Raw genomic sequence first — 56,635 nt, 5'->3', positions numbered from 1 at the left:
TTGTCATTTCACGTTTTTATTTTTTGTTTTATGTTCAATTAAAATCAAACGTCCAACGAATACGAGGATTGAGTGAAGACTAAATAAGTGCAGAGTTTATATTGAGTGGATTTTTGCGCTGACTTCTTCATTACGGATTATTTATAGGAAACGAGGCCTGCTACCCAATAAACAAATGATTTGGTTTTTTAAACGTACCCTTGGGTCAGAGCCGCTGTAGATAATGTAACTCGTAGGTTCATCTCTAACATGATAAAATAGGAGGAAACAGGAAAATCAGCAGCCGGTGTTTTTATGGCTGATTTCTGTTTGTAAGCACGGAGCAGGAAGCTTCCTCGTCAGGCTGACAACGTGACCTTTAACAAGAAAGAGAGCAGTGTTTACTGCTTGTGGATCTGTCAGGAGAAGCCAGTGTGTTAGCTGGAAGCCCACGCTAACTGCCCTTCATTTCCAAGGCAAATGTGAGCAAGGTAAACAAATAAGCTGATGTCAGCATCAGCGGGAGTCCTGCACAGCACAAAGACAGAAATGTGTTTGTAAGAGTCGTTTTTGTTTCTGAGATAAATGAAAGCTGAAAGCAACGCAGTTTCACTATGAGTTTCACAGAGACGTAGCGAAGTTTTCTCTGTGTCATGGTGCAAAACAAAGACAGCAAACATGGAGAGAAAATAAGAAACTTTCCAACAAAATAATCAAAGTGTAACGTCTTTAAGGGCCTCGCTGTAGCCTTTCTCAACCTTAACGCAGCTCTGATGGTCCTGAGATGATAGTGACACTGACAGTTATGGTGGCGATTCTCATCTTCACAAATAAAACAGGAAGTGTGAGCTTCAGGTGAAACCTCAGTAAAGACTCTTGAAGCGGCCGTTTCACCACGTGAGGCTCTGATCATCCCTCCAGCCAGAGGTGAAGTGTCTTTGTGTCTGTCAGGTGATTCGGCTTAAACAGCTTAACCTCCTCCATCAGTTTCTCCTGAAACAGGTCACAACATGTCTTAAATATTAATTCGCAGGTGAAAGGCTCACAAACCTGCACTCGGGCCAACAGGTGGCGCCGTCCAACTTTGTGCCCATCGTGCCCAACATAATGGCTTCCTGTCAGGAGTTTGAAGTGACCGTTCACACCTCACCTGGCCCCACCTGTGGAACCTTTAGCCACCTGTGGCTTAGCCTGATTGGCTCTGAGGGCGAGACTCCGCCCATCCGTGTGACCGACGGCAACAGTCATCTCCTGCCAGGATCGGTGAGTTTTGAGATTCATTCATTTGTAGCGTTCGCTGGGAGTACTGAAGGGCATGGTTTATGGTCAGTACTTGGAGTTTTATTTTGACGGTGTCTTCCTGTCATGCTCACAGGTGTGTCCAGTCCGGGTTCAGGCCAGCAGTCCTCTGGGTCGCCTGATTCTGGTTCGGCTCCGGCTCGAGGTTCAGACCAGATTTCCAAACCTGGACTGGCACTGCAGCAGAGTGGAGGTCTGCAGGCTGTCTAAAAGTCAGGGGTCAGACTCAGAAACACAGGTGTTCCTGTGCGACAGATGGCTGCGGCCAGCAGATGGCGACGTGGAGCTCCGGAGTGGAAAGTGTGAGTGACGTTTAATGACCGTTAGGAGGAAACAGAGGCATGTGGACCCAAGCACAAAAACCTCTTTATTTCCTCACATCATCCTGCAGGTGTGCCCATGCAAATCATTTCCTTTGAATCTAAAAGCAGTTCTTCCTGTTGTTGGTCCACAGTGTGTTTGCTGGAGGAGGAGACAGAAGAGAAGCTGAAGCAGCAGAGGCTCAGACAGCTGCAACATCAGCAGCAGCTCATCAGGTACCTGATGTCACAGTGTTAGCATGCTGGTTTACCTTTGGTCCTCTTACAGCGCTCTGACTGGCCACATCCTGGAGTCCTGCAGAGGGGCAGCACGCAGTGTTTGTGAGCTGTACTCTGTGGGCGGCCAGTGTCATCCAAACACGATAACATGTTTACAGCACACTGATATCTGACCTTTGATCTATGACCTTGAATGCTAAAATGGGGTATTATATTATCTTTACCCATATGGCTGGAGCAGAACTGGCTGAAATATCTAGAAGATCCTGCCATTAATTAATGCTTCGATCTTAAATATGATCAACCTATCTCTAATAATCTATGTACCACAGGCCTTCAAGCTGGCTGTAGTTAAACCTTTATTCAAAAAGCATCTCTAGACCCAGCAGTCTTAGCTAATTATAGGCCAATCTCCAACCTTCCTTTATATCAAACATCCTTGAAAGAGTAGTTGTCAAACAGCTAACAGATCATCTGCAGAGGTTTATTTGAAGAGTTTCAGTCAGGTTTCAGAGCTCATCACAGCACAGAAACAGCTTTAGTGAAGGTTACAAATGATCTTCTTATGGCCTCTGACAGTGGACTCAGATGGCCCCGCCCCTCCCTGAGCCTGGTTCTGCCAGAGGTTTCTTCCTGTTAAAAGGAAGTTTTTCCTTCCCCCTGTCACCAAAGTCCTTGCTCACAGGGGGTCATATGATTGTCAGGGCCTTCTCTTACAATATAAAGCACTTTGAGGTGACTGTTGTTGTGATTTGCTGCTGTATAATTAAAACTAAATTGAATATGCTATTTCTGACATCATAGAGTATCATACTGAAAAAAAGAATGTTGCGCAGCGTCTCCATGCCTGTTCGTGTCATATATATATACATATATACAAGAGGCTAAGCATATGTATATATTAGGGGTGCAACGATACTCGTATCGATATTGAACCGTTCGATACAGTGCTTTCGGTTCATACGCATATGTATGAACAATACAAAATTTTTAATTTATTTCATCAACTTTCCTTCTGACGATGCTGTCTGTGTTGAACACTCAGTGGATCTGCGTTTGACTACTCCGCCTAGGCTGCACTGTCGAGCGCAGATCCACTGAGCGCAGCGCAAGCTAGCAAGACAGAAGCTAAGCTCGTTGCAACATGGCAAATTGAACCTCCTCCACCCTCATTCAGATCTGACCTTTGGAACTATTTTGGTTTTCATGTGACGTATGACCCTGAAGGTAAGCGCGTCATGGACAAAAGTAAAACAGTATGTTGGATGTGCCACGCAATGCTCAATTACATTGGTGGGAACTAGTGCGTTAACGCAGTTAGCTAATAGTATAGAAGCGGATAGTATAGCTTTCATTTTGGAAAGAGCCATTTCTCTGTAATACACTCTCTTTTCCAAAGATGAGTGATTTCTCGATCAGATAGATTAATTTTTTTTATTACTTTGTTGTTTCAGCAACATTAAATTTAAAACCTGTACTTTTGAGTTAAATACATATTTATACTTTTAATAAATGACAAATTAAAAAAGCATGAACATTTTTTTGTATCGAAAAAATATCAAACCGAACCGTGATTTTTTGTGTATCGTTGCACCCCTAATATATATATATATATATATATATATATGTGTGTATATGTGTGTGTGTGTTTTCTAGAATGATTCAAAAACACAGAGATGAATGACATGTGCCATTTTTGGTGTCTCCCATCCTACAAAATTTGAAACTGACAGCTTGAAAACTGGTTGTCTCTCGTTCAGGTGGCGAATCTTCGTTGATGGCGCTCCGCAGTGCGTTGACGTGAACAGTCTGTTTGAACTCGGGCCAAACCTTCTTTACACGCAGAAGAGGTGAATGCTAACAGTTGGTGCACATTGTGAATGAAATGTGGTCTGAACCAGCTGGCTTGAGCTGTGTTTGTCCCTCTGTCCTCAGTCCGGCTACTAACCTGTACTATCTGAACGGCTTCACCACCCGAGTCGAGTCCTGGAAGAGTTTTTCAGAGCTGGAGATGATTTTCACCTACAGCGCACAACAGAATGGCATCGCCAGTAAGAAACAATGCAGCACATCTCATTCATCTTTGTGTTTTTGAACCTTTCTAGCTACAGGACATCGCTGCAAAGTTTTTATTTCCCCTTGTGGTTATTCTGGGTCTTTATTCTTGTATTTACTGTATCGTTCTTTCATCATTTGTATTTATGTTTTAGTAGTTTTGTGTCTTTTTGATTATTTTGTGCTTTGTTGTAGGTTTCTGTGTTTTGTGAGCATCTGTAATTGTTTTTTTTTAGCGTTGTATCTCTTGTAGTGTGTTTGTGGGTAGTTCTTTGAGCCCGATCGCCTCTTTGGCTCTTGGCGAAGGCGGTTGTACTTTTCTCCTCTCCTCCTCTCCCTTATCTTCCCTGCTTAGCCTCTATGTCCTTGTCTTGTCTCGTTTGTATTAGAGATGGCACGATACCACTTTTTTATGTCCGATACCGATACCGATATCATAAATTTGGATATCTGCCGATACCGATATGAATCCGATATAGTGTTTTTTAATCAACAAAACTGTTTTTTAAATATCTTGCTGCATTTTGCAAGTCTGCAAGTTCATACTCAAGTTTAAAACAACAACTACACTAAAGCTATTCTGTTATACCTGTATACAAAAAAAATATTTCATAGTTCAGCAATACTGATCAATCTAATAAACTTAGACCTACACCATCCTCCCTATTCTGGTATTTTAAAGAGTACTTAGCGTAAATATTAAGCAACCTAACTAATAGGGTTCCAACTCCCAGCAACAACAAACATAAATAAATAAAAAATAGGGAACCACCCCTCACGCTCCACCTCATGATGCTTAATCGACGTAATCAACCTTAATTTGATGCAGTGTGAAAAAAAATGCACAGAAATCAATTATTTTTCAAGAAATATTAAATAGATTCAACATCTTTCTTCAACAAAATTGCAGACTGCACAGATGGTACCTTCCCAAAGTAAAAAGTACTATAGCTTACTAGGGTATATATATTAGACTTAATAGTTACTATATACAGTAATTGACTTCTATTCATTTTACATCAAATTAAAACTTTGGGTGTCAGATAATTATTTATTAAAAGCTCGACATTTTAAATGAGAATAAGAAAGAAAAGTATGTCTTTGTGCCCCCTTTTCCCTGTTCATGCCTTATCGGCCCCCCTGGCTAAACTTTGCTAGATCCGCCCCTGCACAGTTACCAGCGTCAGCTACGTAGAAAAAGATCCTGGTGTAGAAAGTAATATTAAATAAATTCTAACAACAGCTTATCAAGCTTAAACGTTCTGCTGTTGTTCAGCCGCTGGTTTCCTCTTTCTGGTGCAAAGTGGGCCAAAAACAAACAAGAGAGACTCACGACAGAAAAGCCGATCAGCTGATCGTTAAGCAGTTTCACGATTGAAGTAGCAGCCGGAGAGCGAGAGGCAGTCACTTGTTAAGCTTAACGTGGGAATGCTTTACAAACATTCAGAGATGGACTTACACACTTGCTTTACTTCTCTCGGGGATAACTTTGTCGGAGATGAAATGCCGGGTTGCTAGCGAAGCTCCACATGCTATCCAGACCACCGACAGGTCCCGCATGCCACAGCCGCTCTATCACGTGATGCATACTGCTCCGACTTGCTAACGTTCTGAGGTGAGTTATGGCGTGTTGCAAGTTTTGCGAGGTGCTTTCGTGATATTTAATGGATCGGATTACATTTTTTATTTTTCTCCGATATCCGATCCAGTAATTTAGGTCAGTATCGGACCGATACCGATACGTAATATCGGATCGGTCCATCTCTAGTTTGTATTACTTTCCCTGAACACTCTCTCACAGTCTGTCTCTAAAACCTAAAGAGAATTATGGATTTGATCAACTGGTCTCTGAATGCTATTGACACCCTTTTCTCAACGAGAAGTCTGGGCTCGGGTGAGCCTGAGTGCCCTGGAGGGACTTTCGTTGCCGGATACACGATGGACGGGTGGCAGAGGATCGTGTGCCTGGCGGGACTGTGGATCGAGGACGCTGAAGATATCTACCTATGAACCATGATAACAGGGTTCTGGCTGATCGGAGCTGGCTTGGCCCTGACTTATCGGAGAATTAAGAAAGAGGAACCGGCTGTTCAAACCCCCACAAGGCTGCCCGCTGGGATTGAAATGATGGGACGAGGTTCAGCTTCTCAACATGGGCTCACTGAGTGCAGCATGGTTAAGAGCTTGGAGACGCTTACGGCTGCTGTGAACACTCAGAATAAGACCTCTGAGAGTACATTGAATCACATCTTGGAGCAGCTCACTGTGATCGTGAGTTCTCAGAATCGGCTCTTTGAGCACAAGACTGACAACATCACGGAGCGTAAGTTTGATAACATCATGGCGAAGCTCGCGGCTCTCCAACGGGAGATTGAGAGACCAGTGTTGGACTGTTAGAACTGCTTTGAAATTCTCATGAGTTGTTCGCACTAAAGTAAAAACCACCATCATAATGTGGCTATCCCTTCGGCGCCAGCTGTGGGCTCAAGGCTGGAGCCGAACAACAACACCCTGATAACGACTGTGTTGAGTCTGTTCTTCCCATCCATGCAAGGCCACCTGGGTTGGCTGGAAGACTGTTTACTTAGCCTGGCAGGGTGAAGGACACTGTCTCAGCTGAACTCTGGACACGCACACACACAGACACTGATAAGCACTCATCCCTCCTCCCTTTTCAAACGCCTTCGATGCTTGTTCCCTCCTGGAGGACACGGCGGGTCTGGGCAGGATGGCTGTGTGCGCCCCGGCTTACACCCCCTACCCGACCCTGTTGCTGGTCACGTGCTCTATATTGCTGTGCTGTGGACATTTCTGTGCAGAGGAGTTTTTTTGTTTCCTGTTCTCATGCTTTCCTCCCAGGAGCCCAGCATGAGTAGAGGTCTCTTTTTTCCCCTCCTGGACTTTCCCATTGTAGTCTATATTTCAGTGTTTTTCCGTAATACTACCGGTGTCCGACCTGTCTCCCCATGTGATGTCTGTGTTGTGTATATAATGTCGGGGGGGGGGGCAACTTGCATGTGACAAATAAAGTCTTCTTGCTTCCTGACTCGGCGATCGGGCTCCGTGACAAAGAATAATGAGATGGTTGATTCTGTCTCTCAGGGTTCGTTAAGGCTCATTGGATGGAGGATTGGTATTTTGGCTACCAGTGTCTGAACGGCAGCAACCCTCTCATGCTGCGTGAGACCCGCCACCTCCCTCCAAACCTGTCTGTCACCTCTGACATGCTCCGCCCCTTCCTGCCTGAAGGCTCCTCCCTCGAAAAAGAGCTACAGGTGTGTGCTGTTGTGACTTTCAGCTGTGCGTTATTTGCAGCTGCCCTTTTTAATCAGTGTGTTTGTTCGCTGTGACAGAAAGGCAACATTTACCTGTTGGACTACGAGGTTCTAGACGGTGTTCCAGCCAACGTGATCAATGAAAAGCAGACGTATCTGTCCGCCCCGCTGTGCCTTCTCCACCTGAACCAGCAGGGGCAGCTGCTCCCCATCGCCATCCAGGTTTGCTTGTTATGTAGAAACCTGACTGTGACGATTGTCTTCAGTTGGAATCCTGTTGTCTAAGTTCAGCCCATTCACCCTGGGAATGTGGTCCCGTCCTTCAGCTGCAGCAGAAACCTGGCCCTCAGAACCCGGTCTTCCTGCCCTCTGACTCTGGCTACGATTGGCTGTTGGCTAAGATGTGGGTTCACAGTGCAGACTTCCAGTGCCACCAGCTGATCTCACATTACCTGCGGACTCACATGATGGCAGAGCTGTGCTGCGTGGCCACGCTGCGGCAGCTCCCAGATGCACACCCACTGCACCAGGTAAACCCCGCTCCCCTGCAGCTCGCTCGACTTCACCCACAGGAGATCAGAGAACAGAATTGTTGTATCCAATCATTTCTGCTTTTAAATGGCTTGAGCTGTCTTTTCTCTCATTTCTTTTATGGACAGCTGCTACTGCCACACGTCAAGACATCTTTAAAGATAAACTTCGGGGCCAGAGCGTCGCTGCTGGCCTCCAAAGGACTGTTTGATCAGGTAAAATGCAGGAAGTAACAGGAACCACAAAGAGGAGAACAAACAAGCAAAGTAAGATCTGTTGTGTTCCCTGGTCTCGTCCTTCCAGGCTGTCGGTTCTGGTCTGGCGACATTACCCCTTCTCCTCTCCAGGGGATCGGCCAGGATTTCCTATCGAACCCTGTGCGTCCCCGAAGACTTGAGCGACCGCGGTTTGGACAAACTGCCGCAGAGCTTCTACGCCCAGGACGCTCTGAGGATCTGGGACACAGTGCACAGGTAAACGAGCACACCTGAGAAACACGAACACTCGTGCAAATGTTTTATCTGATGGCAACAGGAGATCCTCTGTGATCTGTGTGTGTTGCAGGTTTGTAACCAGCTGGGTGGAACTGTATTACCATGGAGACGACGCGGTGCAGCGTGACCCCGAGCTCCATGGTTGGCTCACAGACATCAACGCTCACGGCTTCAGTAATGGTGCGTTTTAGCAGTTTCTCCAAATCACTTTGCACCGTTTCAAACGATTCTGTCAGCAAACTGTGTTTACACGTTAAGTTAGTTCACGATAATATAATAATGATAATGACTGCTAGTTGTTCTTAGAGAGAGCTGAGTCTCCTTTCATGCTGCAGTGGAACTGCAAGCGTAAAGTGGAGATGGCTGTAGGTATAGAGGTGTAGGTGGGGGGTGGAGCTCCTGATGGAGAGCTGCACGCACTGGCAGCGCTTCAGTCGGTGGATGTAAGAGTAACAGGTCAGCTCACAGCATCACGGGGCTCTGCAGGGACGAGCAGAGGGACCCGACATCAAACTGTGTCGACCTTTGGATCTGTGCGGAGGAGGATCTGAAAAGTTGCACCAATATAAAATGATACTGAGCAGATGTGTGTTTGACACTGTATGGTATTAAATATTGATAGTTTGATGTAATGATATAATATTAAAAGCAAAACTTTTGGATTTTAGTGGTTAAATAATTAGAGATAAATATGTATGTTATTATATAAAGCTGACCACAGGATAGTTTTCCATGTTCGTGTGTTTTTATGTTCATTAACATGTGTTATTTATGTGCTTGGAACACTGAGCAGCTCTTTTTGACTCCGCCCTCGCCCACAGCACACATATGCACGCATGCATTCACCTGAACATTGTGACTATGATGCCTCTGCACAGGTTTCCCTCAGCGCTTTCACACCAGAGCAGAAGTGGCCAAGTTTGTCACCGCGCTCATCTACTCCTGCTCTGCTCTGCACGCTGCCGTCAACTTCTCCCAGGTGAGTCGGCCACTGCGAGAGATGGGAAAAGCTCGCGGCTTCCTGCTGAGGATGTCCCGCCGCCTCACGTTTGTCTCCTCTCTCTTGCTGTCCTCCAGCTGGACTTTGCCTTCTGGGTGCCAAACTGTCCGGTCGCCATGTTGCGCCCTCCTCCGCAGGTCAAAGGCGCCGTCACAGAAGATGACATCATGTCCTTCCTGCCAGATGTGAACACGACGTGCCGCGTCCTGATGGCGCTGAATGGGCTGTCGCAGCCAGCCATCGACTTTGTGAGGCTCCGCCCACTCCTCATAAAACATTTACACTCACTTCTTCCTCAACTCCTCCTCTTCAAAATCTTTGTCATCTTCTTCTTTTTCATCATTTACATTTTTTCTTCTTCATAAGCTTTTTCTTTTGTCTTCCTCCTCCTCCTCGGACACCACAGCCAATCACTGCCTCCATCTCCTCCTATCCCACCATCCTCCTGTCACTCCGACCCTCTGCACCTCCTCTGAGGTTCTCTTTCTGATCATTTTCATTTCAAATCATTGTAATGCGTCTCGTTATTTGTCACGTTTTTGAAGATTAAATCTGTGTGTGTCCCCCTGTAGGTTCCTCTCTGTCACTACAAGGAGGCTATTTTCAGGGAGGACGCTCACCGCAGGCTGTTGGAGGAGGTGCAGGCACAGCTCCGGGACATCTCTGACGCCATCGCAGAGCGTAACAGCCAGCTGGAGCTGCCGTATCCGTACCTGAGCCCCGAGCGCATCGAGAACAGCGTGGCCATTTAGTAACTGTCATCGTCCTCACCTGCGATCATCATTTCCAACAGGAAAAAAACCTCTCCATGCACCTAATTATCGATAATCGTTCCTGTTTTTTAAATCTGATCATGTGACGGACTAATCGTTTCTGCTGGGATACTTCTCTTCAAACCGCAACATTTTTCACGTACTAACTTTTTTCTTTTCTTCGAGGTGACTGTAACGTGCCTTAAACTCAGATGTTCTCCGACTCTGGTGAAGGACTCACGATGAAATTAATGTCTTGCTTTGTGAGCTCACCAAATTACTTTGTTTGGCGTCAATGAAGTGACTTGGTGTGAGTTCACACTGTGTTACACGAGTACACGAGTTTAAATATTAGAGTAAGTCTCTATTCTAATGTCTAAGGAGCTTGGAAAGAAATCATCTTGACCTTAAGAAGACGTTTCACCTCTCATCCGAGAAGCTTCTTCAGTTCTAAGGTCAAATGGTGGAGAGTCCCAGATATAAACCTAGTGGGAGTGACCCCCACAGAGGGACAAAAGGACCCCCTGATGATCCTCTAATCGCCTGAGCCAAGGTGTGAAACTGGGTGTGGGTCCCAATCAGCCAGAGTTTCAGGTGAGCTCATTGTGAAACCTGGCCCCACCCTATCATGTGATTTCCTGAGGTCAGATGGCCCAGGATGTGAGTGGGCGTTAAGGCGTCTGGGAAGGATCTCAAAACTGGATTATAGATGGCAGAGAGTTGGTGTCGTAAACCAGCGCCTCTGTTCAAAGATGGTCGCTCACAGTGGACATAAATGGCCTCTTTTACTCCTCTTTCAAACCATCTGTCTTCTCTGTCCACAATGTTAACATTGGTGTCCTCAAAGAGTGACCTTTGACCTTTAGATGCAGATGGACAACCAATCACTGCAGATTGCCCCGCCCCTCCCTGAGCCTGGTTCTGCTGGAGGTTTCTTCCTGTTAAAAGGGAGTTTTTCCTTCCCACTGTCGCCAAAGTGCTTGTTCATAGGGGGTCATATGATTGTTGGGTTTTTATCTCTATGCATTACTGTACGATCTACTGTACAATATAAAGCTCCTTGAGGCGACTGTTGTTGTGATTTGGCGCTGTGTAAATAAAATTGAATTGAATGGGCCCCTGAGTCTTGTCTCGTGGAGGTGGCTCTTCCATGTTGTGCCATTTGTTTATGAAGTCTCTCCAATGTAAAGGTCGGAGCATTCCTTGGTGCTCTCTGCTGCATGCACTACGTTGTTAAGTTTGTGTTTAGGACAATCTTGTCGGAGGAAACATCCAGACGCTTTTCTTTCCAAGCTCCTGAGACTACGATGACCTTCACAGGCATCTTTGTCAGCTGGAAATGAAGCTAGTCAGAAACAGAGGAGGCGCTGTCAGCTGTACTCCTTCTCATGCGCGTGGCTGAATATTCGACCAATAACGTCAGGCTTTGTGCATTGACTGCCTCGGTGCCTGTTTTTGTCACAGTTAGATTTGTGGATACTCTGAGTTTATTTCTCCTTCAAGTACCAACAGAAACTCAAAGAAAGCTTTGAGTAAAAGTCCTGCTCTCAGAATTATGTCCAGAACTACGAGCATAAGAAAGAACTGAAGGTAACAATCTTTATGTAAAATGAGCCCTTTAAGGATTTTACATGCAGCCTGTTTTATTCTCAGGGGGTTTATATGATGAAAGCCAATCCAAAATAGAAGCTAATAACACATCATATACATTAGGGCTGCCACAAACGATTATTTTGATAGTCGACTAGTCAGCGATTATTTTTGCGATTAGTCACTAATCAGATCATCATCCATACAGCTTATTGCACCAGCAGCATCTGCTCTTATATAACTATCATTAGCTTACAGCTTTAAGTGTTTCAGGTGCTAACTAAAAATAAAGACAAGATGATAGTTTATTAAATGTTAATGACATTTGCAGATTGTTTCGGTGAAGTTTAATAAACTCCTTGCTATCTAAAATATAACAGGACACCGGAGTAAATTCTCGAGCATCTCACACTTCTGATGATCAGCTGTCTGCTTGACGTTTATTCAGCTGTGTAAAAACTATAACTTTAATCTCAGCCAAACCGATTTACTCAGGAACAAATAAAATACTAAAAAAAGCCAAACGATAACATGTTTAAGTTATCTAAGTGACTCATATATCATGTTTAACCTGAGTAGCGAAAGACGGCGGTGGGTTTGAAAACGTTTTGCCGGGAGTCCGGTGTTCTCACGGCTCTAGTTAGCCTAGCCCCCGGCTAGCTATCGAGCTAGTGGGTAACAGACGTCTCCGAAAACGTCGGAGCGCTTTTGAAAATATGTGGTGTCCTGATAAACTGAGCAGATATTTGAGGTTTACGCAGCTACATTCTCGCCTGAAAATATGTTAAACGTTTATTTTGTGACCCAGAAAGAATAATAAGAGTAACATTAAAACTAACTAGCTGCCGCCATTGTTGGAAACTGAGCTGGGCCGCGCTATGAATTCTGGGACACAGCTGCTTCTTCTTCGGGGTTTAACGGCAGCTGGCATCCTTGTACATGCAGTGCTGCCATCTTCTGTTTCAGTCCGTTATTACACTCTTAAATCCTGCTACTTATTCCTGCGTCTTTTGGGATCTTACAAAGCTTCAAACGACGCGTCGACTATTAAATCAGTCGTCGACGATTTTGATAGTCGACGTAATCGTGACTAGTCGACTAATCGTGGCAGCCCTAGTATACATGCTGTTACAGGTCATGACGTCGGGCTTCACACTGCTCTAAAACTCAGGTTTCACTTTTTTCACTGTCAGCTCTGTATGATGTCACAAAGAGCGGCGCTCCACTGAGGCTCTGTACAAATAAGGATTACTTTGAACTATGAGTCATGAAACTCTACTCTCGTCCAATCAGAGAATAAAGGCGTGGACTTTAAGGATCCACGTCCTGTTTTTGTAATCGATCTTCTGAAAACCAAAACCATCCACAGACCTGATGTTTCACTCATGTATTAAACACACTGTTCAAACTTTGCTGATGCTTTTCCACTTTTGTCTATCTTTACCCTGTGTATCTTTGTGTGTGGTGGCGGTCAGTACTGAGTGTCCCTGCAGGACGTCCACTGGTCTAAAGTCTTACTGCACGTAAAGGGAAGGCTTTTGTTTTAGTTAGTCTGTCGTCCATCACTGGAAGTCACAAGCTTTGCAGATTCTGGTGAATTCGATGGAAACTATCACACAGAACATGAAGCAGCAACAAGTACTAAGAAACAGCTTTTATCTCTTTTTGTTTGCATTATTTTCCTGTTTCAAACAGGCAAACGTGTGGTGTGAAGTGACATTAGTGTAACAGCCAATCATCACAATGATGTCCTAACTGAATACAAATAGATAAAATTGTCAAACTTGGAACCAGAAGGGAAACAGAAGGAACACATGTAAAGAAACATGTGGTTATCCCAACGGGGCTTTCATCAAATCAGCAAAGACGCACAGAAAACAAGATCAAACACCAACGAAGGAGGATCAGAAACAAACTGAACAATACTGTCAACCCCTAAACCAGGGGTGTCAAACTCAAACACACAGTGGGCCAAAATTCAAAACTGGAACAAAGTCGCGGGCTAACATTAATATTTATTGAAACAAAATCTTCCTCCAGATATAAGAATGAATCTTTTCTTATGGACTCAAACACGTTTTGCTGGAAAACTGAATATGGAACAAGCAAAGCTTAATACTAAACAATATATATATTAGCTGTATAATAGCAGTAGGCCAGCTCTGATAGTAATTTGGTGTGGCTTCGCGGGCCAAATGTAATTAGGCTGCGGGCCAAATTTGGCCCGCGGGCCAGAGTTTGACACCTATGCCCTAAACCATCTGCATCTAAAGGTCAAAGGTCACTCTTTGAGGATGCCAATGTCCACATGTTGGACAGAGAAGACAGAGGAGTGAAAGAAGCATCAAAGGCTGTATCCCAATTCAGGGTCTGCAGCCTTAACGTCCACAAGCACCACGTACTCAAAGACCGCTAAGGCCGGAAGTGCGAGGCTTGTGAAATGGGCGCTCTAGCCTCTGTCGCGCTGCCCAGGTTGCCTAGCAACCATGATACTAACAGCTGGAAACGTGTCATACAGCTGTGTTTGACAGAAATGAAGGAGACAATCTTTTGTTCATTTGTTTGTTTCTACATGAGCTTTGATCATTCTCTGTAAGATGAAGCTCAGCTATTGAACGGCGAATATTTTGAAGTAAAGGCTTTAAAACCAAGTTAGTACAAACGCCACTAACGTCACATGACTTTGCCGACATGTGGCCAACAGTAATGTTTAATGTTCTTCGTTATTAAACATTTGCACATAAATAAGTGACAAAATATTCAGTACTTACTTAAAGTTTACTCTTCGGGCGCCCCTCATCCGCCGTTTTTTTTCAGCAAAATTATCCACACCCACCGCCACGCTATGCATTCTGGGATATGTTGGGCCACGAAGTCTACACCGCCATGTCCTTAAAATTCAGGGAAATGAAGGATGCATTTGAGGGCCGCATTTCGAGCAGCCTTTGAATTGGGACAGCCTTCGTCTGTCGCAGTTACGTAATTAAAATGCGGCCTTTCAGGCTGCAGACCCTCGGCTGCATCCTTCAGAGGACCCGGCCTTCTTAGTCTACGTGGGCCGGGTCCTGCAAAGACCAAGGAGGCCGGAAGTGCGAGGCTGTGAAATGGGACGGTCTAGCCTTCAGATTTGCGTTACCGCTGTCTCGGTGGAGTTTAATAAACTCTGCCTCTGCTCCTTGCTGTCTAACAGGACACTGGTGTAAACTCTCGACCGTCTCACACTTCTGTTTAATCAGTTTTCTGTTTCGCGTTTATTCAGCTGTGAGAAAAGCCCAGAGGAACCAACCCGATGGATTAATAGAGTTGTATTTAATCTAATAACTTTGATCTCAGCAGAACCGATTTACTCCGGAACAAATAAAACAGAAAAAAAGGCTAATAATTACATTTTTAAGTTATCCGAGTGACTTATATCATATATAACCTGAGTAGCAAAAGAGCGGGGGTCTGAAAACGATGAAGCCGGGAGTCCGCTGCTCTCGCCAGCTGGAGTGACCATTGAACCCCCCGGCTCGCTATCGAGCGGGTGGGTAACAGACGTCTCCGAAAACGTCGAAGCACTTTGGCAAATATGTGGTGTCTTGATAAACCGAGCAGATATTTGAAGTTTACACAGATACACTCTCACCTTAATATATGTTAAAAGTTTATTTTGTGACCCAGAAAGATTAATAAGAGTAATTTTAAAACTTAGTAGCGGCCGCCATTGTTGGCAGCTGAAATTTGGCTGGGCCGCGCTATGAATTCTGGGATATGGTGGGCCACGAAGGACACACCCGACCCATCCTTCGAATTCGGGGAAATGAAGGACGCATTTGAAGGAGTCTACGAATTTGGACAGCCTTTGTCGTCTGGCTGTGACGTAATCGGCCTTCAAATGCGGCCTCCGGGGGATGCAGCCGACGTTTTGGGACACAGCTACAGCCTATGTCCACTGTGAACGGCCATCTTTGAACGGAGGCGGGGCTAGTGACACTAACTGTCTGCAGTCCAGTTTTGAGATCCTTCCTGATCTGCAAAAGCTTCTTGGATGAAATGTCTTCAAGAACGTAGAAGTACACAGAGAACAGAGCAGAGCCAATCAAATGCCTGGGTGCATCATGTGACCTCTGACGTTAAAGAAACGCTCATTTCTTCTCATGTGTTGATTTTTATCAGTGACAGCAGATACACTCTGGCTACATCTGTGTCCTCGCTGGTAGCTTATTGTTTCACTAATGATAAACCAAGAACTGCGATAAATTAACGCAATGATGGTCCCTGTTATTACCTGGAGTGGGAGGAGCTACCGCTGACACAGTAGCCCCTCCCCTAAAAACATCAAGTATAGCCAAAACCAGAAAAAAACTGTTTTCCCAGGTTGAGTGCTGGAGATTCCTGCCTGCATCCCAGCTGAATTCCCGAGTTTTCATGAGTTTGTCTTGCTAATGTGCGCCAGTTAATAACCAGGATGAACCAGAACACCGTGAGCAAGGCGGCAGACTCGTGCTGCTCTTTAATAAAAGGCTGAGTGTCCTCAGAGGGACGCTGTGAGGGAGCTCCGGGTGTCTGCAGACTCACAACAACAGCCTGGACCATTACATTCATTTTATTAGCAACATTCTGCTGAAGTTACCGTTTGTGACGCGATGGAGGAAATAACACTGAAAGAAAACGTTAACTGTGACTGTCCTCAGGTTAATACGTTTTTAACCTGTAATGTCTTTTACTCTGAAAATAACACAGAAGTAAAAAGCTAACACTTTATTTTGCAGGTTTGGCACTTTCCAGCTCATTTCCTGGAAACTTTACTAAACAATGTAAAATAAATTCTCAGTTCTTCAGCTCTTTGTGGAGCTGAGCTGCGTGTTTGCAGCTTTCATCCTGTAAAACACACCTGGAGCATAAAACGATTCAGTGGCTCCATCTGGACGATGCTTTAAAGATAAATATAAGATAAAACTTTAAAGAACGCTTCCAGGAAACGAGCCGGAAAACCCAACGTGTCTTTAAATACAATAAAACATGAAATATTTCAGCTGAAGGATGAACTTCTTCCTCGTTGTTCTGATTGGTCAGCTGATCAAACACAGGGGTGTTTCCTGCAGTAACATGAAGTCAGCTTCTTTGTCATCTCTTCTCGTGAGCGTTTCTCTATCAAAATAAAAGCCTCTCCTCTCGCTGCCTAGCTGACAGGATCCACCACCAGGACTTTGCACTCCCTCTTGGCGATCTTGTCCAGCGACAGCAGCGACTTGTCCTGCGGCGGCAGGTAGAGCGGCCGACCGACCGGAGAGCCAACGGGAGGCGTGATGGCCCGTCGCTCCATGGCGCTGCCCGTCCTGTCGCACACAGATAAGATTAAACGACATACTCGATGTGATATGAAGCTGAAGTTACTAAAGTTACCTCATGATGTGGGACCGAGACGGCTGCTGGTGGGAGAAGGACTGAGAGCGCCCCAGACTGGCCTGGTGTCGGTCCAGGAGGTCTCGAACCGCCGGGCTGGACGGGCTGTTTTTACCTGGATGGTTTTCGACACGACACAGAAATCAGAACAGACGCAGGTCAAAGCCTTTTGTGTTTGTTTCCTGCTCAGAGCTTACGTGACAGGGGCCGGGCGTCGGGTGGAGGGTTGGACACCGACGCTGTGAACTGGAGCTTTAACTTCATGTGCTGACTCAGCTGCAGAGACAGGAGAAAACATGACGTCCCGTGTGAGCGGGCGAGATAAGGAAGCAGGCGCTCAAAGCTCGGCGTACCTCGTACAGTCCTGGTTTGAGGATCTGGAAGGCCACGCTGAACGACAGAGTGCTTCCTTTGCGGCAGTGACCCAGGTTACTGAGAGGGGTGTGACAGACCACGGCAGACAGCGCTGCGTCTTCCCCCTGACCTCGACCTGAGCGAGCAAGCAAACAACACATTACTCGGTCTGAACCACGACTGACAGAGAGCGGCGCGATTCTCCTGAAACTGGTCCAGAGAACCGTCTCCATCCACGAGGAGAACACAACCAGAACCAGCTGGACAAAGCACCATCAGCCTGCACTCCCCCTAACGTCCACTAGAGGCTGAGTCCCCACAGACTGCCATGAGTCCCAGAAACAAACCCGCTCACAGGTTTCCTTTCAAACAGCTGCAGGGTGGATTTTTTCAAAAAATCAAACATGAATCAAAATACTCGCTGACCCTCTGGAGTCCAGACGAGCCGCACAGCCAGGAAGTCCTGCAGGTTGTTGAGAAGAACGTATTTGACCTTGAAGTGCTCCTTCACCCTGACGGTGCTCGGACAGCTGGCCATCATGACGAAGCGCGGCCGGTCCAGACGGATACTGGGCAACCTGAGTGGAGGGGAGGGAGGACGGCGGGTCATTTAGAGAAGCAGCAGGAAAAACACTAAACGCTGTGTCGTCCTGCTGCTGGACAGGAAATACACTCAACAAAAATATAAACGCAACACCTTTGTTACTGCTCCCATTCCCCATGGGATGGACGTAGAGACCTAAAATTCATTCCAGATACACAATATAACCATCCCTCCCAAACAGTGGTCACAAATCAGTCCAAATGTGTGGTAGTGGGCACATCTGCTATATTGAGATAATCCATCCCACCTCACAGGTGTGCCACATCAGGATGCTGATCTGACATCATGAGTAGTGCACAGGTGTACCTCAGACTGCCCACAACAAAAGGCCACCCTGGAATGTGCAGTTTTTTGCACTATTGGGGGTCTGGGGACCCAGAACCGGTCAGTATCTGGTGTGACCACCATTTGCCTCATGCAGTGCAACACATCGTCGCATGGAGTCTATCAGATTGTCAATTGTGGCCTGTGGAATGTTGGTCCACTCCACTTCAATGGCTGTGCGAGGTTGTTGGATATTCGTGGGAACTGGTACACGCTGTCGTATACGCCGGTCAAGCACATCCCGAACATGCTCAATGGGTGACATGTCCGGTGAGTATGCTGGCCATGCAAGAACTGGGACATTCTCAGCTGCCATCTGCCCTGAACAATGTGAACCATGATTCATCCGTGAAGCGCACACCTCTCCAACGTGCCAGACGCCATCGAATGTGAGCATTTGCCCACACAAGTCTGTTACGGCGACGAGCTGGAGTCAGGTCAAGACCCCGATGAGGACGACGGGCATGCAGTTGAGCGTCCCTGAGACGGTTTCTGACAGTTTGTGCAGAAATTGTTTGGTTGTGCAAACCAATTGTTCCAGCAGCTGTCTGGGTGGCTGGTCTCAGACGATCTTGGAGGTGAACCTGCTGGATGTGGAGGTCCTGGGCTGGTGTGGTTACACGAGGTCTGCGGTTGTGAGGCCGGTTGGATGTGCTGCCATATTCTCTGAAACGCCTGTGGAGACGGCTTATGGTTGAGAAATGAACATTCAATGCACGGGCGACAGATCTGGTTGACATTCCTGCTGTCAGCATGCCAATTGCACGCTCCCTCATTGCTTGTGGCATCTGTGGCATTTTGCTGTGAGACAAAACTGCACATTCCAGGGTGGCCTTTTGTTGTGGGCAGTCTGAGGTACACCTGTGCACTACTCATGATGTCAGATCAGCATCCTGATGTGGCACACCTGTGAGGTGGGATGGATTATCTCAATATAGCAGATGTGCCCACTACCACACATTTGGACTGATTTGTGACCACTGTTTGGGAGGGATGGTTATATTGTGTATCTGGAATGAATTTTAGGTCTCTACGTCCATCACATGGGGAATGGGAGCAAAAACAAAAGTGTTGCGTTTATATTTTTGTTCAGTGTATGTCCGGATGCACGGAGATGTTTCCCGTCGCTCCTGGTGGCCACAGCAGAGGTCTGCAGCCCCGAGCCTGGATATCTCTTACCAAGACTAACACAGCACGTGTGGAGCGTTTCATCCAGCCTTACCTGTAGTGGGTGTAGATGCAGTTGGTGAAAGGCATCTTGGAAGTTGACCACTGCAGCACAGCGACCAGAGGAACCTCCAGCCCCTGAACACAAGCACACACATGCTGACAGCAGCGAAATAAGTAAAGGACGCATTAATGCAGGAACGACCGTCGCGTCACAGCTGCTCTACAGTGTGTCCGTCCTCAAAGTCCTAATAAATCCTGCGCTGACACAGCCGTTCACAGAAACACGTCGTTTACTTTTCCTTCTTCAGGAAATCGCGAGGAGAACACAAACTGTCACGTCACCAGAGCGCACTGTGCACCAAACTATAAAACACACAACGCAACACGAACGCACCTCACTGGAGTCGTCCTGCGGCATGTCGTTGAGGTGCAGCTGGAACAGGAAGTCGTGCTCCTCCAAAGCGCTGAGCATGCTGGGAAGACGGCAGGCCAGGCTGTCCACCCGGCAGAAGGACGCCATGCCGACCTCACCGGACTGATGACTGCAGAGCGAAGAACAACAAATACAGACATTCAGGAGCATCGCACAAACACACAATCTGACTGCACAACAACTCGTTTTACGAACAAAGTCCCAGAAACTCAAAGTAATCGAGTATAACACAAAGTAGCATCATTACTAAAAACTATCTGCAATGATACAAATGATAAAAATCCAACACAGTGTAACAAGGTATACACAACACTGTCCTTAAATACAATGTAACAAACACAAAGTCATAACTAACACGCAGAGACAGCAGCAGCCACGGCGGCGCCTTCTGAACTCTGGGCACAAACCCTTTGAACGGGTCGTATACGCACCACACGTTGTCCACCAGCAGCACGGAGCCGTCGGGCATCACGGGAAGGTAGGAGGCGTTGAGGTTCGGTAAAATGCGAACATCCCGAACACTCACCTCCTCCTGAGAAGACTCGTTCAGCACTGACAGCGGGACAGGAAACAGAATCACAGTTGGAATCAAACCACTGCAACTAAGCAACTGAATCGATTTTATTTTATTTACGGATTCGTTTCGGCCTTTAATTAACGAGGATTTAAAAAACAGCGCCCTCTGCTGGTGCTTTTAGATTAAATACCAAAATATTCCTACATCGTCCTGCTGATCAGAGTCACAACCACGGAGCAGAGACTCGACCGTTTCACGGGGCTCAGCGACGCCTCGGCGTGCCGGCGGTGCGCTGGCATGCTGGACGTCAGGTTAAAGGAGGTGATGCATCTATTGCTGATCGCCGCCCTGTTCAGCTTCATGTCGCAGCACACAGCTGGGTTTATGTCGCTTAGCTTGGAGGCTTCCCTGACATGCAAACATCTGTCACCACAGTGACATCACAGTGATGATGAAGAACGTTCTGTACCTTTTAAGACCGCGAGGTGTTTTCCAGAAACAGTCATCTGCTTGCAGCGGACGGTTGGAGGCGGCAGGACGGTCAGGGTGGTGCTCACTGTGGATCAGAAGCTGTGTTAAACCTCCCAGAGGACAACGTGACATCTTATAAAATCATTAAAATTCTGTTTATCAGGATAAAACAGTCCCGCCCTCAGTGTGGGAACCTCAGCGAGGCTCTCAGAGGCGAGGACGGAGCAGGAAATGGGTCCCACCCCATCTCAGGCGACTCAGGAGCCGAGGAGGCCGGAAGTGAAGGAGCTGATTTAACTCCTGACTGATCAATGAGACTGATCATATGTCCATAACTGACCTCCGTCATTGATTGTTTTTTACTGTTACAGCATTTATCTTGATTTACTGAAATCTAGACGGATGCTCTGCTAACGACTCAGGTGGTGTCACCTCGAGCAGCTGTCAGGCAGAGCCTACAATAACACCCCCCCACACTCACGTGACCCCCTGCTGTGGAAGAGAGCCAGACATCAAAAATAAATAATGATTAAATGTCTCGTCATCCCGTTACTTTGATTCATAATTGTTCAGTACTTCCTGTTTTATTTTGAAGGTTACTTTCCTGTTGCATCTTGTTTGTTCTCATCGTCACCTGTGTGAGTCACTGTCAGGTGCGCGCTGTTCCCACCTGCTTCCTCTCAGCCCCGGCTGTGGCTCATGTTTAACCCTTTAAGACCGACCATAGAACCAAGTCCACCAAAGCTTATATTATATTTTTACATGCTGTGGAGCCATTTTTGGGAGCATTTCAAGTTGCTATACATCAATACAACCATTATAGCCCAGATTTTAATAATATGTCTGCATTAAGTGCATAGTAATTACATAAATTGCAAAAAAGTGCAATAACATATATTTTAACATATATTTCTAGTTAGAGAAATTTAAGAGGCTTATCCCTCAAAACTGTAAATACAAAAAAGTTGCACAAAATAGTTTCCCACCACAGGAAATTTATTTTGAGTGTCTTCATAGTTTTCTTTTTGAAATACACCAATTTTTATACACTGCAGGAAAAAAAAATATTATAAAGAAAATTAGCAAAAAAGCAGCATGTGCATCAAAATAAACTATTTCCAGCAGTGCAATATGAGTCCTCAGCATCCCAGAAAAGACACAGAAAGTTATAAAGTCAAAGATAACTTTTAAAAAGAGCAGTATAGGCCCTGAAGCCCTGATGGTAAAAAAAAAAAAAAACTACATTTCCGCAAAAATGACGTCACTTCCGGTTTCGGGCAGGTAATGGCGGACATGCAAAAGTTCGCGCTGACGTCTATTCCAACGTAGGAAGTGTTACGAACAGCTGATCGGATCGGCAAAGCGTGTTTCTGGAATATTATGTTTTTGTTGCTGCAAGTGCTTTTTATGCAGTTTTTGCAAAGCTTTATGTGGAAGGAAACCGTGACCGAGGACAACCTGATGGCATCAGATGTAAGTACAACTCCTCCGGTTTCATATGCAAAAAAAATTATTGCGCTAGCTCATGTGGTTGCAGAGCTACTGGGATTTAAAAATAGTTACGTAAAACAGAGCGTGCTGCTCCGACCGGCTCTAAAGGGTTAATGGAGCGGTCTGTCTACCCGCGGCGTTCCCATGAAGCATTCAGTGCCTACCCTGAGCCTTGAAGGTGTTCAGGTCGTGTCTGAAGGTGTGCGTCGGCTCTCTCTGCTGCAGCACGCTCAGGTAGCCGAGTTCCTGCACCTCCACTTTCTCCGCCTCCTTCTTCCACACCGTGACCATCACCTGAATGCACATGGAGCAAAGTTACTGCGCGAAGCAGCTACGACTCAAAGTCTTCACACAACACCAGATATCTGCGTCCAGAAGAAGGCGGACCTTGACTTTAAGGGTGCTGACGGGCAGTTTGTCCAGAGAGACGGTGAGCGGGAAGATGACCTCATCCGTCAGGACCACCGGCTCATCTAGAGGAGACTGACAGGGAGGAGCAAACACATCATGGCGCCTGAGAGGAAAGCATCGCCTCTGAGGATCTTAATCTAACAGCTGGAGAGAGGAGCGCCGTATCAAAGACAGGTAAAGGTGCGCGTCTACCTGGACGGGCGCCCTGCGGAACTCCCTCGACGCCGTCCCAGAGGAGTTGTGGATGAGCAGAGGTTTGCAGTCCCTGAAGCTCCGGCACCGGGAGTCCACCCTGCTGCCCAGCGCAGCGATGGCGGCCTCGGCCGCCGCGATGTAGTCCTCTTCGCCGTCCTCGTTGGCCTCGTCCCCGCTGCTCTGGTAGTCGTGGTGATGCTGATGGTGGTTGCCTCGGTGACGACTGCTCTCACCCGGACTCACGCTCGCCACGGCGCACAGAGATCCGGCCAGCTCCCTCCACGCCCGGCTGCTGGCCGATTCCGTCCCAAAACCTGCCGCGGTGCCATCAGCGCCCCCTGCTGGAAGAGACAGCTCTGCTCCAGACTTAAGGAAGCCTTTTTACACCCAAAGAAACATTTTTAAGTACAAAAATCTGAAGAGTTTGACTCTGTAACTCAGACTTCTGAGAAAATGACTAACAAAGTTAAGCGAAAACAAATTCCCCAAACGGTTCTTTGTTTCAGTGGCAGCGCTCACTCTTTGAACCTTCACATCTTTTCCTGTTTCAGTGCTGCAGCCGTGTTGGAGCTGTGGGATTTCATCCCTGCAGGTGGAGCTGCGGTCCTACAGTAGCTCGTGTTTGCGGCCCCATCTGTGCAGGTGTTTAAGGCAGGTATGGTCCTGTTTCATACGATATTTTATTCTATTTAAATGTGTTTTACTGCATCTTTTTGCTGCTTCGTTTCCCAGTAACTGAACTTGCTTTTTGCACAGTAGCATTTCAGCCCTGCGTTGATCCATCATGGCTGCTGGGATTTTACCGTCTCAGCTCCAGTTTGCTGGGTACTGAGCGATGTTCTGGTCCTGGATCAGTACGGGTCCCCCGGCCGGATCATCTCAGGAGTTTAACTCTGGTTCATTGTATGTGAGTCCCGCTCTGCACCTACATGGTTTCGTTTGAAGCTCGTATCTACTGCTGGCCAAGCGCAGGTTTAATGAATGCATTTGTCTGGATGTGTTAGTTTCTCGTGCTCTGTTACCGCAGACGTTGAGCCTGCTTTGACCTAAACTGCGCGGCCATAACAGTCAGGTGGAGGTTTCTGGGTGGTGCAGGTATGACCTCCATAAATGCAGACAAAGGGTTAACCGTGAGTGTGCGGCCGTTACTGCTGAGGCTTTGTTGTTTGTTCCTGACTAACGTGACTCATGCATATAAATACACGTGACGTATGTAAGACGGCATAACGAGGATATCCTGCGCACACCTGCGGGACACGTCACGAAAACATCCTAACGTTACAGGAGGAGCCTCAGCAGGTTTCTGTGACAGCTGCTCCCACACCAGACTCTGTCTCCGTGTTTTCATGTTCACGTCTGTCTGACTATCACAGGCTCGTACACTCATCTCTCCTCGGCCCTCCCTCACGTACCCGGGCCGTGCTCGGTCGGCGTCGCTCCGGCTTCCCTGCAGCGCAGCACCAGCAGGAAGCGGACGGTCTCGCCCAGGTACAGGTGGCTCCTGCGGGGCAGCGTGCGGTACCGGGCCGGGTCGGACAGGTCCGTGATCGGCACCGCCGGGAAATACATGAAATACTCGCACTGCGACTCCATCATCTGCACCATGGCGACGACGGGAGGAGGCTGAGCGGCAGCAGGACCACAGTCAACACGCTCTAACAATGAAACGCGCACTTCCTGTTGCGACTTTCAAAGTAAAAGCACGGACACCTGCCGAATGGGGGAAAATGAGACCGTTAGCGCCCCATAGTGGACGTCCATGGTACTACGACACCAAGTTTCTCGCCGTTGCCAAACTCACATGAAATTGAAAATAATAAGCACCGAGAGGAGCGTCTGGGTTTTATTTAGCTGTTATTTAAGTGCAGCTATCTGGACCTTTTACATGATTTATTGCACTTAAGTGTGGCTCTGATTAGAAACGAGATAAATTCACATCCATGTACCGATGCAGACATGTTTGCTTTGCTTTTTGACGTTTTGAGTTCACACACACGTGTTTACTTATGTGTGTGCATGTGTGTGGGTGTGTGTGTGTCTCTCTGTGTGCATGTGTGTGTCTCTCTGTGTGTGTGTGAGGGTGTGTGTGCATTGAATAGTCCATTTTCTCGGTCCTCCATGTGAGTGAAGCTGCAGTCGCACCTTCCTTAAATCAAACAAAATTGATGTCAAACATTTTTGTTTGTGCTGATTTTGTTTTAGAGATTTCAATAAAAGTTTTCTATAGCAGTGATAACAAGTAGTCCCCTGCAACAATTTTGATGTATTAATATCTGATTCAAACTTTGTGCACATACCACTGATCGACATCTCCGACCGTTATTGTTCATAAAGCCTGGAGAGAAGAAGAGGGACTCGCCTTGGAGACAAAGGAATGATTAGTATTTAAGTACAGTGGTGTGAACTGGTGATTGTAGAATTGTCAGTCACTTAACGCTTACTGCAGATTTTTCTCTTTTCCCCAGCTGTGGCAGTTGTTTAGGGAAGTGAGCGCTAGCTCAGTAGGTAAAGTGGTCGCCCCATGATCGGAAGGTCGGCGGTTCGAATCCACTTAACGGCTACCCTGAGGTACCCCTGAGCAAGGTACCGTCCCTACACACTGCTCCCCGGGCGCCTGCTTAGTGGGCTGCCCACTGCTTCACTGAGTGAATGGGTCAAATGCAGAGAAAAACAAGTAATTTCCCCATGGGGATCAATAAAGTATCCATTATTATTATTATTCCCCCTGGAGGCTCGTCCACGCGGCTCTCGACTCACCCGTGCTTGATTGCTCTGCCAGCTGCTTCTAATCAGCCTTCATCCTACGCCAAACTGGTAGCGTTAGCAAACTGAGAGTGTGGGAGATTGTTGGTTAAGAAGTCAGCTAACCGTGTATTTGGTCTCAGGTTCCCCTAGGTTATTTGGACGGAAAGGAGAATCGGGACACACTAGTCGCTCACGGGATTGCACGGATGAAGCAGCACTTGGGAGTTTGAAAGGGAGCACCTTTGGACACTGTAAATAAACACACTGTTCACCAGAGCTCTGCATTTAGCTTCTTTTTTCCCTGCATCCCAGACACTTGGATTATGCATCTTTTTAGAAATGATGAAAAATTCCTGACTTCTATTTAAAATCACTTTCTCAGATGTGTGCTGAGTTTCACTGTTACTGTTATGGAAATAAAAAACAAAAGCAAGCTGCAAACCCTTGGTGAGAGTCTTTGAAGTGGTTTAATCAAACGTTGCAACATTGAGAAATTGGTCCCTGACCATGTCTGCCGCCCTCTCATCTTAGACAAAGATATTCCACAACTCTTACATGTTGGCCCATGTCACAGGGTGTAAAGCATAAATATACATTTGTGATGCTATTCTACATGCATATAACTATTACTGAAGTGATATTGTTAAAATATGCCATCAATATGTAATAGAGTAATATCCCATCACAGAACTCACTGGCCTGATGAAAGCAGCTAACGTAAGGGGGGGAGACAGTATTGGTCAGTAACATTTTTGACCATTATTGTGTCATTTGGAATCTTTGTTTCAGAAACCCCACAACAAATATAGTTTTAAATGTTTTAAAGTAAAAAAATGCTCTGAGGACACACCAAAGAAAAAAAGAGATGCCAGACTTAAATAACCTTGAGCTGTAAGCATGCTAACTTTAAATATCTCTGAAATATTTGTTTCAGTTTTTAAGATATCACCTTAGCCATTAAATCTCCACGTTCTGTTAATAAACATAGCCAGCTGCATAAAGACACTAAGACCAAGCTGCACCAAATGCAACACCAGTGTCTTACGAGCCTTTTCAGCTGAAGCTTTGTCTGTAGAGGCCGACTGGGCTACTACAGTCACACCAATATAAGAAAAAATGAATGCCCCTGCAGCTAAAACAAACAGAAAATAACTGAAGGCTTTGGCATAGAGATCAGATATCGGATCAAGAGTCAGTTTCTCCTTGTTACAGGAATATTCCATCTGAAGGTGCAGCAGATCCTGGAATCGGACACGTAACATCAGAACAACTTCTATTAAAACATTTAGCAAACTTAGTGTCCAAACCACACAAACAGCCAGCGCTGTGTTTCTGACGGTGATGATCGTAGCATGTCTCAGTGGGTAGCACACAGCTACATATCTCTCCAGAGACATCGCCACCAGTGTGAGAGGAGAGATTAAAGTCAATAGAGTGGCAAGTGACACTAGCACACCACATATCGGATACAGCAACGTTATTCTACAAGCAGACAGTAAAAACATGAGCTGACTCTGTGCCATCTGTAGAGTATCTGCAAACAGAAGGTTGTAGAGAAGAATGTAACGAGAGGTTTGACCAAACACGGGTTTACTTCTTAGAGTAAACAACATGGTTGCATTAATAAAAAGAAATACACAGCATGTTAGTGTTGTGACAATGCAAGAAAACACTATCTCGAGAAATAGCTGATTCTGCTGCCCGACAGTGATATTTGTCAGAGTTTCGTTTGTGGAGGACATGTTAAACAAACATTAAAAACATGTTAAATTAGCACACAGCAACATTAATGTTTTAGCTTTGAGGGATTTTGATCTTTGGAGCAGAGAAAGAAGCCAAAATACTTCCTTGCAGAACTTTAACAGATAATCTTTCCACATGACCACAGTTGATCTGCAGTTTTTGCCATCTGGTCACGTACTGTTTATGACACCTCATTGACGTCATCTCATGTGATGTCACATCATGTGATACTCATACTGACAGATTTCTACCCCTTTCTTTTTTTGTTCTCTTTTCTTCCACAAGTCACCTGTGGGATTGTTACACTACACATATATAAAAATATTGGCTAACAAGAGCAGCCGATGTTCAGTTTCTAGGGCCCCTTTTGGCAAAGCAAATGTGTTTTTTGCAACACCAGAGCTGCCAGATGGGACCGATTTGAAGCAATCAAACAAGTGAACAATCTTACTGTTAGAACACCCAGAGATTGTGCTGTGAGACTGTTGTAGAAGTTTTGGTTAGTCTGAATCCTTTCGTACTATATCCACTCTGTTCTACTTGGTCTACTACAAGTCATTGTTTTGGTAATAGAGCCCAGATGACTCCTGTATATGAGATTCTGGACTGTCTCTTCTCTGGACTTTGTCTTCATTTGAAGGACTCACCAGACACTAGTGCAAGGCTCTGGTAGGAGGATACCTGTGTCATGGTCCGGGTGAGTGCTGGGTTTTCCTGCATGCCAGTAAATCCATCACTGGGCAGAGTCACCACACCCCTCGTTTGTGGCACCTGTGTGTAATTTGCTGGGAGGCTCTTAAGACCAGCGTTCTCAAACATTGCTCGCTGTGATACAAATTGTAAACTCAATGTCTGTCCCATACTCTGGAACAGTAGGAGGCAGTAATGCTCCTTTACGTTGGTTGCTAACCGCCGTTAAACGAAGAAGAAGACATTCCTCGCTGGAATGTCAGCTAACCCACGTTAGTGAGAGTCCTAGCTCAGTAAACCCTGTCTACTTGCCTCTGCAGCTTCACAGTGGATTGGATCTTGCTGCCTGTAACCACTCAACTCCCCGTCGCTGGCCTGCTACTATTCTCGACCCTATTCACCTGCCTGCCTCCCTGCCCTGCACTTCACAGTGAGTGTACACGAACTGGTTTAGCCTCACTCGGACCACTAATCCCCTCCTAGCCTCGCCGTCAACCCAGACAAGTAAGACTATGTATTTTGTTGCCACCACTTCTTGGAGTGCTGTGTGGGGCACGCATTGACTCTACACTCCTTTCATTACAGTGACTCAGAGAAACCCTGTGACCCTGCACCTTGTATGCCTGCTCCGGAAAATCCCAAATAACGTGCCCAGCCCAATAAAGAGACTATTTCCTTCTGGCTTCGCTGCTGCACACGCGGTGCGAATCTTGTTTATTGGTTTAAAAATTATTTTGGAGATGGTCTAGCCAAGACTTGTTTACTTTCTCAGCATTCCTGGTAACAGCTTATCTGCTAGCCCTTGCTAATCAGTGTGTTTGTAGCTACAGATTCTTAGTACCATAATCAGAAACTTTATGTTAGTAGGTAGCCAATGTTCAGAGGTCTATGTTTTCCCTCTCGTCATTAGTTCCCGTATAGCATTTTTGTTTCTTTTACCTCTGTTACGAGAGTCCGAGGGACCGCTCCGGCCTTCGTCTGCTGGAGGGTCAGTGGGACCGCTCCAGCCTTCGTCAGCCTTCGTTTGTCTTCGCTGGAGGGTCCGAGGGACCGCTCCAGCCTTCGTCGTCTGCTGGAGGGTCAGTGGGACCGCTCCAGCCTTCATCAGCCTTCGTCCGTCTTCGCTGGAGGGTCCGTTGGAGGGACCGCTCCAGCCTTCGTCTGCCTTCGCTGGAGGGTCCGAGGCACCGCTCCAGCCTTCGTCTGCCTTCGCTGGAGGGTCCGTGGGACCGCTCCAGCCTTCGTCGTCTGCTGGAGGGTCCGTGGGACCGCTCCAGACTTCATCCGTCTTCGCTGGAGGGTCCGGGGGACCGCTCCAGCCTTCGTCGTCTGCTGGAGGGTCCGTGGGACCGCTCCAGCCTCCACCAGCCTTCATCCGCTTTTGATCAAACATTTCACTTGGGGTTACATGTTTGATTTTTGGGTGGGGGGAAATGTTACGTTTCGGTGTTGTCAGTGTTTTGTTTTTGCGTGACTGTCATGTGTTTCCTGTTTTACTTTGAAGGTCTGTTGTTAACTTAGTGTGTTCAGTTTACGTTTCCTTGTCTCGTCAGGTCTAATTTGCCCCAGCTGTGTTTCCCTCCTGTGGTCCATTCCCTGATTGCTCCTTCTATGTATTTAAGCCCTGTGTGTCAGTTGGTCATGGTTGCGATCTCCCCTGTGTTGTAAATAGATTTGTCGATACTTTAGTTTTGGGATTTTGGTGGAGAGCTGTAGTTTTTTTCTCGTGTGTTTTTTCCTTTATTTTAATTTTTTTCGTGTTGCACTCCGGTTGCCTAGGCCGGGGTGTAACAACCTCCATGGTGTGCCATTTTTTTGAGTGCCAAATAAATTGTTCGTTTGCACTACACCTCCGAGCCTCCATGTGGTGTCTGCATTTGAGTCCACTTACCTGTGTCTGGCTACCTGGTCGTGACAGCCTGTTGTTGCGGCTCCCTATGTTTGTCAGGTTCTTTAGATATTTTAGTGTCTCTGTCTTTCTTTTTAAACTCCATCCATCCATTCGCTTCCGCTTCTCCTTTTCAGGGTCGCGGGGGGCGCTGGAGCCTATCCCAGCTGTCATAGGGCGAGAGGCGGGGTACACCCTGGACAGGTCGCCAGTCTGTCGCAGGGCCAACACACAGGGACAGACAACCATTCGCACTCACATTCACACCTAGTGACAATTTGGATTGTCCAATTAACCTATCCCCACAAGCTGCATGTCTTTGGACGGTGGGAGGAAGCCGGAGTACCCGGAGAGAACCCACGCAAACACGGGGAGAACATGCAAACTCCACACAGAGAGACCTGATGGTGGAATTGAACTCAGGACCTTCTTGCTGTGCGGCAACAGTGCTAACCACCGTGCTGCCCCCCTTTTTAAACTCTTAATATTTTAATCTTATTGTTTAGTTTTAATTATCAAACACGACTGACTGAGCTGGCTGGGCTGGACACATGCACGGTGTAGACAACATCAATGACACGACGGTGAACGAGTGGAAACTGAAGACTTAAATACACAGACTGATGAGGATGATAATGAGAGACCGGTGAGTACACAGCTGAGCATAATCTGGCTAATGACACATGAAACTAGCAGGCACAGGAAAAACAGGAAATGAGAGCAAGTGATAAATACACTGAACATGAATGAACTGAAAATACTGGGTAAACAACCCAGGAACCCTGTCAGAAGAGGTTTAAACAAATCCTGACCCTCCCCTGTCTGCATTGGTGGGACTGATGTTGAAATAGTCACATCCTATAAGAATGTGGGAGTCGAACTGGATCACAAGCTGGAGTGGTCTGCCAACATGAACGCTAATTGCGCTACTGACCTCCTTCTAGAAGTACCTCCTCCAAGTTCCTGTTTGTGACTAAGTGTCAGTGTGGAATGCAAGTTGGGATGTGTGAGTGACTGGCTTTGTAAAGAGAGGAGCGTGGATGTGTTTTTCTTCCCCAGATTCCCTGGAGCCCCTTTCCCTTCAACGTTGTAGATAGCACCTGGTGCCTCACTGTAAATAATTGCACTATTCTGAGTCTTGCGTTTGAGTCCTGCTGTTCACCTTGACACAAGGGTCTCTTCCAGGTCTCCTGCTTCAATATCAATAACACTACTCCCTCAGTTACCACACGAAAGCCTGCGGCTCAATATATTGGCAGGAACACCAGAGGGGGAAATTTCTATATACAAATATGTCTATTTAAAAAACAACCCACAATTCTTCTCATTTTGTCCTAGACCCCATTTGCCTGTGTTAATGTAAAACCTGTGGTAAACATGCAGTTGTAAAAAGTAAACATGACACTGTGTTATTGTAAACATTGTGCATTAAGGTTATATTGGATCTGATCGTCTGTTAAGTTGCAGCATGGTGTAAAGGTGTTCTTTAATCTGTTAGGTTTTGTTTTCATGGCTCTGAAACATCTGCCTGAAGGTGGACATTCAAACACTACATGACCAGGCTAAGATGGCTCTTGAAGGATTTTATTCACGTTCTCAGCCGACTATCCCATGGGCAACCTATATAACCCTGTGGTGCTCATTATTCTGTGCTGCTGTACAGCAGGAGAGCCATGCACAGAGACAATAGGCCAGGATACACTGTATTGTGCAGCGATAGGACACCAACAATTTCTCAGGGGTGTTTTTCTTTCTGAGAATCCTCAGAAAGTAATTGGTAAGTGGCCTGTATTTATATAGCGCTTTACTAGTCACTAAGGACCCCAAAGCGCTTTACATATCCAGTCATCCACCCATTCACACACTGGTGATGGCAAGCTACATTGTAGCCACAGCCGCCCTGGGGCGCACTGACAGAGGCGAGGCTGCCGGACACTGGCCCCACCGGGCCCTCTGACCACCACCAGTAGGCAACGGGTGAAGTGTCTTGCCCAAGGACACAACGACCGAGACTGTCGGAGCCGGGGCTCGAACCGGCAACCGTCCGATTACAAGGCGAACTCCCAACTCTTGAGCCACGATCGCCCCCAAGGTGATGCAGGGCCAGCAAGTGCGGAGACCTCTGGCTGAGGTGAAGTTAGCTGGAGCTGCATAGGACACACAGCTAGCACTGGATGCCTCTTGGGCTGCAGCAAAACAAAATCCTTTACAGGATGAGCTCACCTGATCTCTCAGTGGAAGCTGCCAGATGGCAGCGTGGAAACCGCGGATGGCTGATCAGATGTCTGAGCTAGTGACTGTGCTAGTGACAGTAGAGGTTTAATTGGTGGTTGAGCAGGTGGCTGGTACTACAAGGTCATTAAGATAAGATGGGGCCTGATTATTTAAGACCTTGTATGTGAGGAGCAGAATTTTGAATTCTGGATTTAACAGGAAGCCAAAACAGGAGAAATCTGCTCTCTCTTTCTAGTCCCTGTCAGGACTCTTGCTGCAGCATTTTGGATCAGCTGAAGGTTTTTCAGGGAGTTTTTAGGACTTCCTGATAGTAATAACAATACATTTAGTGTCCTTATTTTCCCCTGACTTATGGGTCCTTTCACTAGTGAGCCAATGTTCTGTGCTGGCAGAAGGTGGGACTAAACATGTTCTAAATAATACTTCTAAATATTAAATCCAGCTTCACAGAGAGTGTTTCAACTGAGACAGTTTTTGAGAGTTACAAAATTGACCAATTTATAATTCTTTCCTTTAGTCCAAAATATTATCCTTTTAAGAATAAATTAAAATGCATGATGGTCATGCTTTAATTTATCTATGTAGTACATACAATGACACAAGCTGTCATTATTATCATAAATTTTGGATACCACAGGTTCCAAAGGGTATTTTATGCAGTGTTGTTAAATTATGTCAGGTTAGTGGTTTAGGTTTCATTCTAAAGTTTTGTAAACAGCAGCATTAACAAAGGAAACGAACAATTATTTGAAGTAAGAGCTGTGAGTAAACTTTCCAAATAATTATGTTTTTTCTCTTGTAAACTTTGTTTTTAGTTTGATGAAATACTCAGAGGTTTAACAGTCCCTTGATTATTTATTTCAGCACATTAATTATTCAAATGATAAATACTGAATTATCCTGTTGGCATCATTAATCTTAATGGAGTGTTATGTGTATCCCTGTAGGGACAAAATTTAACAAGCACAAACAAGTTCAATATGATTGGAGAAAACTTTAATCTCCACTGCCTTTCCTAAAAACTTCCTTAACTTGCATCTTAAAGGTTGAAACTTGTTAACAATAATAAATAAATTAGCAATGAAGCAGTGTAAATATATGCTATGCCTTCTAATAATACTGCCTAAGGGAGTAATAATAATAAAAATAATAATAATAATAAACTTTATTTACAAAGCACACTTAAAAACCAAGGTGCTTAACAGGTAACATAGAGAATAAAAGGAAGATAACAGAAATAGGACCAAAGCAAGTACTAGGTATGCAAGCAGGTAGCTGTCACTGACACATAGGAAAGCAACAGATGCAGAACAAACAAGGAATTAAATGAGCATAAAAGTGCATCATATAAAATCATAAAAGAAATATTAACTAGAGGGAAACGCAAGATTGAATAAGTGGGTTTTTAGTCGTGATTTAAACAGTGCTACAGAATGAGATGCGCGGAGGTCGAGAGGAAGGGTGTTCCACAGTCCCGGGCAGCCGGAGCAAATGCATGGTGACCTCAGGACTTCAGCCGAGATCTGGGCTGGGTCAGAAGTAGTTGAGTGGCAGATCTGAGTGTTCTAGCAGGAGTATGTGGCTTGAGAAGTTCACTAAGATAACTTGGCGCTAATTTATTAATAGTTTTGAATGTAAGGAGTAATATTTTAAATTGAATATCGTACTTTATGGGCAGCCAATGCAAGCTAGCTAGAACAGGAGTAATAGGGCAAAATTTCCTGGTACCAGTCAAGAGGCGGGCTGCTGCATTTTGGACTGTTTGCAGTGTAAGAAGAAGAGAAGAGGGAAGACCGTCGTGCAAGGAGTTACAATAATCCAGCCTGGAGGTCATAAAAGCGTGAATAAGCTTCTCCAGGTCCTCATGTGGACCATAATGCCTAAGGCGCAGTTGGTGGAAGCTAGATCTCACTACAGCAGACACTTGCTTATCGAGTTTGAGCGAGCTATCCAGCAGTGCACCCAAGTTACTGACATAGTCACAGGAAGAGCTAGCAAAGGAACCCAGGGCAGCACAGAGTTGTGCACGAGGGATTTTACTGTTAAACACCACAGTCTCAGTCTTATCAGGAAAAAACATCTGGCAGAGCCTGACTCAGGGAGGGGCAGTCATCTGCCGAGACTGGTTCATAGTCAGATAAAGTTGGGTGTTATTCGCATAGCAGTGAAACTGTATAAGACATAAAAGATACCTCTTTACTGTCATTGCTCAGTCATACCTGGTACAATAGTACAATGAAATTGGAAACTGTCCCACATCGGCACTACGCACTACACAATGGTTGTAGCACAGGTGAGCCTGTCCAGCATCCTTCCACATCTGCTGAAGTCTCAGGAGAGCCCATCCAGTATCCTACTTTGGCAGCTGGGTGTTCAGCCTGCCCATTCTCCTTCAGCCTCCCCACCACCTGCCATTGCCTCCATGCTGCCACCTGCTATAGTTACCAAGCCAGTGGGTCCAACTCCACCTGAGCCCAAGTGGCACCAAGGACTGGAGCCAGTTGTGAACCCTTGGCAGCCCCAGCCAGAGCAACCAGATCTCATCAACAGGTCAGTGCGCCATCTGGCCCACCCATGTCTCAACCAGAGGTTGTTGTACTGTGTGGCCCAGGAACACTTAGTCCTGCCACACCTGAGCCAGAGGTCTGCACGCTGTCTGGACCTGCTCTGCCCAAGCCGGAGGGTCTACACACCATCAGGGCCTGTACATCCACGTCCTGCCAATCCATGTTCTGCACTACCTGCACGTACACATGCTGCCAAGCCACCGTCTGCATGACATGCACTACCTGCATGTCATGCACCTACCAAGCCATGATTGAAGGAAAGTTTTAATTACTTTCCGGCAGGATCCCCTTCAGTTTGTTTACCAGCCCTGCCTTGGAGCTGAGGATGCCATCATCGGCGAGCACTGTGAGGGTCATGTTTTTTACCTTTTCAAGTGCATTCAACATCATCTGGCCAACCCTCCTGGGTGATAAGATAACAGCGATGCAGGTCGATGCTTCTTTGGTGTCCTGGATTGGATGACAGGAAGACCATAATATGTGTGTCTTCCACATTGTGTGTCTGACAAGGTGATCAGCACCACAGGGGACTGTCCTCTCCCCCTTCCTCTTCACCCTCTACACCACAGACTTCAGCCACTGCACAGAGACCTCCATCTTCAGAAGTTTTCTGATGACTCTGCGGTGGTTGGATGCATCAGCAGGGATGATGAGACAGAGTACCGGGCTGTGGTCGACTCCTTTGTCACGTGGTGTGAGCAGAATCATCTGCAGCTCAACGTGGCAAAGACCAAGGAACTGATCGTGGACTTCAGGAAGACCAGGAAACACTTGACCCCTGTTTCAATCCAGGGGGTCAGTGTTGACATTGTGGATGACTGTACATACACTTTGCAGTTATTTATTTGTAAAAAATGTTTGGAATCAAGTCTGACTTTTGTTCCACTTCTCACGTGTGCACCACTTTGTGTTGGTCTTTCACCTGGAATTCCAATAACATTGATTCATGTTTGTGGCTGTAATGAGACAAAATGTGGGAAAGTTCAAGGAGGCCGAATACTTTTGCAAACCGCTGTACCTCAGAGTACACATAGATAATAAACTGGACTGGGTTAAAAACACCACAGCACATTTCAGGAAGGGCCAGAGTCGTCTCTATTTTCTGAGGCGACTGAGGTCCTTCAACATCTGCCAGAAAATGCTGAGGATTTTCTATGAGTCTGTTGTGGCCAGTGCTATTCTCTATGCTGTTGCATGCTGGGGAAGCAGGTTGAGGATTGCCAACAGACTCAATAAACTGATCTGCAAGGCCAGTAATGTTGTGAGGATGGAGCTGGTCTCTCTTAAGGCGATGTCGGAGAGGCGGATGTTGTCCAAGATAAAGACAATGTTGGATAATTCCTCCTGGCTAGTCACAGGAGCTCGTTCAGTGAGAGATTGAGATTACCAAGAAGCACCACCGAATGACACAGGAAATCTTTCCTGCCTGTGGCCATCCCTCTGTACAACTCCTCCATCTAACACACTGTATACATTGCAATAATTACACCCTTTTGCACGCACTCTTTTCTACTTTGTAATATTCCTGTCAACATTCTTGATATTTATTTATAATCACCTATATTAATCCTTGATATTTATTATTGAGCGATTTGTATATATTAGTGCTATTTCTTAAATCTGGAACATATTATGATTTAGAAAGTATGCTGATTCTGATTGACTGCACTGTAAATACAACACATTCTCACTCCTGAGACGTAATATTTTGCGCTAGGTGACAAATCGTCAACATGTTATGCTTCCAGGCACCCAACATGTTCCTAAATGATGAGATCGGAAAAATGAGGAAACATGAGAACCGTTTGGAATCAACCCACACATGTTGTTCATTTTCCTTAAATTGCTTTGGAAAACACTATGTAATGTAATATAATAAGGTCAGGGATATGGTTAGGGCTGGAATACATGGCTTGAACGTGTTTACTGTGGCACCGTCATTTTACTGTATTTCACACATAACCCAGCGCCTACCATAAGAATGCCGAAGGTCACCTTTTGCGTTCCTCGTTAATGCCGCAGGACATGACAAATCGTAAGGATGTTATACCTCAGGAGTGAGAACGGACTGTCTCCAGGTGGAAAACAGGAGAAGTGATACACCTCCTGTTGTGTAGACCTGCAGGGTTCAGGCCTGTGATGTCTTCCTCTGTCTTATAGGGAACAGAAACTCTTTTTTTTTTTTTTTTTTTGGAGTGGCACAAATAATTTGTGTGCCTTCTTATCTGATGCAGAACACGCAATTGTTCTGTAAATAATAAAGATGGCGCCGGTGAGGTCAGCTGCCGTCACGACTGCTCCGACCACTTTTTCTTTGTCTTTGTTTTTTAAGTTAGTTTTCAGCGTTTCTAAATCGGCAAAATCACCACCATTGGGTACATTAGGTATGACAGTGACACTCTTGTTTCTATTGGTATACAATGTACTCACAATTCGAAGTTTTTAACTCCGGATCCGAGCTGGCCGAGTGAGATCTTGAGGAAGAACAAAGGGAAGCGGCGGCCTAGAGGGAAGCGAGCCGGCGTCAGGAACAGGCTGAGAGCTCGTGCACACCGCACACCTCTGCCTAGCATCCTGCTCGCCAACGTCCAGTCACTGGAGAACAAGCTTGATGACCTCAGGGCCAGGATAAAGTTCCAGAGAGACATTCGGGACTGCAATCTCCTCTGCTTCACCGAGACATGGCTGAACCCAGCGGTGCCGGACCACGCCATCCAGCCGGCCGAGTTCTTCTCGGTTCACCGCATGGACAGGACACGGGACTCGGGGAAGTCAAGGGGAGGCGGCGTGTGTTTAATGGTGAACAACAACTGGTGCAACAGTGCGAACGTTGTTCCTCTCACACGCTCCTGCACACCAAATCTGGAACTACTGTCCATCATGTGTCGTCCTTTTTATCTACCTCGGGAATTTACATCGGTCATTGTAAGTGCCGTTTATATTCCACCACAAGCGGACACGGTCACCGCCTTATGCGAGCTGCATGAGGCACTCACACAGCACCAGACACAACACCGGGACGCTGCGCTTATTGTGACGGGGGACTTTAATAGCGCCAACCTCAAACGCGCAGCGCCGAACTTTTATCAACACGTCACCTGCCCCACCAGGGGTGAAAGGACACTGGACCACTGCTACACTACGGTCAAGGACGGCTACAAGGCACAATCCCGCCCCCCGTTTGGCAAATCTGATCACGCCGCCATCTTCCTCATGCCAAAATACAAACAAAGGCTGAAACAGGAAGTTCCGGTTCAGAGGAAGGTCGCGCGCTGGACGGATCAATCGGTGGCCGCGTTACAGGACGCACTCGATGACGCAGACTGGGGCATGTTCAGAAACAGCTCCGACGATGACGTCAACGTGTTTACGGAAGCGGTTGTGGGATTCATCGGGAAACTAGCGGATGATACCGTGGAGACAATTTTTTTTTTTTCCAAGCATTTCACTACATATCGTACTGTGTATGACTGTGTACGTGACAAATAAAATTTGAATTTGAAATAGTTTGAAATGGTTGTATAAAAAACCTCCTTGGCTGCATTTTTAGGTAAACAGTTTATAACTTTGTTGTTTGCAAAACTGGTGCATTTTTTAAACTTACAAATTCCATTTACGTTTCAAGTTATGTTCGTGGTTTTTACAGTAAAAAATTGAACTTTTTTCTACTCTGATTTTATGTTTTTTGTCTGAATTTAGATCAATTGTGCTAATATGGTGAGGTTGTGAAGAAGAGAATGATACCAAACAAGGCAAGGTAAATAGTTTTTAAATGTGAGCTACATAGGTAAAATCAAAAGTAGTCAAAAATGGCCAATTATACCTTGAACCCCAGAGGGGAACATAAAAGTTGTATATTAATTTTCACACATCTGAAAATTAAATGCTGTACAAACATCAAACAGAAAACTCACTGGATGCTTGCTGATTAACCTGGTTGTGTTAGATGGTAGTAAACAAAGTTTAGGGAGCAAGATGAATGAATACCTTTTCACTGGTGCAAAAACCTCAGCCACTGTTGCTTATAGTATGCAGTTTGTAATCTGATAGGCATGAGGGAGAGTGCTTCTCTTTCTTGTAGTTCTAAGTTAATACATTTTGCTGTGGTTGCTGTTCAGGGATTAACACGATTGCCATGTTATTAGGTGAAAAGTCACATAGACATTTAGATTGCTTAAACAACAGAAAAACACATTTCATGAAGCTGATCAAATTATATAAAAACAAAAATCTCTTGACAATAGATATATATATACACATATACACATTTTCAATAACCCACACAACCTACAGATATATATACCCACACCAACATACCCGTGCACCCGCACACACATGAAAATATTGGACAAGAACACCTGATCAAATCTCCATCTCCTCCCTGTACCCTGTAAAAACCATCTCCTTAAACTGCTGTTTAAACTGTGCCGTGCTCGGACGTTGCTTCATATCTTTACTTAGTCTGTTCCACAGCTTCACTCCACACACAGAGATGCAAAAATATTTTAAAGTTGTACGGATACGAGGATTTTAAGGTTTTTAATCATCAAATATCAAAAAATGTTTATATTACTGTTGTTCAAAATGTTTAAAATTGGTATGAATCATTTAAATCACCATGTTGTTAGCCAAACCCTCTGAATACTCAAACAGAAATTTTGCCATGAAACTCACAATACAGGTGGTTTGTTTTTTGGGAGGCGGGGAACTACATGGCGATATTTCCTCAAAATATTTGTCTTGAGAAAAATTGTATAATTAATATACATCAATGTAAAAAATAACAGCAAACTGGAAAATGTGACAAAACAACAAATATTTATTAATAACAGCCTAAATATTGGACCTGTGATGATAATTTTTCTATTTATGATGCCCTAATTCACAGTGTAATATGCAATAATAATCCATTCGAATAAAGCTCTTTCCTGAACGTCTCCCTAAACCTCGTGTAAAGTCTCTCCTTCCACAACTCATTTCCATAATGACATGTGTCATGGTCCGGGTGTGTGCCAGTGTGTCTCCCTCCGAGCCGGCGTCTCCACCCCTGGGAGGGGCCTCAGTGTTTTTGCTGATCGCTTACATCTGTGGGTAATTAGCCGGGGACTCATAAGGCCAGCGTTCTCAATCTCTCTTCGCCAGATTCTCTGCTAAACATCAGTCAGTGCAGGCCACCACCATAAATTCCCTACGTGTTTTTTTGAATCACCTTGCCTCACTGTATGTTTGTTTTTTTGTGCGCCTCCTTTTTCAGCTACACCTAACTGTCAACCCCTGGCGAAGAGCTTCTACTTGGATGCTGGACCTTCTGGCAGTCCCTCAGGCTATTACCAAAATTACCTACCTGCCTCTCTGCCTCCACGCCAGGAGTTTTTGGATTTACACACCCGGACTACTCACCCCTCTATGTCATCTCCGACCTCCGTTGGCAAGTACGCAGTACGAAGGAGGATTCTGAGTCAAACAACATATTCATATGCCTCCTTATCTATGTTTGAACATCTGCATTCTGTTACAGTGACCCCGACCTTTTTCCTGGACCCTTTGTGACTTGCTTTCCAGTCCAATCCCCGGAATAGCTGTCCTCTCTGACCCGGACCAGATCGTTATTTAGTTTAACGTCTACGCTCACCTTTTTGTTTATGAATATTTTGTGTAAACATTAAACATTATTCTTAAAATATATTTACGAGCTGTTCGGCGTCTTGCGTTTGAGTCCTGTCACTCGTCTGAAACGGTCTCGGCCGTAACAACATGTGCAAATAGAGAACTTAAATTACTCCAGTGTGTACACAGTTTTAGAAACAGGAGATGGCAGAGCCAGGATTTCATCAAAAAGTAAACCCTCAAATGTGGGAAATAATAGTACAGGGCAATAGCTATGTAAGCTTGGTCTCAAAATAATACATGTTGGACACCAGTTTACAGTGCCTTGAAAAACTCTCAAATATGCAGCTCAACAAAGGCCTCCATCAAAACTAAACATGTCATCCCTTGTCTTCTGCCACTGGGCATTTCAATCGACAGCACAGATGATATATGAGGACAGGTCTGATAGTCTGATCTCTTAGTCCATAAATGAGAGAAGTCAGACACCTGGGTACGATAATAAAGAGAAGATAAAAAACATTCTGAATGCGAACAAGTACTATCCTTGTAACAATCATTAAAAGAGGCACGAGTAATGGGTAGTAAATAGTTGAGGAGAGGCTGAGGAACAGCTGCATCAGATTCAAGAGCAGTGTGTTACGAGCTTTAAAGGCCAAGGCTTTGTCTGTGGAGGCTGACCTGGCTGCTACAATCACACCAATGTAAGAGAAAATGACTGCCACACCAGCAGCCACAACCACAATACAAGTGAAAGCTTTGTCAAAACGATCAGACTTTGTCCCGAGCAGAATAGCGATGTCACCACAAAAGCCTTTCACCTCTAAATCACCCAACTCTTCAAATAGTGATAAAAACAACAGAGTGCGAATAATAATGTTTAAAAAACTGATGGCCCAAATCACAGTGATAGCTGCCCCTGTGTTTCTGATGGTGATGATGGTTGCATGTCTCAGTGGGTAGCACACAGCAACATATCTCTCAAGAGGCGTCACAACCAGCGTGAGAGGAGATATCACAGATGTGAGATGAGTGAAGTTGACAAGAAAAGTACATACAGGATATGACACTGTTATTCTAAGAACTGCAAGAAGAAAATGAATCTGACTCTGTGCCAGCTGCACAGTGTCCGCAAAAAGCAGGTTATACAGAAGAATATAACGGCAGGTCTCACGAAACACAGGTTTACTCCTCAAAGTGAACAACATGATGCCATTGATGAAAAGAAACACACAGGTCGGAAGTGTTGTCAGAGTAGAAATCATGACTCGTTCTGCTAATGCCTGATATCCAACAGTGATGTTAGTGAAAGTCTGAGATATACTAGACATTGAAGAAAATTAGGCAAATATTACAGAGTAAAAAAAAGCACAATACCAAACATTTACAAGAAAAAACTAAACAGCACACAAGTACAGTTAACCTGTGAAGAGTTAGCAGCAGAGGTTAGGTTCTTGTTCTCGTGTGGGCAGAGCTGTTCTGCAGGGTTTTCTTAAGCTCACAAACAATTTATAATGTTTTTCGTAGTCACGAACATGTTTACCAGATCATTAACTGGTGATGTCATCCTTCTTTCCCTCTTGTAGGTTGAGGTAATAATATATGTGTTGTGCTGTTTTCCATTACTGTTACTCTGGTTATGAAGCACTTCATGCCCATTAGTTTGAATGCTGTGTAAAATGTAAATAAAAACAGAATGCTATGATTTCCAAACATGTGCATGTGTCAACCAGCGTGTAGCCTGTTACAGTTGCTCCTGCTTTTTCTCTTTAGCTTTGCTTTTTTTCTTATTTATTCTTTTTTTCTTTACCTGGACTTTGGTCTGTTTTAATAACTTTCCTTCAGCCATGTGGGTTGAGAGAGTTGTTGTTCTCATGGACGTCAAGGAACAATACAGCTCCTTCTCCCTCCTCCCACTATGTAGGTCAGATCACAACCTGATTCACCTCACACCCCCCAATATGTGCTGACTGTGAGAAGAAGCATTAGGGCTACAAGGCCCTGACTGCCAGACACTCTGTGAGCCTCACAGTGAGGACATCAATGGGCTTACTGAGTGTACACTGACTACATAACTTTCTGCAGATGTCACACAGTGGAAAATTGTGTTTTTCTATTTTGTTTTGGATCAGACTGTGTTGGTACAGGGTGTCGATTTTATTTGCATGATTTTATTGTAATAGTGATATTGCATGTTTGTTTATTGATATTCCTATTGCATGATTTTATCTCCATATTTATAGTGTGTGTTTAGTGTTGATTGAACAATATGCTTTTTATTATTCCACTGTGGATTAAGCGGACAATTGTAGGCACCTGTGAGGTGGGGGCGTTCCCCGAGGTGGCCTATCAGCCACCAAACGGACTTAAGGGAGATAGTGAGCGCAAAGACTGAAAAAAGAGAGACACACGAAAAGTGAAGAGCTGGAAAACAAAACGTGTGCAAGCCAGCATATGAGAAGAAGGACCTCCGGCCTGACTGTGGGGCGCCACGAGACATTCGGCGATCGGCCAGCATAACCCGGCGATCCAGTCCCGACGGACAGAATAGCGACCGTGGGAGGCGACGCGTGAAATCCACAGTAGAGCAGGGGTACGCCTCTGCCTGCATCTGTGAGTATCGCTCTCCCACTGTTGGGCGCTAGGAGTAGCTTTGCCGGGGAAGGGTAACAGCGGCTGCGCTGACAACGTTGCTGGCCCGTGTCTGTTGTTTCAGGGCGGAGCTACGAGGGAGGCCGTGCGCGGAGGTGGAGAGTGGCTGGACTGCACGATTGCGCACAGTCAGGTGGAGATAGGAGCCTCCTCCCTGGTCTTCTGCTGGCGAGAGTCCCCATCCCGGAAGAGGAGTTTCTCTCCTGTCTCTTTCAGCTTAGGAGAATTTGCCCGTGTGTTGCTGGACTGGGAGAATTAGGACCCTGGGGGGGAGTTTTTAGTATCGGGAAAAACATTAATTTAGCTTTGTGTTTTTAGCGTTTAATCATTCCTGCCGGCAGGGTTTTTAGCGGGTTGTAAACACTATTTTTATTGTATACTGGGATTTTAGCTTGTATTTGGGGTTCTGACTGTGTTTTATCCTGAAAATAAATGGTGTGTTTGAAGCCAGCTAAATTTCTGTGCTCTGAGCGCTGACCCACTCACTCCCCTTTCGGCTTGTATAGACGTGGTGGTGAAGATTTAGTTCCACCAGTTTAGCGGCTACATAATTTTGGCGTTGTCGACAGGATACAAGCTAGGGGAGCAGTGTTCCGCACCAGGAGTGCAGATATAGAGATGATGATGCCGGTGTATCCGGGTGCCCCTTGGGTACCAAAATATAAGGGTCCTGAAGCAGATGTTTCATATGGAGACTGGAAAGAACAAATACAAGGTTTATTGAATGCTCAAGAAATAGCTGAGGCCCGGAAAGTAGAAATTTTAATTGGGGCTTTAAGCGGTGAGGCAAAGCGTCAAGTAAGTGTGTTAGAAGAAAAAGATAGAGACCAGATTAGGAAAATATTCGCATATCTAGATTCTCTATATGGTGACAATACCTCCCTAGCGGTTTTGAGGTCGCAGTTTTTTAGCTGTATACAAAAACAAAATGAGTCGGTAAAATCTTTTACCTTAAGGTTGAGGGAGTTGCACTGCAGGCTACAACAGCGCAATCCAAATCAAGCACCTACTGAAAAGTGTTTACAGGAACAGATGCTGTTGGGCCTGCGGGAGGGCCCGTTGTCACAAACCCTGCGAGCCTACGTGCATCACCATCCAGAAGAGGATTTTGCAACAGTCCATCGGGAGGCGTTGCTCCTAGAGGAGGAACAGTTGGGACACCAGGGATTGCAAACTACGTGCTTGGCAGTGGGTGAGTCCAGGTGTGTTAAGCCACCTTATGAACCAGACTGGAAAGAGACCTTTAAAAAAGAAATTATGGAGGATGTCAAGGGTCAAATGCGAGATCTTGTCAAAGATGTTGTTAATGAAATTAAACTGCTCTTGCCACAGCAAAGCCCAGCCGGCTCAGCTTTTAATAAATCAAGGTTTAAGCCAAAGCGTTCTGGATATGCTAATAACTGGACCCGAGAGGGAGAACCCATTTGCCATCGTTGCCATCGGAAGAACTGATTTGGTCCAACACCAGATCCACACAGGTGATACACCACCCATTAAACAAAAAAATCGCCCTTTACCACCACTGATGTACAAAGAGATTAAGAAACTTTTAGCAGATATGCTGAAAAAAGGTGTCATTCGGGAGAGTAGCAGTCCCTGGGCAGCCCCCATTGTGTTGGTGAGGAAAAAGGACGGCAGTTGGCGATTTTGTGTAGACTACAGAAAATTAAACGCAGTAACTCATAAAGATGCGTTCCCACTCCCCCGAATTGAAGAGACTTTAACATGTCTGACCAGAGCTGAGTGGTTTTCCACACTGGATCTTGCCAGTGGATACTGGCAAGTGGAAATGGATCCTAAGGATCGGGAGAAAACTGCATTTACCACTCCTCTGGGTTTGTTTGAGTTTGATCGCATGCCTTTTGGACTCTGTAATGCCCCTGCCACCTTCCAGCGCCTGATGCAACGGTGTCTAAGTAGTCACCTTTCTGAATCTGTTTTGGTATATCTGGATGATATAATAATCTACTCACCTGACTTCTCTACTCATCTACAGCAATTGGAGAATGTCCTGCAGAAGCTGTGGCAACATGGTCTGAAGCTGAGGCTGGACAAATGTAAGCTGTTCCACCGTCAGGTGAAGTTCCTGGGGCATCTTGTCGACCAACAAGGGGTAAGACCGGACCCTGAGAAAATCCAAGCTGTCCAGAACTGGCCTGTTCCCTCTACCACCCGTCAGGTCAGAACTTTCCTTGGCCTGGCAGGTTATTACAGGCGATTTGTCCCAGGGTTTGCTAGGTTGGCTAGACCTTTAAATGCTCTGCTCGTGGGAATTTCTAGCAGGTCAAGCATGCAGGTCCAGTGGTCTGCTGAATGTCAGGAAGCCTTTGACAGCTTGAAATGTGCTCTGACCGAGCCCCCTATTTTGGCTTATGCAGATTTCCTGGAGCCTTTTGCACTTTATACTGATGCCAGCAATCAAGGCTTAGGTGCAAGATGGCAAGGAACGGGTGATTGCATATGCCAGCAGGAGCCTACACCCCACCGAACAAAATGACAAAAACTATAGTTCCTTCAAACTGGAACTTTTAGCTCTAAAATGGGCCATTACTGAGAAGTTCAAGGATTACTTGACAGGTGCCAAGTTTGTCGTGTATACCGACAACAATCCTGTGGCCCACTTACAGAATGCTAGACTTGGGGCAACAGAGCAACGCTGGGTGGCACAGCTGGCATCGTTTGACTTCGAGGTTAAGTACAGGGCTGGAAAAGAGAATGCTAATGCTGATGCTCTCTCTAGGTTTCCCACAGACTGTCAAACAGCTTACATAAACACCACGAGTGCTCCACGTCGGGATCCACAGGGGCTGGTGCCGCAGGTGAATGACTGGAAAGAGGCTCAAGAAAAGGACATGGATCTGCGCATCCTGAGGGAGTATGTGGAACAGGGAATCCCCCCTGATGCACCAACGAGGAGATCCCTACCTAGCCCTGTACAGAAGTTATTACAGCAATGGAGAAGGCTGCAGGTTTGCGAGGATATGCTGTGCAGAGAGGTAAGGGACCCTAACACTAACGAAATGTACCTTCAGATCCTATGTCCTGCAGAGAGACACAAGGAGGTGTGGGAGAAGTATCACGAGGCAGCGGCACATGTGGGAGTGGAAAAGACACTGTCCAGGATATGTCGCTTCTTTTATTGGCCCAGCATGGAAGAGGAGGTGCGCGAATTCCAGCTAGGGTGCGCTGCGTGTGGCCTACGAGATAGAAATAGGCCTAGAGCCCCCTTGCATCCCGTTATTGTGTCCTATCCCCTTGAGGTTGTGGCCCTGGACTTTCTTACATTGGGGAGGCCCACAGACAGGTACCAGAATATTCTGGTTATGACTGATCTTTTCACACGGTACGCCTGGGCAGTTCCTACCAAAGACCAGACTGCTCAGACTGCGGTGCATGCTCTTTGGGCTCACGTGATTCAGACCTTCGGTTGCCCGACCAGGCTACACTCAGATAGAGGTGGTAGTTTTGAGTCTGCCCTGATGTACCAGCTGTGTAAGTGCTATGGCATTACAAAAAGCAAGACCACCCCATACCATCCGGCTGGAAATGGTGGGGTTGAGAGGATGAACCAGACATTGCTGCACATGCTTCGGTCCCTAGAGTCAGAGAGACAACAGAGGTGGCCAGAATATCTCCCAGAGCTCTTACAAGCATATAATAATACTGTCCATAGTGCCACAGGGTTTGCGCCGTCGTACCTGATGTTTGGGCGGCATTTGAGGCAGCCAGTGGATTTGAACCTAGGTGTTGAGCGGGATTCTCCATGCCACAACCTGGGAGGGTGGGTTAAGGACCATCACCAGAAACTAGCCGGTGTAGACAGCGCATCCGGTCCTGCAGCATGTCTGCGCTGGTCCAGTCGACTGCCATCTTCCCCGGTAGGGCACAAGCATCGAAGGCGTCTGGAAAGGGAGGGGGGATCAGTGTGTGCATATCAGTGTATGTGTGTGTGTGTGTGTGTCCAGAGTTCAGCTGAGACAGTGTCCTTCGCCCTGCCAGGCTAAGTAAACAGTCTACCAGCCAACCCAGGTGGCCTTGCATGGAATGGGGGGAACAGACTCAACACAGTCGTTATCAGGGTGTTGTTGTTCAGCTCCAGCCTTGCCGCTGGCGCCAAAGGGGTCTCCACATAAGTGATGGTGGTTTTTACTTAAGTGCGAACAGCTCATATGAATTTCAAAGCAGTTCTACAGTCCAACACTGGTCTCTCAATCTCCCGTTGGAGAGCCGCGAGCTTCGCCATACTTGCGTTCTGTGATGTTGTCATTTCTTGTGCTCAAGGAGCCGATTTCTGAGAACTCACGGCAGTGTGCCTCCCCGAGATGTCATCCAATTTGCGCCCAGAGATGTTATTCCAAGTGAGCCCTTCCGAGATGTATCCAGTCTGCAGTCAGAGATCTTATTCTGAGTATTCACAGCAGCCGTAGCTTCTCCAAGATCTTCTCCGTGCTGCACTCAATGAGCCCATTTTGAGAAACTCACGCCTCTCCCATCGTTTCAATCCCAGCGGGCAGCCTTGTGGGGGTTTCAACAGCCGGTTCCGCTTTCTTAATTCTTCGATAAGTCAGGGCCAAGCCAGCTCCGATCAGCAAGAACCCTGTTACCATGGTTCTGAATAGGTAGATATCTTCAGCACTCAGGCTCACCCAAGCCCAGACTTCTCGTTGAGAAAGGGGTGTCAATTGCATTTAGGGACCAGTTGATCCAATCCATAATTCCTCTTTTAGGTTTTAGAGAACAGACTGTGAGAGAGTGTTCCAGGGAAAAGTAAAAACACAAGACAAGACAAGGACATAAGAAGCTAAGGAGGGAAGATAAGGGCAGGAGTGGAGAAAAGTGTGACTGCCTTCGCTGAGAGCCAAAAGTCTTATTGGTGTGGTCTATTAGCAACAGTTGAACAAGTACAAAGAAACATTTTTACATTTAAAGACTTTGCAATTTAACAGTGATTTAAAGGCTGAAAGGATGCTGAGAGTGTGTGTTGAAATGAAAGTGTGCATGTTGTGAAATCCTTTTAATCATTGGTGATTCTGTAATCATGGACGATCGTGGCTCAAGAGTTGGGAGTTCGCCTTGTAATCGGAAGGTTGCCGGTTCGAGCCCCGGCTTGGACAGTCTCGGTCGTTGTGTCCTTGGGCAAGACACTTCACCCGTTGCCTACTGGTGGTGGTCAGAGGGCCCGATGGCGCCAGTGTCCGGCAGCCTCGCCTCTGTCAGTGCGCCCCAGGGTTCATCACCAGTGTGTGTGAATGGGTGGATGACTGGATATGTAAAGCGCTTTGGGGTCCTTAGGGACTAGTAAAGCGCTATATAAATACAGGCCATTTACCATAAATATATTGTTGTGAACATTGCTGAACCTGTGGGTTTTCAGACGGGTGAGAAAAACGACATCTCACTGATTCTGATCCGTCGGGTCCGCGCTTTGTGTTTACGTCTTTATGCAGAATCCATGGACCTGCTCTCATTTACTATTTTAGCTGTTTGGTGGTTGTTGAAATTTTTTGAGGTTTAACCTGAGATTCTGGTTTTTCGGGCAAAATAAATGTATATTTAAAAAACGATTCAGGATTGTAATGAATCAATATTACGTTATCCAAGCTAGAATCGATTTTAATTGATGAATCAATCATCAAAACCCACCCCTAGTCTCCACCACACAAACGGTCACATACAAGTGGCCTCATACCACAACAAGTTACTTTAATATACAAAATTCAGTAAAGCAAGCGTACCAGTGACCACCCACAGGTTTTTGGGGGGTTTTTTTGCTCACAGGTGGAGAGTGCTCTCGAGCGTTTTCCTTCCTTTTTACCGTTTCTTCCTGCAGTAAATATGAACAACGACAGTATTGTGTATTGTGTATTTTGTTGTACAGTTATTTCATTTTTAACCTTAATTTATATTTTATTCCTTCCTAGTTAAATTTACCCTTTTTAATTTTTCATATTTATTTCCTATCTTATTCATAGCCTTTTCCTTTTTTGTTTTCTTTAGGTCACGAGCAGTTGTCCAAGCATTTCACTACATATCGTACAGTGTATGACTGTGTACGTGACAAATAAAAATTTGAATTTGAATTTATTCAGGAAGAAAACCAAACATTGCAGATATTTTTATCATAATTCTGGTTTTACGCGGCCGATCAACACAATTTAAAAACTGGTATAAAGTCCACACTTTTTCCGTCAGTTGTTCCGTCTGTCCTGCTCACATCTCCAATGGTTGTACACGTTGTCATTAACGTGGCTTCACTCCACATCAGTCACGCCGCTTTGCTTGCTAAAACACCGGTGTCGGCACATAAGGAAGCTTCATAGCCTGACAACAACGTTGATTAGCTGCGTATATATGAATGTGAATCGCATCATTGGCTGGACTATGGGATAAGGTGGCATCGTTCTGATCCCATATGGGAGCAGCCAGTCACTGACTGACTAACACTGCAAAACAGAATTGTTAAAGTTTTAATTTTAATTTCAATTCAGGGTAGATTTTTTTTTTGGGCGCAACACAGATTTTCTGTGCGCAGTGACCGTGCCAGCAGTGCGCAATTGCGCACGCGCGCAGCTTAGAGGGAACATTGCTCAGCACCCCACAGTGTTATTGCCATCACCTGGCCAACAACACTCACAAGTGACCTAACCAAAGTAGCCAAATCCTCCACAGCACTAAAGGTCACAGCACAAAACATTCACCACATGAGGGCCGCATTTGGCATCCACTATCATTGATATTTTAACAGTGCACATATGGTGTACACCCTATGCCAACTGTCAAGGGATTTCTTTAAATCAACTCGTAGTTCTTCAGCTAAGACACCTGAGTTAGAAAACACAAACACTGCAGTTGCCTTTACATGCGTGGGCAGTCACTCTGAGACCTGCGTCTCATCGCTCTGCGCTCTTTATTTATACATGTCTGTATGTCTGTGTGTGTGTGTGTGTAAATAGCTTCTTATTCTAAGAACTGAGCTGAGGTTCCCCTTTTTCTAATTCTGTATGCTCTTACAAAAAGAGGAAGCTAACAGTTGTTTATCACACAAAAGTACATGTCAAAAGTCACGTAGACGTTTGCCTAGTGATTAAATAAAAGAATACATTTCATGAAGCTGATCACATTATATAAAAACAATATTCTTTTGACACCAACTTAAAAAGGCCTTCCTGCCTCAGCCATAAGACCATAATTCACAAATGGCCTCAAACCTCCTGTCAAGTGTGGTGCCACTGATTTACTGGTATGCAATTAAACTTTACCTACCTACTTTTGGGTGGCGTGCCAGGCTCGAGGCACCTTTAAACGCCAAATCAAGAGTACACAGCAGACCAGAAATACAGTCTCCTATCACACTCTGAAGCGTACCCCCACCCAGGATAACCACCAAACGCAACAAATTTAAACAACAAAGCAAAGCAACAAACAAGTGCTTCGAAGGAAGGGCAGCACAGCCACCCAGCTGAAACACACTTACTAAAGGTGTCATGGTCCGCGGCCCGGTGTCCGAGGAGCTGATGGGATGCCCACGTCCACGGGTGTGGCTGTTAACTCCACACCTGCATCCCATCTCAGGCGATTATCAGGTGGACTATTTGATCCAGCCCAGCCAGCTGCTCCACGCCAGTCCGTTAGTCGTCTCACAGCGGTAACAGCTCGGCGTGTTTTTGAGCCACCTGCCTGTCCACCTGCCCGTCTGGAGTTTGGATTGCCTCCGGTACCAATCACCTCTACTTTCCTGGAGCTCCCCCGCGGACCCTCACCCCTCCCTCCGGCTCCCACGGCCCCGCTTTGACTCCTCCCACAGTCCCGATTACTGCGTTCCTGCGTAACTCATTCCCCGGTCTCTTGGTTTTTCTAGTTTCTCGCGTGTTTTCCTTTGACCCTTCCGGGACACCTTTAGTTGAAATAAAGTTTATTTTTCGTACTCCTGTGCGTGTTGTCTCTGCTTCTGGGTCCAGCTTGTGTACTGAACTTTGGTTCATGACAGTACGGACTGGCCAGGACCCAGCAGATCCAATACGTTCCGCCATCAATAAACAGGGCGCTATTCTCGGTCGTCACGATCAGCTGCTCCAATCACTCCAGGACCAATACCAGGAGCTTAGTGACACTCAGGATCAGCTGCGGGCCAAGCAGCCCGACCCTGTGCACCACAGCGTTTCACCTCCGCCGCTGGAACCCTTCCACGGGGAGTTAGACCTGTGTGGAGGGTTCCTTTTCCAATGCTCCTTATTCTTCAGCCGCACGCCTTCCCCACGGATGCTGCTAAAATTTCCCACTTTGTGGGGCTGTTACGGGGACGAGCTCTAGCATGGGCTGAGGCTTATTTAACCTCTCACCCCATTCGTGGTTGCGACTATGATGATTTTCTGGAGGAGTTCAAGGCGACGTTCTCTCCTCCAGTCTCGGAGGACGACGCCGCACAGAAATTGCTGGTGCTCCGTCAGGGGCGGCGCAGTGTTGCCGAGTATATAGTCGAGTTTCGTACCAGGGCAGTTGCCGTGGGTTGGCCCGATTCGGCCCTCCGTGGGGTCTTTTTACGCTCGCTAAACGATCAGATGAAAGACCAACTAGCGTTCCACGAGGCAACAAAATCCTTCGAAGAACTGGCTCCTCGCCCGCAGGATCGATAGACGCCTGCGGGAGAGGGATGCCGAGCGGCGGCTTAAGCCTTTAGGACCCATATTGCGCACCGAGTTTCGAGTTTCATCGTCCCCACCCACGGCTGCGTGCACGCGTTCTCCATCGCCTCCCCCGCCCAAACCCATGCAAATCGGACGCTCCCGGCTTTCACCAGAGAAAAGGGAACGCCGTTTTCGGGCTGGGGACTGCCCGTACTGTGGGAAGCCCGGTCATCGCATCGCTGCTTGCCCGGTCCGCCCAAACGAACCGGCCCACCGGTAAATCCGGGGATACGGGTGGGCAGCACTTTAAGCACAACTAGACCCCAATTGTTACTGTCTGTTACCATCGTGACTAACAACGAGACTTTCACATGCCCCGCGGTGGATACATTATTGAAATCTAATAGGTAACATTATTGTAATGTTGTAAATGTAATAAAGTTAGGGCTGGGCGATATATCAAAAATTTATCGTTACCGAAATTTATGACTCTCATCGACGTCATTTTGCCCGTGTCGGTAAATTCGATATTTTAAAAAAAGAAAAGGCATGTGCAGGTTGGCGATGTTCATGTCCCTTTAAGACGCTGTGCTACGTTACAGACTTGACGGGGTGGAGTCACATGACTCTACTACCTGTTAAGCTGGGCAGACACTGTGCGATTTTTTCAGTCGCGCGATTCAGCTCCTGCTCAAACTGCATGGTTGACTCGCAGGGGTTAGAAGTTCATAGGTCACGATGCAGGGTCTCACACTATACGGCCCGATGCTCTGATGCGACCTGAGTCACACTGTGTGTCCATAAAATGAAGGTTATAACAGAAATTCTGTCGCTCGCTCTCTCTCTGTCTTTCACTCACACAGACACACCACCACCATCAACTTTGCTAAATTGCTAATGAAAAACATTGATCAGTCAGCTGTGATTGAGCAGCAGTGTAAATCCAACTATTTTCACGGTTGTTGTGGTCGTGATCATTTTGTGAGGCCACATCGAAAAGGCTCGGATGAGCTTTCCAAAGTTCTACAAGTTGTGCCTCCGTCGCTTGTGTCCAGATCACACGCTGCACTGCTGTGCTGCTCCGTCTTTTTCGCTGACATTTGTGTTTGCGCGTGCGCAGTGTGACAAACTGCGGTGACACCCTCACGACGGTCGTGAATCCTCGCGACCAAGTGATTGATGATCGGGAGCTCGTCGTGAGGTGTCAATCGCTTCTCGTTACCCCACGTATACTATACGATGCATGACGCAGATGAAGGCCAAAATCGGGCCGATCGCCAAAACGGTCGCACGACTCAAAAATCGGCTCAAAATGGGCCAAAAATCGCACAGTGTGAGCCCAGCATAACAAGACGAGACACGGGTGAACAAATGGAGGACGATTTAAATGTTGAAGCAGCAGCGACGGAGGTAGAGATGGTGGAGGAGGAAGAGGAGACGCTTGTTAACAAAAAAAATGCATCATCAATCGTTTGGCAACATTTTGGATTCAACAAGGATGATATTGATCAAAAAATTGTTAAATGTAAACTCTGCAAAAAGACTGTTGCGTCAAGTCAAGGTAACACAACCAACCTCTTCCACCACCTGCAGCACAAGTTTTTGTTTAAGAGTTTATAGTTTTCACGAGTCACATGGCAGTGCTTAGTATTTATTATAGTTTTTTCTGTGTTCAATTGACATTTGTGTTTGTGACATTATTTGTTTACAAGTTCTAGTACCTCAAGGCCTTAGCAGAGATAGGCCTTTGTCCATGATGGCATTACATTTGCACAATCATTGTTTACTTTCTGAATAGCCAATGTGAAACATATTTATTATTAAACTATTTTGTTTACAAGGGATACACATTTTTTAGAGAGCATGGTTACATATTGTATCCTACACTTTTTATTTTGTTCAGTTAATAAATCTTAACCACTAAAAGTACTTACTACTATTGTCTTCATTTATTTTCAGTGACATTTTACAGTCCTTTAAAGTGGTAATAATATAATTGCAATGAATAGGTCTAGGGGGAATAATATTATCAAAATAACTGGAGGAACTATGCTGCCTGCCACAGCCCCATCAAATGAAGAAAACAAAAAAAAAGTTTGTTTTTTTTGGCACTTGGGGTGGTTATCGTCCATTTATCGTTATCGAGGTTAACTGCTCTATTTATCGTGATATTGATTTTAGGCCATATCGCCCAGCCCTAAATAAAGTTTTTTTTATATAGCACCAAACCACAGCAACAGTCATCCCATGCATTGACGAAGCATCATTATTTAATGTGAACATATGTTAAGCAAAGTTAGCACATTACAACTTAATTTCCCACCTCATCCAATGGCAGCAACCTTTCTCTCATTGTTTTTTTGTTTTTGTTTTGTTTTTCAATTTTGAATCCATAGTTTTCAGTCACATGACTGACTCACACATGGACTGTCCAGTAGAATAAAAATCTCACCTGTCCCAAATCAAGACCACTCATATCATCTGTTCATGGAAAAAAAGCTACGATACAAGGAGAAACTACACATTTTGGGGACTCGTGATCCATATTCTCCCCCAGCAACTGTCCCACAGCCCCTGTTTGGTGACATCTACATGTATCTTGCAGAGAATCCTTCACCTCACACTGCTGCCTGAATAAAAGCTTTCAACTGCAGACCTGTAAGGCTGGGTTATTTAAGGTATGCTCACATGTTGACGCTATAATCTATGCCATTTTGGCAGCTGTAAATAAGCAAAGTACAGCTATATATATATCACAAAGTCACAAAAGTCACCTCAAGGCGATTTATGTAATGGGGTGAATACCATACTATATACAAAAAGTCTGTGATCAAACTATTTAAGACGTTTTGTTGATTGAAAATTCACCAAATTATTTAAGACTGATAGCAGAGAACAACTTTACCAACACAAAGCACCTTTAGTTTTCCAAAGTGCTGAATTTATTTGCAGAACTTGGAACTGAAAGAAAACCCTCTAGGACACCTGCAGTAATTCCAAGGCTAAACTGCAGGTTTAGAAGTAGGACAGATGTAGGCCAATTACATCTAATTAAAAATTGCTGCAATTTCTTTGCCTGAGCAGTGCTTGAGATAGAGTGGCTGCACACAGATTACGGGGTTACACAAATGTGACGCTCTTTCCTGTTTTACCAAAGCATGTAATCATTTGAGAGAATTATAAAGAATTATGTTCCTTTAGTAAACTGCAGCAAACAATTCCTCACGTGTGTCATTTGACAACTGTATGGTTTTAAATAAAAATTCAAAAGTCAAGTCAGAAACAGGAGTTATCCAGAATTGCAGTACGGTACTTTGAGGTTTGTATGCTTGTAAGCGTGGTGTATACTCTGACTAACACTCTACTTCGATCGCAGCCTTCAGTCTTGGCTGTATGACTGAGTATTTCAGTCGACAGCAAAGATAATATATGAACACAGGTCTGATGCTTTGATCTCTGATACCATAAATCAGTGAACTCAGACATCTGGGGAAAAGGAAAATACAAACATAAAAAACAATCTGGATGCGCACAAACACTATCCTTGTTAAAACTCTTGCAAGTGCTGTGAGTAGTGGGTTACAAATGGTTGAAGAAAGACTGAGACCCAGCTGCACCAGATGTAGCAGCAGTGTGTTACAAGCCTTACGGGCTGAAGCTTTATCTGTGGAGGCCGACCTGGCTGCTACTATAACACCGATATAAGAGCATGTGATTGCCACACTTGCTGAAATAAACAGAGCACATGTGAAGGCTTTGTCGTAATCATCAGACATAGACCCACCAGACATTGCTATTTCAGAGCAAAAGTCTTTCATCTGCAGACTATCAAGGGCTCCAAAAGGAAACTCTAACAGCAGAAGAACTCGAGTCAAGATATTTAGTGAACCGATGGCCCAGATCACAATGATGGCCACACCTGTGTTGGTGATAGTGATGATGCTAGCATGCCTCAGTGGGTAGCACACAGCAACATATCTCTCCAGAGACATCACCACCAGCGTGACAGGAGAGACCACAGTTGTAAGATTGGCAAGCATGGTGAGAAAACCACATACAGGATATGTTAGTGTTATCCTACAAGCGGCAATAATATACAATAACTGACTCAGTGCCATCTGTACTGTGTCTGCAAACAGAAGGTTATACAGGAGAATGTATCGCGACGTCTCACAGAACAAAGCTTTGCTCCTTAAAGTAAAAAGCATGATTCCATTAATGCAGAGAAATAAACAACATGGCAGTGTAGTCAGAGTGGAAAATAAAACTCTTTCCAAAACCCCTTGATACTGCTGGTTAGCAGTAACATTGGTCAGAGACAGATTTGCAAGTAACATTTCAATAAAGAAATTCAGTTTTTAACATCTTCAGTGGAAATAAAACACAAAAAAGTATTCCAACATTTAAAACAGAAAGATCCACAGAGCTCTTTTCAGGTCATCCTCCTCCTGCAGGAAATTAATAGGTTAGAGGGCTGTGGCTGCTTTCAGCTAAACGGCACTGGACAGCAAGATTTTCTTACCCACACATTGTGTATATACGCTCTGTAGTCACACCTTTTCATGTGACTATCACATGTCTGCATTATTTTTTTCCAGTTTCCTTACAACCCCCCTCCTCGCGCCAGGGACATGATGACGTGAAGATTATAGTATAGTAGTAATATATTAATAGCCTGTTAAGTTGATTCCATATTGTTTAAAGCATTTTCTTCACCCCCACCCGAGATTGGGTACATAGCCAAGTGCGATAGGAGAAGGATCGTTGAGTGCGAGAGGAACTGACCTGAAAAATAGGATCATGGCCAAGCTTGAAACCTGGATCCCCCATAGCCGGTTACCAAGATTACGTGAAGTACCCTCAGAAGGTCTGCTAGATGATGTTAATGCAGCACTACGGACGATACCTACAACCACGATTACCGACACTAACAAGCTGATATACAATACGGCAGCAGTGATCAGTGAGATGCTTGGCTACAAGTTGAACAGCCACAAGGGGCAGTACCCTCC

The 56,635-nt window shown here is 45.7% G+C and overlaps 5 protein-coding genes and 1 long non-coding RNA gene across 7 annotated transcripts in view; 2 read left to right on the top strand and 4 right to left on the bottom strand.

The window, feature by feature from the left end:
* The window catches only part of LOC146700927 (hydroperoxide isomerase ALOXE3), a 13,790-nt gene extending 886 nt beyond the window's left edge, over positions 1 to 12,904 (top strand). Inside the window, exons 3-17 of the mRNA XM_085471166.1 lie at positions 819 to 906; positions 1,013 to 1,242; positions 1,355 to 1,580; positions 1,733 to 1,814; positions 3,578 to 3,667; positions 3,753 to 3,868; positions 6,975 to 7,147; positions 7,226 to 7,369; positions 7,474 to 7,677; positions 7,807 to 7,893; positions 7,982 to 8,151; positions 8,243 to 8,352; positions 9,051 to 9,151; positions 9,250 to 9,420; positions 9,745 to 12,904. Coding sequence (XP_085327292.1) covers positions 1,087 to 1,242; positions 1,355 to 1,580; positions 1,733 to 1,814; positions 3,578 to 3,667; positions 3,753 to 3,868; positions 6,975 to 7,147; positions 7,226 to 7,369; positions 7,474 to 7,677; positions 7,807 to 7,893; positions 7,982 to 8,151; positions 8,243 to 8,352; positions 9,051 to 9,151; positions 9,250 to 9,420; positions 9,745 to 9,924 — 2,010 coding nt within the window. The 5' untranslated portion in view covers positions 819 to 906; positions 1,013 to 1,086 and the 3' untranslated portion in view covers positions 9,925 to 12,904. The remainder of the gene's footprint in view (positions 1 to 818; positions 907 to 1,012; positions 1,243 to 1,354; positions 1,581 to 1,732; positions 1,815 to 3,577; positions 3,668 to 3,752; positions 3,869 to 6,974; positions 7,148 to 7,225; positions 7,370 to 7,473; positions 7,678 to 7,806; positions 7,894 to 7,981; positions 8,152 to 8,242; positions 8,353 to 9,050; positions 9,152 to 9,249; positions 9,421 to 9,744) is intronic.
* A 3,182-nt stretch (positions 12,905 to 16,086) lies between these two features.
* Positions 16,087 to 24,560, bottom strand: LOC146700926 (trafficking protein particle complex subunit 14-like). 2 transcript variants are annotated; one of them, XM_085471164.1, is made up of 13 exons: positions 24,285 to 24,560; positions 22,870 to 23,213; positions 22,654 to 22,749; positions 22,431 to 22,560; positions 20,774 to 20,860; positions 20,219 to 20,339; positions 19,749 to 19,896; positions 19,407 to 19,489; positions 17,683 to 17,834; positions 17,256 to 17,392; positions 17,100 to 17,178; positions 16,903 to 17,017; positions 16,087 to 16,835 (listed from the first exon to the last, which is right to left on the bottom strand). In XM_085471164.1, the coding sequence occupies exons 1-13, from the start codon at positions 24,475 to 24,477 to the stop codon at positions 16,679 to 16,681; spliced, it is 1,842 nt and encodes a 613-aa protein (XP_085327290.1). In that variant the 5' UTR covers positions 24,478 to 24,560; the 3' UTR covers positions 16,087 to 16,678. The 2 variants fall into 2 exon arrangements, with proteins under 2 accessions (XP_085327290.1, XP_085327291.1); XM_085471165.1 differs by having other exon boundaries at positions 22,870 to 23,210.
* A 2,007-nt stretch (positions 24,561 to 26,567) lies between these two features.
* LOC146700925 (odorant receptor 131-2-like) lies at positions 26,568 to 27,359 on the bottom strand. Its single transcript, XM_085471336.1, has one exon. The coding sequence runs from the start codon at positions 27,357 to 27,359 to the stop codon at positions 26,568 to 26,570; it is 792 nt and encodes a 263-aa protein (XP_085327462.1).
* Positions 27,360 to 39,736: 12,377 nt separating this feature from the next.
* On the top strand, positions 39,737 to 40,439 carry LOC146700924 (uncharacterized). Its single transcript, XR_014922687.1, has 3 exons — positions 39,737 to 39,900; positions 39,995 to 40,172; positions 40,259 to 40,439. It is a non-coding gene; the product is annotated as an uncharacterized LOC146700924 (long non-coding RNA).
* Positions 40,440 to 40,727: 288 nt separating this feature from the next.
* Positions 40,728 to 41,678, bottom strand: LOC146700923 (odorant receptor 131-2-like). Its single transcript, XM_085471335.1, has one exon. The coding sequence runs from the start codon at positions 41,676 to 41,678 to the stop codon at positions 40,728 to 40,730; it is 951 nt and encodes a 316-aa protein (XP_085327461.1).
* A 13,298-nt stretch (positions 41,679 to 54,976) lies between these two features.
* On the bottom strand, positions 54,977 to 55,960 carry LOC146700922 (odorant receptor 131-2-like). Its single transcript, XM_085471334.1, has one exon. It carries the CDS (start codon positions 55,958 to 55,960, stop codon positions 54,977 to 54,979), a length of 984 nt encoding a protein of 327 aa, XP_085327460.1.
* Between the last annotated feature and the right edge of the window lie 675 nt (positions 55,961 to 56,635).

This window comes from Copadichromis virginalis, linkage group LG10 (assembly GCF_057382275.1).
Source record: "Copadichromis virginalis isolate Kocher_CV1m ecotype Utaka linkage group LG10, C_Virginalis_male_GT1.1, whole genome shotgun sequence".
Lineage (NCBI taxonomy): Eukaryota > Metazoa > Chordata > Actinopteri > Cichliformes > Cichlidae > Copadichromis > Copadichromis virginalis.
This window is presented reverse-complemented; position numbering and strand designations above follow the sequence as displayed.

Excerpts from the sequence above, each read along its gene's own strand:
- LOC146700926 (XM_085471164.1), bottom strand. The coding sequence starts at position 24,477 with ATGGTGCAGATGATGGAGTCGCAGTGCGAGTATTTCATGTATTTCCCG. Across the intron at positions 19,490-19,748 it reads CGCAGGACGACTCCAGTGAG|GGGCTGGAGGTTCCTCTGGT; the intron begins GTGCGTTCGTGT and ends GCTTGTGTTCAG. Across the intron at positions 16,836-16,902 it reads TCTCGGTCCCACATCATGAG|GACGGGCAGCGCCATGGAGC; the intron begins GTAACTTTAGTA and ends TGTGTGCGACAG.
- LOC146700922 (XM_085471334.1), bottom strand. The coding sequence starts at position 55,960 with ATGTTACTTGCAAATCTGTCTCTGACCAATGTTACTGCTAACCAGCAG.
- LOC146700923 (XM_085471335.1), bottom strand. The coding sequence starts at position 41,678 with ATGTCTAGTATATCTCAGACTTTCACTAACATCACTGTTGGATATCAG.
- LOC146700925 (XM_085471336.1), bottom strand. The coding sequence starts at position 27,359 with ATGTCCTCCACAAACGAAACTCTGACAAATATCACTGTCGGGCAGCAG.